This window comes from Arachis hypogaea, chromosome 19, assembly GCF_003086295.3.
Source record: "Arachis hypogaea cultivar Tifrunner chromosome 19, arahy.Tifrunner.gnm2.J5K5, whole genome shotgun sequence".
In the NCBI taxonomy this organism is placed as follows: domain Eukaryota; kingdom Viridiplantae; phylum Streptophyta; class Magnoliopsida; order Fabales; family Fabaceae; genus Arachis; species Arachis hypogaea.
The window spans coordinates 114,984,483-115,056,571 of record NC_092054.1 but is presented as its reverse complement, the minus strand read 5'-3'; the positions used below and the strand labels follow the sequence as shown (position 1 = coordinate 115,056,571).

The window sequence follows — 72,089 nt, the reverse complement described above, 5'->3', positions numbered from 1 at the left end:
ATAACCTTTGAGAAGGCTCTGTGTGACCTGGGGTCAGGGATAAACCTCATGCCCCTCTCTGTAATGGAAAAACTAGGGATCTTTGAGGTACAAGTTGCAAGAATCTCACTAGAGATGGCAGACAATTCAAGGAAACAGGCTTATGGACTTGTAGAGGATGTCTTAGTGAAGGTTGAAGACCTGTACATCCCTGCTGATTTCATAATCCTAGACACTGGAAAGGAAGAGGATGAATCCATAATCCTAGGAAGACCCTTCCTAGCCACAGTAAGAGCTGTGATTGATGTGGACAGAGGAGAGTGGTGCACGAAATTGTGATCATCAATAATGGCGCCAAAGACTTGGAGCTCTCAAACGTGAATCACACTTTGTCACAATTCCGCACAACTAACCAGCAAGTGCACTGGGTCGTCCAAGTAATACCTTACGTGAGTAAGGGTCGATCCCACGGAGATTGTCGGCTTGAAGCAAGCTATGGTCATCTTGTAAATCTCAATTAGGCAGATTCAAATGGTTATGGAGAATTGATAATTAAAAGATAAACATAAAATAAAGATAGAGATAGAGATAGAGATACTTATGTAATTCATTGGTAGGAATTTTAGATAAGCGTATGAAGATGCTTTGTTCCTCTTGAACCTCTGCTTTCATATTGCCTTCATCCAATCATTCATACTCCCTTCCATGGCAAGCTTTATGTTGGGCATCACCGTTGTCAATGGCTACTTCCCGTCCTCTCAGTGAAAATGTTCCAAATGCGCTGTCACCGCACGGCTAATCATCTGTCGGTTCTCGATCATGTTGGAATAGGATCCATTGATCCTTTTGCGTCTGTCACACGCCCAACAATCGCGAGTTTGAAGCTCGTCACAGTCATCCCTTCCCAGATCCTACTCGGAATACCACAGACAAGGTTTAGACTTTCTGGATCTTAAGAATGACCGCCAATAATTCTAGCTTATACCACGAAGGTTCCAATCTTAGATTAGAAACCCAAGAGATACGCATTCAAGCCAGTGCTAGTAGAACAGAGGTGGTTGTCAGGCACATGTTCATAGGTGAGAATGATGATGAGTGTCACGGATCATCACATTCATCAAGTTGAAGAACGAATGAATATCTTAGAGAAGAAGTAGGCGTGAATTGAATAGAAGAACAATAGTAATTGTATTAATTTATGAAGAAGAGCAGAGCTCCACACCTTAATCTATGGTGTGTAGAAACTCCACCGTTGAAAATACATAAGAACAAAAGGTCCAGGCATGGCCGAATGGCCAGCCCTCGAACGTGAACATAAAGATCAAAAGGTATATATGAAAGCGTCTATGAAAAGTCTGAAAATACAATAGCAAAAGGTTCTATTTATAGAAAACTAGTAGCCTAGGGTTACAGAAATAAGTAATTAATGCAGAAATCTTCTTCCGGGCCCACTTGGTGTGTGCTTGGGCTGAGCATTGAAGCTTCCATGTGTAGAGACTTTTCTTGGAGTTAAACGCCAGCTTTTGTGCCAGTTTGGGCGTTTAACTCCATCTTTTATGCCAGTTTTGGCATTTTGACGCCAGAATTTCTATGCTGACTTGGAACGCCGGTTTAGGCCATCAAATCTTAAGCAAAGTATGGACTATTATATATTTCTGGAAAGCCCAGGATGTCTACTTTCCAACGCAATTGAGAGAGTGCCAATTGGGCTTCTGTAGCTCCAGAAAATTTACTTCGAGTGCAGGGAGGTCAGAATCCAACAGCATCTGCAGTCCTTTTTCAGCCTCTGAATCAGATTTTTGCTCAGGTCCCTCAATTTCAGCCAGAAAATACCTGAAATCACAGAAAAATACACAAACTCATAGTAAAGTCCAGAAATATAATTTTTATTTAAAAACTAATAAAAATATAATAAAAACTAACTAAAATATACTAAAAACATACTAAAAATAATGCCAAAAAGCGTATAAATTATCCGCTCATCAGAGAGCTAGTCCTTCAATTGAATGAGGACTACCTTGTGTTTAAGGCTCAAGGATCTTCTTCTGTAACCATGGAGAGGAAGCATGAAAAGCTTCTCTCAATACAGAGTCAAACAGAGCCCCCACACTCAACTTTTAAGTTTGGTGTTGGGAGGCCAACATCAAGCTCTGAATCTCTGTGAAAGCTCTCTAAGAGCTTCACTGTCAAGCTATTGACATTAAAGAAGCACTTGTTGGGAGGTAACCCAATGTTATTTATTTATATTTATTTATTTTCCATTGCTATTTTATGTTTTCTTTAGGTTGATGATCATGTGAAGTCACAAAAACAACAAAAAATCAAAAACAGAATGAAAAACAGCATTAAAAATAGCACACCCTGGAAGACAGACTTACTGGCGTTTAAACGCCAGTAAGGATAGCAGAATGGGCGTTTAACGCCCAACCTGGCAGCATTCTAGGCGTTAAACGCTAGAATGGACAGCACTCTGGGGGTTTAACGCCATAAAGGGCTGACTGGCATCTGGCTGGCGTTAAACGCCAGAAATGGGCATCTGGCTGGCATTTAACGCCAGAAATGGGCAGCAGACTGGCGTTTAACACCAGGAAAGGTAGCAGAGCTGGCGTTAAATGCCAGAATTGGCACAAAATGGGTGTTTGAACACCAGAATGGTGCAGGGACTCAAATTCCTTGACACCTCAGGATTTGTGGACCCCACAGGATCCCCACCTATCCTACTTCTTCTTCTCTCTTCTTCACACCTTTCCATAACACTCTTCCCCAAACACCCTTGACCAATCCCATCAAAACCTCTTCCCCACAACCTCCTCACCATTCACATCCATCCATTATTAAACCCCACCTACCTCACCATTCAAATTCAAACCATTTCCCTCTCAAACCCAACCCCTCATACACGGCTACCCTCTCTCCCTTACCCTATAAATACCCCTCCTTACCACCTTCATCTTCACACAACATACACACTACTACCCCCTTGGCCGAACCCACTCCTCACCTTCATCTCCTCCATTTCTTCTTCTTCTACCCCTTTCTTTCTTTTTTTGCTCGAGGACGAGCAACCATTCTAAGTTTGGTGTGGGAAAAGCTAAAGCTTTTTGTTTTCCATAACCACTAATGGCACCTAAGGCCAGAGAAACTTCTAGAAAGAGGAAAGGGAAGGCAATTGCTTCCACCTTCGAGTCATGGGAGATGGAGAGATTCATCTCAAAGGTCCATCAAGACCACTTCTATGAAGTTGTGGCCAAGAAAAAGGTGATCCCTGAGGTCCCCTTCAAGCTCAAAAAGAGTGAATATCCGGAGATCCGACATGAGATTCGAATAAGAGGTTGGGAAATTCTCACCAACCCCATTCAACAAGTTGGGATCTTAATGGTTCAAGAGTTCTATGCCAATACATGGATCACTAAGAACCATGACCAAAGTGTGAACCCGAACCCAAAGAATTGGCTCACAATGGTTCGGGGGAAATACTTGGATTTTAGTCCGGAAAATGTGAGGTTAGCATTCAACTTGCCAATGATGCAAGGAGACCCTCACCTTTTCACTAGAAGGGTCAACTTTGATCAAAGGTTGGACCAAGTCCTTAGGGACATTTGTGTGGAAGAAGCTCAATGGAAGAGAGATTCAAGAGGCAAGCCGGTTCAACTAAAAAGGCTTGACCTCAAACCCGTGGCTAGGGGATGGTTGGAGTTCATCCAATGCTCTATCATTCCTACTAGCAACCGATCTAAAGTTACTGTAGATCGGGCTATCATGATCCATAGTATCATGAATAGAGAGGAAGTAGAAGTTCATGAGATCATATCCCTAGAACTCTACAAGGTGGCGAACAAGTCTTCCACTTTGGCAAGGTTAGCCTTCCCTCATCTCATTTGTCACCTATGCAATTCAGTCGGAATTGCCATAGAGGGAGATATCCTCATTGAAGAGGACAAGCCCATCACTAAGAAGAAGATGGAGCAAACAAGAGAGCCCACTCATGGACCTCAACAAGAGCATGAGGAAGTTCCTCATCATGAAATTCCTGAGATGCCAAAAGGGATGCATTTTCTTCCACAAAACTATTGGGTGCAAATCAACACCTCCTTAGGAGAATTGAGTTCCAACATGGGACAACTAAGGATGGAGCACCAAGAGCATTCCATCCTCCTCCATGAAATTAGAGAAGACCAAAGAGCCATGAGGGAGGAGCAACAAAGGCAAGGAAGAGACATAGAGGAGCTCAAGCACTCCATAAGATCTTCTAGAGGAAGAACTAGCCGCCATCACTAAGGTGGACCTGTTCTTTAATTTCCTTGTTCTTATTTTTTCTGTTTTTCGAAAATTATATGCTTTATGTTTGTGTCTTTATTATATGATCATTAGTGTCTAGTGTCTATGTCTTAAAGCTATGAATGTCCTATGAATCCTTCACCTTTCTTAAATAAAAAATATTTTAATTGCAAAAGAACAAGAAGTACATGATTTCGAATTCTATCTTGAAATTAGTTTAATTATTTTGATGTGGTGGCAACACCTTTTGTTTTCTGAATGAATGCTTGAACAGTGTATATTTTTGAATTTGTTGTTTATGAATGTTAAAATTATTGGCTCTTGAAAGAATAATGAAAAAGGAGAAATGTTATTGATAATATGAAAAATCATAAAATTGATTCTTGAAGCAAGAAAAAGCAGTGAAAAGCTTGTGAAAAAAAATATGCGGAAAAAAAAAGAGAAAGAAAAAAAGAAAAGCAAGCAGAAAAAGCCAATAGCCCTTTAAACCAAAAGGCAAGGGTAAAAAGGATCCAAGGCTTTGAGCATTAATGGATAGGAGGGCCCACAGGAATAAAATCCTGGCCTAAGCGGCTAAACCAAGCTGTCCCTAACCATGTGCTTGTGGCGTGAAGGTGTCAAGTGAAAAGCTTGAGACTGAGCGGTTAAAGTTGTGGTCCAAAGCAAAAAGAGTGTGCTTAAGAGCTCTGGGCACCTCTAACTGGGGACTCTAGCAAAGCTGAGTCACAATCTGAAAAGGTTCACCCAGTTATGTGTCTGTGGCATTTATGTATCCGGTAGTAATACTGGAAAACAAAATGCTTAGGGTCAAGGCCAAGACTCATAAAGTAGCTGTATTCAAGAATCAACATACTAATCTAGGAGAATCAATAACACTATCTAAATTCTGAGTTCCTATAGATGCCAATCATTCTGAACTTCAAAGGATAAAGTGAGATGCCAAAACTGTTCGGAAACAAAAAGGCTACAAGTCCCGCTCATCTAATTGAAGCTAATCTTCATTGATAAGTTTGGAATTTATTGTATATTCTCTCCTTTTTATCCTATTTTATTTTTAGTTTCTTGGGGATAAGCAATAATTTAAGTTTGGTGTTGTGATGAGCGGATAATTTATACCCTTTTTGGCATTATTTTTACATAGTTTTTAGTATGATTTAGCTCATTTTTATTATATTTTTATTAGTTTTTATTTAAAAATTATATTTCTGAATTTTACTATGAGTTTGTGTGTTTTTCTATGATTTCAGGTATTTTCTAGCTGAAATTGAGGGACCTGAGCAAAAATATGATTCAGAGGCTGAAAAAGGACTGCAGATGCTGTTGGATTCTGACCTCCCTGCACTCGAAATAGATTTTCTGGAGCTACAGAAGCCCAATTGGCACGCTCTCAACTGTGTTGGAAAGTAGACATCCTGGGCTTTCCATCAATATATAATACTTCATACTTTGCTTGAGATTTGATAGCCCAAACTGGTGTTCAAAGTCAGCCTAAAATATCTTGGCGTAAAACGCCCAAACTGGCACCAGAATTGGAGTTAAACGTCCAAACTGGCACCAAAGCTGGCCTTTAACTCCAAGAACAGCCTATGCACGAAAAAGCTTCAATGCTCAGCCCAAACACAAATCAAGTGGGCCCCGGAAGTGGATTTCTGCACTATCTACACTTAGTTACTCATTTTCTTAAACCTAGATTACTAGTTTAGTATAAAAACTACTTTTAGTGATTTATTTAAGAGTCTTTTTGACCATCTAGCTTATTAGCTTTTTGCCATATTTTATGTTTGGAGGCTGGCCTCACGGCCATGCCTAGACCTTTTTCACTTATGTGTTTTCTACGGTGGAGTTTCTACACCTCATAGATTAAGGTGTGGAGCTCTACTGTCTTCATGAATTAATGCAATTACTACTGTTTTTCCTTCAATTCACGCCTACTTCTTCTCCAAGATATACTCTTGTTCTTAATTCAGTTAAGTCAAAATGAAGGGGTGACCCGTGACAATCACCCAATCTTCGTTACTCGCTTAGCCAAGGTCGCGTGCCTGACAACCACAAAGCGATCTACATGATGTTCAACGTAGTCATTGGACGACAGCTGGAGTATACTCTCTTGGATATCTAATACAGAGACCGAGTCCGTGAGATTAGTATCTTCGTAGTATGGGCTAGAACCATTGGCAGCATTCCTGAGATCCGGAAAGTCTAAACCTTGTCTGTGGTATTCCGAGTAGGATCTGGGAAGGGATGACTGTGACGAGCTTCAAACATGCAAATGTTGGGCGCAGTGACAGTGTGCAAAAGGACAATGGTCCTATCCCGACGCTAGCGAGAACCGACAGATGATTAGCCGTGCGGTGACAGCGCATATGGATTTGTTTTCATCCGAGAGGATCTTACAGCTTGCCATGGAAGGAGGTAACGCATGGTTGGAAGAAGGCAGTAGGAAAGCAGAAGTTCAGAAGCAACAAAGTATCTCCAGACGCTTATCTGAAATTTCCACCAATGATTTACATAAGTATTTCTATCTTATTTTCTGTTTTATTTATATTTTAATTATCAAAACCTCAACCAATTGAATCCGCCTGACTGAGATTTACAAGGGTGACCATAGCTTGCTTCAAGCCGACAATCTCCGTGGGATCGACCCTTACTCGCGTAAGGTTTATTACTTGGACGACCCAGTGCACTTGCTGGTTAGTTACGCGGAGTTGTGAAGAAGTGTTGGAACGAACAATCACGATTTCGTGTACCAATTAGTATTTAGGGTCCAATATTTATTTAGTTATTTAGTTAAAATAGATTTATTAATAAGTATTTATTAGAGTATATATGAAGTTATTTAGGCGATTGGTATTTATTTTTAGTTATTTAGTTAATTTGTATTTATTTAGTTACTTAGTTAATTAGGGTTATTAATGAGTATTTATTATAATATTTATGAAAATATTTAGGCGATTAGTATTTATTTGTAGTTATTTAGTTAATTTGTATTTATTTAGTTTTTAGCTAATTAGGGTTTATTAACTAGTATTTCTTAAAGTATGTATTTTTAGTTATTTAGGTGATTACTATTTATTTTTAGTTATTTAGTTAATTTGTATTTATTTAGATATTTAGTTAATTAGGTTTTATTGATGAGTGTTTATTATAGGATTTATGAAGTTATTTGAAAGATTAGTATTTATTTTTACCGAAATATTTAGTTAATTTGTATTAATTAACAGTATGTATTAATGTGTTTGTATTTTTATTTAATTGAAATTGATATAATAACGTAATGTAAAGCTTATTTATATCATTATTGATGTTGTGAGTACTGATTAACCTTTAATTTTGGTCTTTAAACAATCTTGTATTAAATACTTATGGTATGGCTGCTGTCTTGGCAGAAGTTCCTTTTGTCGCAGATGGTGAATTTACCATGGGGATGGAATTCAGTTCCAGGGAAGCTGTTACTAAGGCGATGAAGGAGTATACCCTCTGAAGATCTGTAGACTACCGGGTGTATGAGTCGGAGCCGTTAACATTTTATGCGAAGTGTACACAGTACAGGTCAGGGTGTGATTAGCTTATCAGAGTTAGCATGATCAGCAGAAAGTACTGTTGGGTTATTAGGAGGTACAACGGCAGTCACACTTGTACCAAAGCAATCATTTCTCAGGATCATTCGAAGCTGGATTCAAATACAATTACAGAAGCCATAAAGTCGTTGGTTGAGGCTGACCCCTCTTTAAAGGTAAAATCAGTTATTGCAGAAGTGCAGTCGAAGTTCAACTACACCGTCAGTTATCGGAAAGCATGGTTGGCTAAGCAAAAGTCAGTTGAGAAAATATTTGGAGGTTGGGAAGCATCCTACAAAGCATTGCCCATATGGTTCGAGGCCATGTCTCATAAGGAGCCATCAGCTGTCGTGCATTTTGAGACTATACATGCATATCAAGGTGATGACTTGGTAAGTGATATCTGGGTATTGCATCGAGTCTTTTGGAGCTATTGCCCAGGTGGACGAGACTCACTTGTACGGAAAGTATAAGGGTTGCTTGTTAGTGGCCGTTTCGCAGGATGGTAACAATAATATCGTCCCGATTGCATTTGCTATTGTCGAGGGAGAGACTTCTGATGCGTGGCACTTTTTTCTTAGTAACTTGCGTCAACATGTTGTGACTCGGGATGGTGTGGGGCTTATATCGGACTGACATGAGTCCATAAATGCAGCTGTGGAACGCAGTCACGGAGCTTGGTCACCTCCTAGAGCTTTCTACATGTTTTGTATCAGGCATATTGAGTCGAACTTTCTGAGAAAATTCAAGGCACCGTACCTGCAAAAGCTTGTCGTCAATATAGGTAACATTGATTACTTCAAAGTTTGTTACTAATGAAAATGCGAACAATCTAAACATCGTGAAACTTATCTTTTGTTTGGTATATGATATTGTTCAGGATATTCGAGGACGGTTCGCAAGTATGAATTGTGTTACCAGCATTTACGAGAGCGGGGTGAGGCGTACACTAATTGGTTAAACCGTATTCCCTGTGAACAGTATGCGTTGGCATTCGACGGTGGTTACCGATGGGGTCACATGACGACTAATCTAGTGGAATGCATCAACTCAGTCTTGAAGGGTGCACGCAATCTCCCCATCACTGCACTTGTGAAAGCAACATTCTACAGACTTAATGAGTTGTTCACACGGAAAAGAGCCGAGGCGGAGGCTTGGATTACTGCTGGCCATGTTTTTTCTGAGCATGTGACTGCCAAACTTCATGCAAATCAACTTGCATCAGGAAAAATTCAAGTTAACTTCTTCGACAGGAAGAATGAGGTCTTTGAAGTGCGTGAGATGCCAAGTGGAGTGGAGTATGCTGTTGACCTCCGTCGTCAAAGATGTGACTGTGTTGAGTTCCAGGTGGACCGGATTCCTTGCCCGCATGTGTTTGCCTGTTGTGCAAATCAACGACTAGATTAGCAGGTGTATGTGCATGATGTTTATAAGATGTACCAAATTAGACGCGTTTATCGGGCTAGGTTTAGGCCACTAGGGAATCCTACTACGTGACCTTCTTACAATGGTCTTCGATTCGTACCGACTGTACCTGAGACGCGTTACCAAATGTCGGCCCATGATGACACGCTTCTTGAATGAGATGGACACACGAATGTTACGTCGTCCGAGATGATGTAGGCAATGTGAGGCTGAGGGTCACAGTCATAGTAGATGCCGTCAGGGAGGTGGTCCAGGTACTGACCATAATGTGTAGTAGATTTATATGATATTTGAAACAATGTAGCTTATGTCAATGTACTTTCTGATAATCGAATCATTGTTACCTATGTCAATGTACTTTATAATTCTTTGAATCATTGTAACATGTGTCAATGTACTTTATGATAATTCAATCACCGTAACCTATGTCAATGTACTTTATGATAATAGAATCATTGTAACCTATGTCCAAGTAAAGCGTCACATGCAAAGTCATCATACATATAATAGTTAATGAAATTTATGAACTTCAACTGAAACATACAATACTTAGTTGGTACTTAGGAAACTTTAGTCATACATAAAGCTCGTTAAGGTATACATGACGAAAGATAACTGATAGAAAAAATTAACTACACCACAACTACTTCCTCGCTATCCACTTTCCAAAGTCCACGATGTTCTTGCATTTCTTCGCGGCCTTTTTGAACACAGACGGAGTGTATCGACTCGCGCTACGACGCGGTGGATCAATCCTGAGATTGTAGCCTTTGCCTGTCTCATCTGGAGTACAGGTCTCACCTGTATATAAAACAATCAAACCAACCAAGTATATAGTATAATCAACCTTAACCAACATACCATACATGAACATAATATCATCAGTTGACCAAACAAGTATTTAATTTAATCAATCCTACCCAACAAACCACACAATACTATGACAACATCAATTACCGGAAAAAGTAAAGCAATATTGTACCTGCATCATTACGGGATTCTTCATCCTGGTCCATGTCCTCATCTTCTTCCTCCTCCTCATCCTCCTCGTCTCCCTCGTCATCTGGCTCATCCACTAAGTACTCATCAGTCTCATGCTCAAATATATTAGCATTTTCTTCAATCAGAGTCATTGAAACATGGCTCAGGTTTTGACTATTAAGAACGCCTCGACCGCCCTCACTCCTACTAGAATCAACAGATACAAACCCTCCAGAAGCACCCGAGTAGGTATAAAATGGATACCTTGCGTCAAACGAATACCTACCCGCCATGAAGTCGAGATGATGGCTATATTGTGCTTGGCCGGCATCTGAGGCCATGAACCCAAGCAACTGGCTAAAAGAACCTCTCTCTCCTGAGTCAAACTGTGGCTGATGTATCGGGAACGACGTAGGAAACTGTATCTGAGGTACATATTGGCTTGTGGAGTTAGGTTGTTCTTCTGGCAGTGGAGGTGGAAGTGGAGGTGGAGGTGGAGGTGGAGGCGGCGGTGACTGTGGCTCCTGCTCTTCATTTTCATCATCCATGACCTAGTCACCCTCAACATCCTCTTGGACCATAAGATCCGACAAGTTCAAGTGATCGCCATACTTTGAACGGTACCAATACATGTACGTATCTAAGGGCTGCTGCGGAGCCATGGGAAGCTCAGCAAGAATGTGATTATACCTGTTTTTCCACTGCATCACCCAAAATGAATGACTCGTGGCTGTGGCCCAGTTCAGATTCTTAGGACCAGTCAAGACTTCTCCATGTGCCCAGTCTAGATTCCGTTCCTGATGAGGAACTCCCTAAACGAAACCAAACTGTCGTCTAAACCTGTCGGTAGCATCCCATTCAATACATTCGAAAGATACCAACGGCACCGTTGCACTCCAAATCACCGAGTGCATGTAGATGTCTGCAGAAATTATGTCTGGATCAACACGATCAACAGAATATGCAACCCAAAAAAACTGGTAACAGTAAAACAAACAAATAATTAAAATCCAAACAACTATATCACTAGACCTGAACCAAATACAATGTTAATGCAAACACACCTGGCCTTCCTGAAGATCATCCAAGGCCTTCCTAAAATGAGCAAGCTTAAGATATCTATAGACTCGGTCTTCACGCTCCTAATTACGCCACCTAATATAACGCAATTCATTAACACAATTGGATTCTAAATATGAAGATACCAGGTAAATGTAAGATAATGTTACCTGTTTGCAAGCGGAAAACTGCGGGGTTCCCTAGGAACCGGCGCTAGATACGGTAGGCGAATCCATGCCCAACACAGTAGAAGTGTTAGCGGACCATCGATTTTCTTGCAGTCAAAACGTGATGCCCTGCATAAACTCTTGTACAGGTATGCTAGGCATGCTGATCTCCAACTATACTGTCCAATACTAGCAAAATCACTGAGCAGAGGCAGAAACTTCCAGTAGGCAGATGCCCCAGACTTGTCTCCAAACAAGATCATACCGATCAACAACATGATGTGGCACTTAACGTACACCTGTAGACTGTTTTCATCAATCAACTGTAACCGTTCTTTTAAATCCCGTAGCCAGGTAAGTTTTATGCCGCTTCCTCGACAATCTGACTTTCTCAGTGCGACCCAAAATTGGTGCAGACACTCCGCCTCTAAGGCTTCAAAACTACTCAAAGTCATCCCTGTCACTGAAAGACCATCGGTCGGAAGACCGAAGATCATAGCCACGTCTTCCAATGTCACGGCACATTCACCAATCAGAAAGTGAAAGGTATGAGTGTCCGGGTGCCACCTTTCAACTAAAGCATTTACCAGTGCTTTCTGACATTGAACAACTCCAATCTGGGTGACATGGTAAAAACCAGTAGATCGTAAATGCTCCTCCACCCTCTCATTGTACCGATCCGGAGATCCGGAGCGACAGGGTGATCACATGTCAACATCCGGTTACCCTGCAAAAGCATAGCAAAATCACGATTCAAATTACACAACTATCATACATAATGTAAAAATATCTAATTAAAACATATAATTTTACTCATAATACTAAAATCTACCCTAAAATAACAAATTTCTGTCAACATTATTCCAAAAAAATTAATCCAAAAAAATTATAGAACGAAATTATAACAATTAACTAATTAATTATTATTACTAAAATTATTACACAAAATGATAAACAAGTTAATTTTATTACTAATCTATTATATTGAAAAAATTACTTATAACCGTAAATTACTTATTAATTATAAACAAGTTATAAACAAGTTTTTAATACTAACTATTATTTAAACATATAACCTTCAATTTTTAAAATTACTTATAATAAGTAACTACTTAACTCTAATTTATAATATTATTACAAAATTTTATGAATAAGTCATTTTAATACTGATCTACTAATTTCGAAATAAATTATAAGCAAGAATTAATTATACTTAAACACACTTATCTAAGTATCATTTAAATATATATTCCTAAATTTTTAAAAAAATAATTATAATACTTGACTAATTAACTGTAATTTCTACTATTATTACAAAAAAATTCTAAAAAATTATTTTTTTATTTCTAATCTACTATATCTATAAAAAAATCAGCCACAGGAATAACTACATTTAAACATATATATTTTTAACTATTATTTAAATATATATTCCTAAATTTCTACACTTAACTATAACTACTTAATTATAACTTCTCATATTCCTCCAAAAATTTTTAAAAACGTCTGTTTTATTTATAACCTATTATATTATAAACCATTTTAAACAAAAATCAACTACATTTACACCTTTTTTAAACATTTATTTCTAAATTTATATCAATAAAATTATAAACTCAGTCATTCTCAGTTCAAGTTCTAACAACAATAAAGTTAACTAAATTTCAAAACTAATAATCAGAACTATAAAATATTAAAAAAAATTAACAAATAAACTTACATAATCAGAATAGTTGAGATATTTTACAATGTGAAGTTCTGGACGATCAACATTTCTGGGTTTTGATTTGTTGGACATTTTCACAATTTTCCCCTCAGCCCACGGATGAAGGAGCAAGCTTTCAGGGTTTTAGGGAGGAAGAAGATGGCAATTAACTCGCTGGGTGGGGAAGGAAGGGGAAAGTGAGGATACGAAAGCGAGTTGTGGGGTTAAGGGGGGGCATCGTCGCTGGGGAGCCATGGGCGTGCGACACGTGGATTCGGCTTCCATAACTCAGACGGTCCGCATTGTGCCCACTTCTCGCACGGTCCGATTTGGACTAACCTGTTGCTCAGTCCAATTTCTGTGTGAACTGACACCATACGCATGTAAAGCTCTACTCCTCTCCATAACGCCGTCCAACACAAACTCCCTTTCCATAATAAAATTAATTTGCGTTTTCTTATTTCATTAATCATCATCATCTACATCTCATCTTGTCTCATTAACGAAGCCATAAGGAAAGAAAATAAAAGAAGAAAAGATCGTAGGTGAGGGAGAGACCGTGGAACCTCCGAATTTCTGGTTTTGATTTCTTGTGATTCGTAACTCTAATCAAAAATCCGATAAAAGTGTTTGTATCTTCCTCCTCTACGTGTTGGCGTCACTTTTGCTCGGTAGAAGTTGACGGTAACGTAGCTCCCCTTCCCCTTGAGTTCGGCCAATTGGGGTTCTAGGAGGCATAGACGATTTCTAACGTTTTTCTCTTCAGCAGCTCGGTCAGAAAGCTTCTCTGGAGCTTCTGTTCTTTTAATTTTGTACGGAGGTAGGGTTTGGTAATTTTATAATAATTAAATATGAATTTGATAAGTAAATATTGATTTGATTGACTATTGTTCGAATTTGATTAAGTTTATGTTGAATTATTGTTGTTGCTTGTGATTTGTTAGTTCGGCTATCAGGAACAGCTCAGTTGTGGTTGATTTAATAGTTTTGAGACTGTTGTGATGTAGTATTTTAAGGAAATTGATGAGATTTGGTGGTTAAAAGATTAAATTAAAATAATTGTAACCAAAAAATTTAAAAATGGATTAAAATACAAATAATATTTTGAAAGGAAAGAGTTAAGGGTTTCGGTTTTGGTATAAGAGGAAGATTAGTATTTACACTTTTTTTTTGAAGGGTAACATTGTATTTGTATATAAAAAATTGAGGTACAATTTGCAATTATATAAGTTTTCGGGTATTTTGGGTAATAAATAAAGTACGGGAGTAAAAATGTGTATTTTATAAAAGTTAAGGTATTACATAATACCTCACCACCTCTGATTTATGAACTTAAGCATAACGCTCTGTGTGGTAGGGTGTTACACAGAACGTACGCAGTTGGATAAACCATATTCGAGCTTAGTCCCGGGTAATGTCGAGTTACTGGTGGTCAACCGACGCGTGAACTCTCGGCCTGCATAGGACTAGACATGCATCATACTTGGTTGCTGCATTTTTTCTACTTGTGATTGCTTACTGTTATTATGTTGTATACTTGTAACTATACTTTTTTGTATGTTAATCACCATTATAACCTTGCAAATGCTTAGACTTAGACTACGAATCCCTCAGGTTTTTCGTGTAGTACCCTATTGAAAACCTTAGGTTCTCATCCCTTTACTTTCTCCCGCTCCGCAGATGGAAACTAGCGTGATCTTCTTTGAGTTTTCCACATTTGGACAGGCAAGCAGCAACATCACAGGTGTGTTCGATGACTCTCTCTTTGCTTCAGCACAATATTTCCTCAGCCACCAAGATATCCATGAGTAGTAGCAGTAATAGTAGTAGTAGTAGTAATCTTTGCCCTCGCTCTGTATAGACTTTAGAGAGTTAGGTGCTTTTATAAATACCTCTATAAATAAGTTAGAAGAGGTTCCAGACTAGGGTGGCTCTTGTGAACTGGGGTTTATTAGTATAAACAACGGAGTCTGTAAATATTTTCATGAATAAGCAACGACGTAACCCAATGTGAACTATGATGTACTAAATGAGCCTTCGAGCATATATGTATGATATTACTATATTTTCTATGTTTTATATACTTCATATAGATATTATCTGTTTAACTATTATCTATTCCGTTATATCTATCTAACACTTGATCTCGACTAGCACTATAGATTCATATGTATATATTTAATATAAGGTCTAGAGTCTCTAAGAAAAGTCATGATATAGCGCCTAGCGGCTAGCATTGGTTATGATATATTAAAAATTGGGTCATTATAGTGATTTTGGTAGAGGAGCAGCAGTGATTCTTGCAGGAAGATAAAGTGGTTCTGGGATATATATGAAATATGAAGAAGATGAGAGCGTACAAATGGAAGGGATGAAGTAGGACTGAGGGTAGATTTAGGAATCTTATAAATTGATTAAGGGTAAAATTGTCTAAAACTAAATATAAATTTGTGTCCATCTCTTAAAATTCGTGTCTCATTATTTTAAAAAGATACAAATTACATGTCTCTAGTATGCAAGTGTGTGCAACCCTGTCCTTTATCAGTTTATATCTTATAAAATAAATGACATACGTGTACCACTGTGTTCATGTCCCTGGTAGACATGGACATCAAACAAATGCCACCTTATTTCACTAGAGAGGCTCAACTACATGAATCTAAAAATATCATTATTGAATCTTTTAGTTGTCATAAGAAAATGCAGGTCCTATTTTAATTTAGTATTAAGCATAGGAACACACGTTTTGTCCTATTGGATGGGTACTAAGATATTTGATAGTTGTTATATGGACTATTTTTTGATGTTATCATCGTATGTTTCCTTGCTTGGTGTTTAAGGTGTGTAATGAGCTTGAGGATCCAATGGAATAAGGGAGAAATATATACTATCATGGGTGCGATTTCTTCCTTGAGCGATGGTTTGATTATGTTGTTGTATTTTAAACTAATAACATAGTATTGTATGACCGCTTGATTAGGAGGTAAGGAAGCACTTATTGAATGTTGATATTTGCTATTTTTGCTAGGGTGTCTCATTAAATTCTCCTCCTTCATATATGTGACAGTTAGCAAGGGATCAAAAAGGAGTAAATGACTTATTGGAACTGAGGTGACGACTAGAAGGCAAGGACTTGGAAGGCGACACCGACCAGAAAGAAAAAAGCTTGAGTACTTTGTGCAGCTAGGAAAGTGAGAAGGGATTCCATTAGGAATTAGGGTTTATCTTTTAAGTTATTTTTAGATCCAAAACAACATCATTTTTCTCTCATTCCAAAAACTAGCATGTTTTCAATTGATCCGATTTTCTAGTTCTGAATCGGTTTTCTAATTCAACACTAGTCTTAGACTAGGTGGATTTACTTACAGATTGAACCGATTTGCAGAATGTATTTTAGCTTTTTCATTTTAATAAAATACCAATTATATCCTCAACAGGCTAAAAAAGGATCCGATTTTGGGTCCAAATAATTGAGTTAAACTCTTTCATGCTTCTTCTTTTTATCGAGAAACTTCTTCAAATTTCGCTCAAATTAGAGTTTATTCACCTTTATAAGCAGCTTCATCCATTCCTCTTATAATCACAATTTCTCTCCTTAAATTCGTCCCTTACGAGACTACAACTTTTTTTTATATCTGATTTATGCTTCTTTCGTTCTATTCCTAATTCTTCTAAACAGAAGAGATTGCTTTGCATATCCATATAGCAATTCAACATAAATATTCATAATCTATAATTCTTACAAGAAGATTTCTACAAATTAATTTATTTTCTTTTCGATTCTCCCTTCCCTTGTTTATGACTAGGATGTACGATGTCAATTTCTTACCCAGTCTATCAAAGTTGAGACATTTCTACGAATATCTTCAATGGTGTCACTCTTCATAGCAATCACTCTATCTTTTGGATAACTTTCTTTAGCTTCGTAAGTAGAACTTGAAAGATTTCACATTCTATGGTGTTAGAAAGCTTCTATTCATTGTAACCTCTGTTACTAGGGGTGTTTATGGTTCAGTTTTCTCATAAACTGAACTGAAACTGCACTAAACCAAACTGCTTTGTCACATAAAAGATCGATTTTAAACCAGTTTACAATACAGTGCATCAATTTAAACCAGTTCATAAAAATAAAACCAGTTTTAATTGAAAAAATCAGTTTAAACTAATTTATAAGCTAAAACTAGTTTTAACACATTAAAAAAAAAAGATTTTATATCTCCTTCCCCTCTCTCTCTCCCTTCTCTCTCTCTTCTTTTCTCTCCCTCTCCCTTCTTCCCCTCTTTCTCCCTTCTCCCTCTGTCTTCCTCTCACTCTCCCTCTCTTTCTCTCTCTTTATCCCCCCTCTCCCCCTCTCCTCTCTCTTCCTCTTTCTTTTCCTCTATCTCTCTCTTTCTCTCTCACTCTCTCTTCCTCATCTCTCTCTTCTTCTCTCTCTCCTCTTTCTCTCTCTCTCTTCATCTCTCTCTCTTTTTTTCCTCTTTCTCTCTCTCTTTCTCTTTCATAATCTCTCTCCTCCTCCTCTCTCTCTCTTCTGCTCTTTTTCTCACTCACTCACTCTCTCTCTCTCTCTCTTTGTCTTTCCTTTTCTTCCACTCTCTCCTCTCTTCTCCCCTCTCTCTCTCCCTTGCACTCTCTCTCCATCATTTCTCTCTCTTCCTCTCTCTTCTCCTTCTCTCTTTCTCCTTCTCTTCTCTCTTTTTCTCTTCTCTCACTCTCCTCCTTTCTCTCTGCCTCTTTAGAGAGAAGAGAGAGAAAAAAAAGAGAAAGAGAGAAGAAGAGAGAGATGAGGGAGAGAGAAAGAGAAAGAGTAAGGGGGAAAGAGAAAGGAAGGTGAGAAAGAGGGAAAGGAGAGAGAGGAAGAGATAGAGAAGGGAGAGAGATAAGGTAAAAAGAGAGAGAAGAGGGGGAGAAAGAGAGAAGAGAGGGAGAATGAGAGAGTGTGAGAGAGGAAGAGAGAGAGAGAGTATGTAAAAACTAAAAACTAATTTTGAAGTTTAAATAAAATTAGTTTTATTTGATTTAAAACCAAACTGAACCATAAAATCAATTTTTAAGAAACTGGTTTTTATAAAACCTATAGTTTTAGTTCAGTTTAGTTAAATCAGTTTTTTTGAACACCTTTACTTTTTTTTTTTAAGGAAAAAGCTCAACACAACAAGTGGAGCATAAGAAGACTACAAAGAAAACCAAAATAGAACAAATAAAGGAACTCCACCAACGCAAAGAAAGCTAAAAATATCCCCCTGTCGTCTTCGCCATTACCATCAACAACAAAAGGGATCCACACCTAGCCAATCCTTATAGTTCATAAAGGACTGATGGATAATATCATTGACTCCTTTACCTTTATTCTGAAAAATTCTTCTATTCCTTTCTAACCAAATATTCCAGATGATCGCACAGAAACACACCATCCATCTCTTACGCTCCTCCTTACGAGTTGGTATCTCAGTCCAACTTAGAAAATATTCCTTGAGCGTCCCCGGACACGACCATTGCCTTCCAACAAATGACACCCATGCACACCAAACCTGCCAAGAAAGATCACAACCACGAAACAAGTGGTGACCATATTCAACACCTTTGTTACATAAAACACATACAACATCTTCTTGGTTTACCACCCCAAACCGACTCAACCTCTCCTTCATGTTGACCCTTCCAGTCAAAGCATACCAGACAAACAGTTCAACCCTTGGTGGAATTAGCCATTTCCAAACTGTCCTAGTAAAACTGTAACTCGCTATATCCTCCGGAATCATTTCCATACTACTCTATCCTCTTTGTCATTAGCAAGAATAACTAGTCTTAGTGTCTCATGCAGCTGGTTCACTAAATCCAACTCACATTGGAACAGCTCTCACCTCCATTGGAAGTTCCATCTCCACTCTAACCCATCCAGAATCCACAATCCTCTATAACGGATTCTGTTTGGTTTGAAATTGAGAAAAGCCTCGGAAATTGATCTTTGAGAGAACCGCCACACAGCCAAACATCCTCCCAGAATCGAGTCCCTCTTCCATCACCAACCTCCATAGACAACCAAGTAGTCATCTTTTGTCTTACCTGTTGATCCTTGAACTGGATATGACAAATATCCTTCCACGATTCCCCCCGGGTAGGTAATACTTGGGATGACAACAACACATTTGGGTTCAGGTTATTACAAGAGCAGACCACCTTCTTCCACAAGTGACAATCCTCCTTCGAAAAACACCACCACCATTTAAATAAAAGGGCTGTGTTGCGCACCATGGCATCCCCGACGCCCAAGCCGCCAAACTTTTTGGGAGCTTGCACCACCTCCCACTTGACCATGGCCATGACATTCCTTCCGTCTTCCTTACTCCATAGAAACCTTCTCTGTAAGGAAATCAGTTTCTCTGCAACAACCTTCAACATTTTATATAAACTCAAATAATAGATAGGGAGGCTGTTCAGTAGGGGTGAGCATGGGTCGGTTTGGTTCGAGTTCAAAGTAAAATTAGAACCGAACCAATTAAAATGTAATTAGTTTGGTTTGGTTTGGATTTGTGTTTTTTTGTGTATGTACCTGAATCAAACCAAACCGATTAAGAACGGATTAGTTCAGTTCGGTAATTGGGTACCCGATGACTTTGAAATTCATGAAAAAATCCAAATTTTTATCTTAAAAATTCAGCAAGTATAATAAACATGTAACATCAATAGAAATAATCCAAACATGTTAAACACCAAATGCATTAAAAACTAAACACATTAAAATCCAAACATATTAAACACTAAACACATTAAAATCCAAACATATTAAATACCAAACATATTAGAAGCTAAATACAAAAGTGTAATAAAAATATATATTTTTTTATTTAATTAATATATGATCGGGTTCACGAGTTGGTTCGGATTCTGCACCCCCAGAACCAATACCCGAACCAATCGCTAGAAATAGCCATCGGTTTGGTTTGGGTTCAGACGGGTAATCGGGTACCCGCTACCCGTGCTCACCCCTACTGATCAGCACAGATTTAATAAGAACCAGCTTGCCTGCTTTATTGAGAACCTTGGCTTTCCACATGCTCAGCTTTTCCTCCACTTTCTCTATGATGGGCCTCTAAGTCTTAACCAACCTCGGGTTAGCTCCTAACGAGATTCCCCAATATTTCACTGGAAGAGAGGCTACTTTACAGCCTAGCACTCTACACATTCGCTGCACCCACTGATCTTCATAGTTAATTGGAATGAGGCTAGATTTATCATAATTAATACTTAGCCCCGACATCAACTCAAAATAATGAAGGATCCTCCTGTAATTCTTGACTGTCTCTTCCTATGGGGGTAGAACAAAACAGTATCATCCACAAACTGAAGATGCGATAGCTGAATATGATCCCTACCAACCACCAGCGATGAAATGCTCCCGTTTCTTACCGCCTTCCCAAGCATCCTATGTAGAACATCAACGACAAGTACAAACAAGAAAGGAGACAGTGGATCTCCTTGTCACAAGCCCCTTTCCATCTTAAACGGCTTAGAAGGCGAGCCATTTATCAAGACTGACATAGAACACGTACTTACACACTCCATAACCCAACCCCTCCATTTCTGTCCAAAACCCGTTTTTTGCAGCACAAGGTCTACAAAGCTCCGCTTGACTCTGTCATAAGCTTTCTGGAAGTCTAACTTTATTATGACCGCTTCCTTCTTCCTCAATTTAATCCATTGAACAGTTTCGCATGCAATAAGAGCCCCATCATGAATCTTCCGTCCCTTCACAAAAGCACTCTGTGTCTCACCTACTAGCCGTGGCATTGTTGCTCGCATCCTCCTAACCAACATTTTCGAGATGACTTTATAAACACAACCAACCATGCTGATCGGCCTCAGATCTTTGATTTCCTTAGCACCAGTAAACTTAGGGGCCAGTGCCACCCAAGTGAGATTAGCATCTGCCGGCAACTTGGAAGTCAAAAAAAATCCAATACCGCTGTCGTAAATTCTGAGCCAATTTCATCCCAACACCTCTTGATGAAGTTCATATTGTACCCATCACTTCCTGGAGCTTTAGATGACTCACAATCCCATACTGCTTCTCTAACCTCCTCTGGAGACGGTTGTACCTCCAAAGCTAGAGCATCCTCATTACTAATCCTTTCCACCAGGCCGTCCCTGAACCCCACCACAGGAGACTCTTCCTGAAGATATAATCTCTTATAAAAGTCTCTGATTGCAATCTTAATTCTAACTTGGTTCCTTACCAGTCTTCCATTAATGAGTAGCGCATCAATCCTATTGTTCCTCCTTCTCGCAGAAGCTAAATTGTGAAAGTACCTCGTGTTCTTATCAATGTCCATCGCATGTTTAGAGTGGGACATCTGCTTCCAATGTAGTTCTTTTCTTACTTACCATTTCTCACAGCAGGCCACAAGCGCCCGTTTTCTAGCCTCCACTGTTCCATCATAAACTCCATCCCGCACCATATCATCAATCTTCTTAATCTCTTCCTCAAACTTCATGATTTTCTTGTTCATTTTACCAAAGTTGTCTTTATGCCATCTTCCTAAAAAAATTGTCAAAGCCTTCAATTTGTCTATGAATTGCGTCTCTTCTAGTCTTCTCCATTCCTCTTTAACCATACTGTGTTGTGATGTTGGTTTTTGTTGTTTGTGCTTAGTTGTTGGATTTTTATAAATTTTTGTTTTTTTTTTTTTTTGTGACCAATTATATATTTGGTTTTGTTCTATAATTTTCGAATTCCATGCATTTTGCTATTTTATTATGCATGATTGCGTGCGTTTTTTTTTTTTTTTGTTAGAATAATTAATGATTTAATATTAGTTGTTAAAATATTTGGATCCCCCTGTTGAGTTTTAATTGGCTGAAGCACTTTGAAATGTAACAATGCATGTGACATGAACTGGAACAGTGTTTTCCAATTAAATTTCTTATTTTGGTGCAGGTTTTTAAGTTGTAGTGATGGTGAAAAAAAAAATAGGAGGAAGAGGCCAAACATTTTGGTGAGCGGTACCCTGAGGACAGAAAAATCTATGACATGTCCTGCTCTAGCTGAAGCCACAGAGCTTTGCCACATCGATGTTGGAGATTTAGTCAAAGACAAGAACTTGCATGATGGCTAGGATGATGAGCTTGATTGTTATATCCTTAATGAAGACTTGGTACTTATTACCCCATTTTTTTCTTTTAGTACTTAAACAAAATTGTTCATTTATTTTTTTGGTTGTCCACGGTATCCTCCAACTCGACAGGTTAAGGACTAATCCGTCGCGAATCAGAGCTCTATTTAAGGATTTGTCGCTGGCCAATAAATTACTGCATGCACAAGGAAGGATTCGAACCCCCTACACTTGTTCATTTATATTTAGCTGCATGAGGATTATTAAGAATCAAATTGTAAAGTTGTGATCTATATATATGGGTTTTGATGAAGTTCTTATAATTATAAATTCATTTTATGTCTGAAGATGTGTATACATAATAACTTAATCCATATAAATTGTAATTGTTAAGTTGTTGTGTTATTTTTCACATTTTAATAATTTGTTAATTTGATACTTGTTATTCTTGATCTTATTATTGTTGTTTTAATTTTGATTTATATTGTTAATCTTAATTCATTGTTTTTCATTGAGTTGCTGTTAACTAAACAGTGTTATTGGTTAGATGACAGTATCACCGAATATAATTCGTTGTTCTTGACATCGAGTTGCTGTTTTGTTCTTAGTTTATGTCTCGTAAATTTTGATCATTAGAGACAAACTTTGATATTAGTATTTTATGTTTGATTATTTTATTGTTATTTGATTTTTGAGTTTGTATTTAGATGAGATTATAATATTATTGTTGATGTAATGTTTTAATTTAGGTGATATTTTAAAATTTATATTAGACTATAATTATGGTTTAATGTATTTGTTTATATTTTATTTTTTATTTTATTATAAAATAATTATTCTTAATTGAATTACAATTAAACCAGTTGAACTAATAAATCAATAAACCAGTAACTAAAATGATTCGATAATCGATTTAGTATTAATTTGGATTGGTTTTTTTGAGTAAAAAAAATAGTACTTTTCTTAAAAAATAAATTATTTTTATCCAATTTAAAACCTATTTGGATACGTATTTTAGAAAAATTACTTTTATTATAAAAGCAAATTATTTGTTTTTTTCTAAAAATTAATAATATCTTGCTTTTAAAAAAAGTAGAAGTAAAAAATATTTTTAATACTTAAAAACTCTTTTTAAAAAGTCTATCCAAATATAAAATAATTTTTGTTTGCTAAAAAAATATCTTTCTTAAAAAAAATAAAGAGATAAATATCAAATTAGCATTCGAAAGATTCTGGCACTGATAAAATGGTACCTGACTTTTGTTATTAACAAAATAGCCCCTGAAAGATTTTAAAATTTAACAAAATCACCCAACCGTGAAAAGATGACGTCACAATGAATAGAAAACGCTAATGTGGCCGTAAGAAAAAAGCTACGATGATGGCAGAAAGCTCTGGCAACGTTTTCGGCAACCTTCTTCTTCGTGTTCACTGCTTCTTCTTCTTCAATACGCTGCTACGTCCCCTTTGTCATGGCAGTTGAAGAAGAAGACCGCCATGGCACGCTGCTGCATTCCGCCACGTTGTTCGTGTTTGCCGCTTCTTCTTCTTCTTCAACACACTGTTGTATTTCTTTTCGCATCTCCTTCCACCAGATCGCCATGGCACACCGCTGCGTCTCTTTTCCCATAGCAGTACCTCGCCGCGTTCTCGTGTTTGCCGCTTCTTCTTCTTCAACACGCTGTTGTGTCCCTTCCGCGCCCCCTCCGCTATGGCAGCACCTCGCCGATGCGTCCCCTTTCGCCATGACAAAGAAAAAGAAGAAGATCGGAAACGTCGCCGAATCGGATCTCTCTTCTGACGGTCACATCAACATTTTTTGTTCACTATAATTTTGTCAAATTTTAAAATTTTTTAAAAATTATTTTTATCAATAACAAAAATCAGATATTATTTTATTAATGCTAAATCTTTTGAATACTAATTTAATATTTATCTCAAAAATAAAAAAAAAAATAAATACTTTCTTTGAAAACCAATCCAAACTGGCCATAGTTTTCAACCTTGCTAATTGGTGACATATATGGGCTACCTTAGGCATTAGTTAGCAGCCACGGTGTCACTTATGACCTTCCTGGAAAGTGGCAATACCTACTTTCTTTTTTCCCATCTTCATGGAATTAATTCCTAATATATATATATATATATATATATATATATGGATTTACACCTTGGGGTTCCTGCAAGTGCAATTCCATCTCATCCTACTCCAATCGCACCCAACAGCTCCACTTTCTTTTTTCAATTTCCTTAAAACCGCTTCCAGGTTCGATTTTGTTTTCCTCCTTCGTGCCCTTTTTATATTTTGGCATTTGATCGATCTGCTAACCCTTGAAATTCATTTGATTTGATTTGGTGCAAGTTGCATGCTTTTTTTGTTATAGTTTAGATATTCGCATATCCTTTTTGTTCGTAATTAATGGGGTTTTAACAGAATCGGTGTTTGATTTAGATTAATAGTCTCAAAGTATTTGAGCAGATAGAGGAATTGGAAGAAGATGGGGGCAATGGTATCGCGGTTCTGGTTCATGTTGTTCCCTGCAAAGGAGTATAAGATTGTTGTTGTTGGTTTGGATAATGCTGGGAAGACCACTACCCTTTACAAGTTGCATCTTGGTGAGGTTGTCACTACCAACCCTACTGTTGGTAGCAATGTTGAAGAGGTTGTCTACAAGAACATTCGATTCGAGGTGCCTTTCACTTACTTAACCTTCTTTCATCAATCCACACCATTCACTTTGTTTTAATGTGCTTATCCTGCTTCAATGCTTCCCTTTCATCTAGCTGTTGTTTACTTATTTAGTATTGTTGGTGATTGGGTAGGGGTTTGTGTATGTGTATAAATGTTTCTTCTCAGTCTTTCATTGGTTTGCTTGAATGATAGATTATCATAGAACATATACAGCAAAAGGTCTTACTAAAGAAAAAAAGAAAAAGAAAGAAAAAAAGAAGAGGGGAGGGGAGAGAGAGAGGGGGGGGAATTTGAATGATGAGTGCATGACAGGGTAATTACTAAAGACTGCATTTGGTATCATCTGAGTCTTTCAAACTTCTGGGTTTCCAACATAATTTCTGGAGATAGTTGGATGAAACGTGTGTACTGAAGATGTTGACGAAATTTGTGAATATTAATCAGTTTTCATGTGTTATTTCTCTGTTTTCTAAGACTGTTTTGGATACCCTTAAGTCTCAAAATATCAAAACACCATTTTGGCCTACTAAATTGAATGTTGGGTGTTTCTGTTTGTGTGGAAATGATCTCCTCTCAATAGTTTACCAGTTACTAATTTTGTCTTAGTTGTTTTACATTAGTATATTGTTAGGAAGGGACGGGGTTAGTTTGTTACTGGAAGATGATAACATTTGTTAGACCTTTCTTTGGATAGAAGAAGAAATTTTATAAGAATAAGAGAACATCCAAAAGATGGCCATCCTTGCATGGATACAAAAGGAATTAGCCAAGAATCAAGATGGGAAAAAAAAAAGCTTACTTAGCTATAACAGTGCATGCCAATCTCTTTGAATATCGGCTAAAGAAACCCCATTAATCAAACATGTCATGAGCACTGAAGCGAAGCTAAGAAAAATGATACTATCCCAAATTAAATCGACAGTTGAAAAGGAAGACATCTCCTTATGACTTAAAACTATGTTTCTACTTCTATTCTTTTGGTTTTGTAAAGAGGCTGACAGTTTCAACCTTCCTTCGAGTTCTTGCTAATTATTTTTCAAATTTGTCCTGTATTCCTGGTGACAATATACATTCTGCATATTTTCATGAAGTTAGCATGTTGTAACTCAGTTCCAAGCTTTGCTACTGTGCGTGGTGACCGTATTACTCACTCTGTTTTCTTCATTTCAGGTTTGGGATCTAGGCGGACAAGAAAGGCTCTGGACATCATGGGCAACATATTATCGAGGAACACATGCTGTGATTGCGGTGATAGATAGTAGCGATAGAGCAAGGATCTCTATTATGAAGGATGAACTTTTCAGGTTGCTGGGGCACGACGAATTGCAGCACTCAGTCATCCTCGTCTTTGCCAATAAACAAGATATCAAGGATGCCATGACACCTGCTGAGATCACCGATGCGCTATCTCTTCACAGCATCAAGGATCATGATTGGCATATACAAGCATGTTGTGCCCTCACTGGAGAAGGGTTGTATGATGGTCTCGGATGGATTGCCGGGCGAGTAACCGGCAAGGCACCATCATGATTGTAGGATTTGCTGGAGTCTTTTCAACGAGATGCATTTTTCATGTACTGAATTGATGTGATTACTGATCAGTTACAAAAGTATATGTATCATTTATACCTTGAAGAGTCGACCATTCAAGCCGAACAAGTGTCTTTGGATTAGTTATGAAAGATTATTCAATAGTTGACTATATATGTATACAATATACTTGAAATTTTAAAATCGATTATGATAGAATTTGTTTTATGTTTGGATGTTAAATAGCTAGAATACTTTAAAAAAAAAAAAACACCGTACTCTCTTTTTTATTTTATTTTATTTTTTGAAGCTAGAAGGAGAAAATTCCTTGATGGACTTTTATCATGGTCAATTAAAGGAGAAAATTCCATACCAATTCTTTGTCTAATGTCATTAGATGGTTGCAAAATTATACAAATACCCCTTCAAATGCCTATTCTAAAATTACACAAATCACAATTTAAATTCTTATTCCGAAATAACATAAATTACAAAACTATCGAGCTTCTTTAATTCTCCGGATTCAACATTATGTGGGTCATCATTGTCCATACCACCATCTTGGAAGTTTTGTTCAACTAGGTCCTTTGTAGCTGCAACAGGATGATGTTGGAATTGAGTATGCAATGAAACTAAATCATGCTCCTTTGGCATCTGCAACAATGTAGAGAGTCAGATGGAGGAAGCATCATGACTAGTATACACAGGCGAAACAAAGTGTCAACCGCATAACTTGTCAAGCAAGAAAGCTACGTATAAAATTTATCATAAAACTGTAAAATACATTACTATATTGCTGTCATTCACCTAAGATGTTGGCTACTATTTCCTTACTGCTGTTAGGCTTTCTTCTTTACACTTAGACAGAGATCCACCCAAACCAAGAGGCAAGTATTGGAATAATAAAGCAAAGTGTAGATTAGGAATCAACATTTGCAATTTATTTATAATTGCCACTACTAAAACCTAAACACACATGCACAAAACAATGTCAGTTAGAGAGCTTGATCATGCCGAACTTGTTTTGAGAGCTACCAACCCTGGACTTGTAACCCTATAAATTATGCAGCATGGCATAATAGAACAAAGGATCACATTAGAGTGAGAAAATCCCATAGTTGTTTTTGACTTAAACCAGATTTACTCGATTCTGGTTTCAGTATAACTTATCCAAATAATTTTTAATCTTTAGCTTTAATTATAAAACCTAACAAACGTTGTTTGGTCTGCCAGTCTGCAGGGACCAAGTTTGGATTAAGAACAAACTAAACATCATACAGAATAAATTTCCACTAGTTTTAAATAATGCAAAATTAAGACTCGATCTTTTAATAACTTAATAATATTACCAGTAACGCCAAAAAACCTCTAAGTATCATTCTGAATGTTATGAAAGGTATTAGTTAGTTATAATTTTACCCTTAACAAAGAGAAAGAGAGAAAGAAAAGAAATATAATATATATCTGTTACAAGGCAAGTCTGCAAAAAAAAGTTTTGTATAGTTCAATTTTGTGTTAATGATAATAAGAAACAAGGATTGAAGAAGAGAAAGTAAAAGAAGGTAGACTACTGAAAAATTTTGCCTAAAAAGAATGAAAAAGAGACATGTTCTTTCTGCAAAATTTACACTAACAAATGTAATAATAAAAGAATCTCTTCTCTTCTTCCTCCTTTCGTCTCCCTCCGAAATTCCATCTCCTCTTCCAAAGCAAATAGTTCAGTTTGAGAAATCCTCCTCTGTGGCAGCCTTGAGAACAGAAAAATGAAAGCGGTTGGCGTAAGGATTCCAGTGGAAGGCAACCTCATGGCCGGACTTGAGAGACCTTCTTTTGACAAAGTCTTTAATCCAATTGGCCATGAAGACATAGCTTCTAGAAGAACCCCATCTCTTGAACACAAGACTGTGCATTGACTGTGTGTCAACGTCCCATATCTCGACCTCCATTCCTTCTTTCTGGTTCTCGTCGTACCCCAACACCGCTGCCACCAGCGGCTCCGCCATCTCCTTCGGAAGCAACAGCCTACTCAAGCTCCCCACGTCGCTGCTGTTCAGCACCTTCTTCAGCTTCCATGGATCGTCATACATCATTAGCTCAGTTGAACATCCCCATGAAAACGACGGTTTCTTGTTTTCTTCCCTTTTTCTCTTCTTGATTCTCTCCAAACATGAAGAGGTTTGTTCACGACATGCATCCACCGCCATTGATAAGCAAGTGAAAGAATCATAATTTTCTTGATCACAAGAATCGCATTCCGCTCCACTTCTCAATCTCAAATGCAAGCAGCAACTCTTTCTCTTCTTTATCATCATTCTTGGATTATAATTATCACTTTGCATTTCTTATTTGAAAGAACCCATACTCTCCTATATATACTAATTTTCGGGAAGTCAAGTTTCAAGTACCATTTCATTTATCATTCATATCTAAATCTTTTAATCAGTTATATCATTTATCTAAGCAATGATATCAATCATTTAGGCCCTTGATAACGAACTTAATTAAGCTACTTTTGATTAAATAACTTAAACAATAAATAATTCTGTTAAAAGTAACTTATAAATAAGTTATTTTGTGTTTGGATTTTTAATTCTAAAAGTATTTATTTTATAGAAATATAATGAAAAGTAAAAGTATTATGAGAGAAGTCATTTTTTTAACTTCTCTATAAGCTTCTAAATAACTTCTTAAAAAATTGTAATTTAATTTTAAAAATTGGACCAGACATTAATACTACTACTTTTCATAAGTCAAAAATAAAAAAAAATTACTTCTAAAGTTTACAAACGGGCCCTTAATATCTTATCTTATTTTAAATCGAACACATCTTTTGAATTTTATCAAAGATAAATTTTATGTTTGCCAAGACAAACCATGGTTTTTTCGATTTTGTTTTCTCCTTCATGCCCTTTTTATATTTTGGCATTTGATCTGTTAGAATATAATTAGGATCAATTAGGATCAATTAGTATTATTTAGTATATCTGAGTATTTATTATAGGAGATTACGTCTTTATTATTACGATTCTCTTAGTACCTATAAATACTCTTTTATATTGTATTATTTCAAACACAACTTGAATAGACAACTTGAATAGACTCAATAATACACAAATCCTTTCTCCAGTTTGATCTCTTCTTTTTAACATGGTATCAGAGTCTGGTTATAAATACTCAGATATATTATCGATACTAAATAATATTAATTGATCCGAATTATATTATCGATCTGCTAACCCTTAAAATTCATTTGATTTGATTCGGTGCAAGTTGCATGCTTTTTTCGTGATAGTTTAGATTTTCACATACCCTTTTGTGTTCGTAATTAATGGGGTTTTAACAGAATTGGTGTTTGATTTAGATTAATAGTCTCAAAGTGTTTGAGCAGATAGAGGAATTGGAAGAAGATGGGGGCAATGGCATCGCGGTTCTGGTTCATGTTGTTCCCTGCAAAGGAGTATAAGATTGTTGTTGTTGGTTTGGATAATGCTGGGAAGACCACTACCCTTTACAAGTTGCATCTTGGTGAGGTTGTCACTACCAACCCTACTGTTGGTAGCAATGTTGAAGAGGTTGTCTACAAGAACATTCGATTCGAGGTGCCTTTCACTTACTTAACCTTCTTTCATCAATTCACACCATTCACTTTGCTTTAATGTGCTTATCTTGCTTCAATGCTTCCATTCCATGTTTCTGTATTTAGCATTGTTAGTGTGTGTGTATATATAATGTTGCTTCTTAGCCTCTCACTGGTCTGATGAAATAGAAATAATAGGCGGAGTCAGTTTTATTGATGCAGAAGGCTTGTAGAAGATGGAGTATACTTAAATAGCTAAAGGTTTTAGCAAGGTTTAGAGAAACTATAGGTGAATATATTAAGAGATATTTAGGGTCTGTTTGGTTTAAGAAAACGTTTTCTGTTGTTCTTTTCAATTTTTCCAGTTTGAAGTCGAACATAAACGTGATTTCTAATAGAATGCTTTAGGGTATCCAAACATGGTAAGTATTAATTTCTTCTAAATCTTTCTTGGCACGGAAGAATTGGATTATAAATAGATGGACCACTGGACCAGGCACAACCCTGTCACAATATTTTTACTTCTTTTTGTTATGTTTTATCTCCAAAGGAATGTTTGCCTTCCTTGATTCTCTGACTCCAAGGCAATCGGTCATTTTTTCGATTCGATATTGTCTCTTGCTTCTATATGTGAAGTAGGATGTCTTTGTCGATATAACCTCTGTTTTGTCATAGTTCATAAATGATTTGGCCTTTATTTGATTTTGTCACTTCTTTGTTACAATCTATTTACGTACTTCTTTCTGTGTCATTCATTTCAGGTCTGGGATCTCGGCGGACAAGAAAGACTCCGAACATCATGGGCAACATATTACCGAGGAACGCATGCAGTAATTGCTGTGATAGACAGTAGCGATAGAGCGAGGATCTCTATCATGAAAGACGAACTTTTCAGATTGCTGGGGCATGATGAATTGCAGCATTCTATCATTCTTGTCTTCGCTAATAAACAAGATATCAAGGATGCTATGACCCCTGCAGAGATCACTGATGCGCTATCTCTTCACAGTATCAAGGATCATGATTGGCATATACAAGCTTGCTGTGCCCTCACCGGAGAAGGGTTGTATGATGGTCTTGGATGGATCGCCGGCCGAGTAACTGGCAAAGTGCCAACATGATTGTACAAGGGTTACTCTAGTCTTTTGGATGAGATTCAATTTTTCATGTGTTGAGTGATAAAGAATCTGTGTATCATTTTATACTTGAGAATCACACAAGCTAATTGTACATTGGTTTCAGTTTCTTTTTTTCAATAAGTGAAGTATAACGTTTAACAAAAGGCATCATCAAACTGAAACTCTATTTACCATACATTCAATGGTGGTGAAAAGGAAAGAAAAAATCTCAAATAATCATTAAGGTATTGGTAATTATGATCTGAAGCACATATAGCTATGTTTATACTATAAATTGTCATCTGCACAAGGAAGCATTCCATTAAAATTTGCCAATAACAATACTGTTTCAAAACTCTCAAATTCTCTGCTCAATCCTGGATCAAAGAAGGTGGGTGAAAAAGAAAAAAGGAAAAAAGAAAAGAAAGGGTAAAACTGTAGCAATGTGTTTGGTGAGGTCTTGGTCAATGAAATATAGCAGGTATCCATCGATCATCAGAGAATCCAGCACCTGCAGCCTTTAGATTCTTGAGGGCCTTCAAACCATCGATCCCATGAAGGATTTAGGGGGCCAATAGTTCTGCCAAATTAGAATGAACATAACTTCTGTTAGAACACAATTCTCAAACAGTTGATGCAACTGAAACAGATGAAGCTATAGGGAGATTTTTACGTTGGTAGTAACGGATCGGGTCTTGTTTCCACATTACTGAGTGTTCTGCAAAAAACAAAGTACCATTTGGAAGTTAGGAGTTATATACTAGAATTGAATGTGCAATAGTCTTTTTGTTTTTTTTTTGTTTCCAAGCTTACTCTTTGCATGGTGCAGATGCTTTATCCATCCTTTCAAGTTGTTCAAGCTCTTCCTGCATTCGATTCATAGTGAATGTTAAAAACAGTTGCAGCATAACTTAGAAACCTAGAATGAAATGGTAGGAATGTGAAAAGGATGAAAATAACTAAAACAAACCAACAGATTTGTAGCAAAAGCAACACAATGACGAAGCACTTTTAATTCCGCGGAATATTCAAAATATGAGCATATATTTGTAATTAGTGAAACCAAAAAAAACAAAAAAAAAACAAAAAGTTGATTCCGGAGAAGCTTAGCTCAAATTGGAACTAAGATCACAATAAGGATTGTTTGTTTACATGATGAAAACTCCACCAGGCTCTGCTTCACCTACACCCTTGAGCTAACCATCTTCGTTCCATCCCAGGAAACCGATGACACATACGCAACACAAAAAAGAGAAGGTAAAAGGCAATGTCGGAAATTGCAAGTCTTTCATCTAGTGCTACACTTAGCAACTCTCTTTCTTAAAGCATGTATTAGGACCTGGGCAGACCGCAGCCCCACACAATATTCTGAAACCTATAAATGCATGCAGAAAACCATGTGTTCAGAATTATAGAAGAATCTTAATAATGAGGTTCTGCTAGACACTAGGGTATATACCGTGCTGCATCCACTTCGAAACAAATCTACACAGCTGGCCACCATAAAGAATGTTTTGAAACTAATATGGATGTCAACCTAATAATCTGAGAACTTAATGCTTGCTTCAATCCTCAAATGTTGAAATGGAGCTAATCTCAACTAAGAATTGACTTGATATGCAAAAGATGTAACTGTTGTTCGACACAATGACTGCTATTAACTGAAAAGGCTTACTGTGGCCCATATCAACCGTATCAATTGACAAATCTGTGAAAGAGCCTAGGGAGCCCATGAAATATCCTGGCAGTACTGTTTTGATCCTCATGTCCTTTGATGTTACAAAGATAATTGCAGAAAGGATTCGTTAGCTCTCTGAACATTCAGTGGTGATTGCATAATTGTGTATCCTTAACTTTTCAGAACATGAACACAAAAAGGAATTCATTCTGATATATAGGTTGACAAACCCCAAATGTGATGTTTCCAGATTGTTGTACAACTAAACTAGAATGTTTTAAGTACAACAAAGGAAAAGGGTCTCTAATTTCAGTTCGATCTATATCAACTTCATACAGGATTCTCCTCAATCCACAATTCAACAGAGTGAACCTTATTACAGCTGATCTAATTTTCCAACTTTTGGTCGCTCATGCTCACAGAATTTTGAATAAGTTACCTTAATCTCTATCTACTTTCTCTTAAAGAGGCATCATAAGGCTAGAAGAACTTCTACTTCCAGAATCAGGACACAATTTAAGATTGACAGCTTGAATCAATTATTTTCCGCGATGAATGTTTCAGTTGTTGATGTTAATAACTGAATGAAAAATTCAAAATGCTAAACCAATAAATTACTGATAGAAAATAACTTGTGTATTTGGATGAACTTATTTTGGGCTAAAAATGTTTAGGACCAAAAGCTTCCAAAATATAGTTTGAGAGAGAGAGAGAGAGAGAGAGAGAGAGAGAGAGAGAGAGATGTAAACTGTGAGACCTATGTTCGAATGAATACCGATTTCAAATAAACCCGTCTCAGAAAATAACATAATGGAAGTCATTGGAAGATTGTACATTCATCATCTACATTAACACGAACTAACTCAAAATCATGCATCTCAATGAGACTTTACTCCCCTTAATTTGTAAGTCATCTAAGAGATTTTATGCACCTTGACACTAATAAATGGACTTACATGCAATTTCTGACAGAATGAAGGGGAAAAAAAGGTAAAAGTAAAAAGTGTAAGCAACACCAATCAGCTCAAATGCAATTAGAAGGAAGTTAAATTAATAGAATATCCATTTAGCTTGTCATTCAAATCATCAATCTACTATTACAGTTATAAAATTGACAATACACCGAGAATGATTATATTGCATATGAATTGTTTAGAAAATAAAATAAAATAAAAGAAGCAGAGTAGAAAAAAAAGGGATTCTAATGTTAAGACTCAACAACTGTGCTGGGAATCTGGACGGAGACTCCGCTTCAATGTCCATACTCATACCTCTTTCTCAAGACAAAATTGCCATCTAAAAGCATATTAAATTCACTAAGCACAATTAAATCCACAAATGATATTGTCACAACTTTGTAAAAAAGTCAGGCTTCAAAAATATTATGATTGCCAGCAATAGTAAGAAAAGTTTTACTGCATAGCATGCGTTTTACTAAATTCCATAGATCAAATTCAAAAATCTAGCTGATAGAACATTACCCCATCAATAAACTGAATCAAAAGCTACTAAAATGTTAACCTATTTACCAACAGAGGCACTGTTTACCAATTTGTCTCTAACAGTATTGACATCACAATGAAAGAAAAGTTCAAAACTTTCACATACCATTTTACCATAACAGACAGAAGAACAAAAGCAAACCATAGGGAGAAAAAAAAAAAAGAAGCACAAGGTTAACAAGTAAACGACACACAAGAGAGAGAACAAACAAAAAGAAAACCAATGAGCAACACCACCACCAAATAACAAAGCTCCAAAACATTATGATTGACGATGAGAAAAAAACAAGAAGATACCTCTAAGAACCTTGCTTCTTGTTCCAACCTCTTCACTTCTGCATGTACCCTATGCTTCCCTCTTGTCTCAGCAGAAGACAAGGACTGAACCCGGTTTGTGATGGGGCTTGTTGATTCAGGCCCACTTGATTGCATTTTCCGAGGCTTAAAAATATAAAAATGGTGGCAATTGAATAAAAACAGAAGGAAAAGAAATGAGAAATGAAAGATCCCTAGCTTCCACCCACCCACACAGAAAAGTTCACAGTTGATGATGACCCACAAAGCCTATGATTCAAAAGAAGGGATATTTGAATGCAAAGGCTCCATCTTTGACGAGAACAAGGATGACACAGAAATCTTTGATCGACCCCATGAATAATCAAGAGTTGGCCATTAAGAAGCCTCTGCAATAAAGACCCAAGTGGATCTAACTAAGGTTTGTACTTTGAAGACACAGATTGAGACAGGTCAGAGATGTGTTTTGTTGGTGACGAAGAGTAGGAATAGAAGGAGAGAAGAAGAATAAGAATAAGAATAAGAATAAGAGCAAACGAAGAAAAGGTTTCAGCTTTGTGGTGTTGGTGTGTGTTGGATGATTCAAAGGCTCAAGCTTTTGGAATTGTTTTCACATTGGGAATGGAATTTGGTTTTATTTTTTATGGGGTGATAAAAAAAATTAAAAAAGAAAAAAAGAAAAACAGAATAGAGTCAATAGACAATAGAGGACTTGGGTTTCAAGAGTGTGTTGAAGTTGTCGTTGTTGTGCTGTGTTGGAGTTGGAGGAGGAAAAACTGAAAAAGCTGTTTCCTTTTTTGTTTTCTCCAATTTTTTTTGGGTGATGTCTTTTTTGTCTTTTTCTCTATGTATTAACTTTTTGAAAAAAGAAAGAAAAATTCATTTATTATTTTCCTCTCTCCTTTACATTCCAACTTTGAGGCTTCTTTTGAGTTTTGAGGACTGAAAGTAGTCTCATGTGGTTCATGTGGTGACTGGTGATGGTGGTTTTTTTCTTCTGATTAGTGTGTGGTGAGTGAAAGAGTTATAAAATAAAAAAATGGTACTAAAACCGTAAAACGTTCACAAACAGACAAAACAAAGGTTACTTTTTTTATCCCTTTTCCATTTGCTCTTTCAATTTGGTAATCAATAAAATCACATGGCCAAATATTTTTTAAATTAAGTTTTTTTTTTTGTGTGACTTTTTAAATTAAGTATTTAATTAAATTATAGCGCTCTGCTTCTTTAAATATATGTATATATATGCATTGTTGCTAATCCTTTTTTTTTTCTCCTTTTAAGCGTGGTAATTGGTAGAGTAGCGTAGGATTTGGAGCTAATCCTAATCCTACCTGCGGATCGAGATTTTTATATAAACTCAATCTTATCCTATTCGCGAATTGAGAATATCTCAACCTTAACTCTACCGTTCTTAATTTACGGATATCCAACTCTATCCGCAAATTGCAAAAAAGATGTAACATTATTATATAAGTTGATAATAATTTAAAATAGAACTTATTTTCATATAAAAAAATACTAAATTATTAATTAATGATCTTCTTTTAGTGGCTAAGGATCTTTTGTATTTAGTGAGAGGTTTTTATTTCAACATCCACTTGAAACATATTTTTATATAAGTATATAACATATACATATATAGGGTGCCCGCACGAGAACCCTATCCGCACCCTACCCAACCTGCTGCGGATCGGGTTGGCAACCCTACCCGACCGAGTGGGGTCGGATTGAGTACCCACGAATAGGGTGCATGTTGCCACCCCTATCTCCTTTCCCCCTTTCGTGATCTTTGTCGAAATCGTCGTCCTCATCTTCTCTTGTTCTTTTTTAACATCATCTTCTTTTATTTTTGTATAATTTCTTTTTTTTTATCCTCCATTATTATCATCATCATTATCGTTGTCGTCTTCTTCATTATCATCTTCTTCTTCTACATATATGTTCATATTACAAAAATTTTGATATACAACACATCAATTTTTAAAGAATCACATACCTAAAACATTGACACTAAACTAACAAAATATATATAGCATAAAAGTTTTATACACCATATAGAGAATTTAGTACATAGCACAAAATTTTTTTAAAGACTACATATTCAAAATATTGACATCCAACCAGAAATTATAGTGCACATTATATAATTTTTTGACGCACAGCACAGAAATTTTTTATATTCAGCACAAAATATTTTAAAGGACCATATCTCTAAAATATTGACTCATCTAATCAACAAATTACATTCGTAATAAAAATTTCTGTGCTATGTACAAAAATTTCTGTGCTATAAAACAAAAATTTTTGTGCTATGTACATAAATTTTTATGTTATATCAATAAATTTATGCTTTGTGCAAAAAAAAATTTGTGTAAATTTGTGCTATGTCAATAAATTTTTGTACTTTCTAATAAAAATTTCTGTACTGAAAGAACATGAAAAAGAAAAAATAGTAACATATAGGGATAAGTACTTTTTTCGTCCCCAAGATCTAGGGTCAAAATCAATTTCGTCTTTAATCTTTTTTTATTATTAAAATCATCCTCAACGTTACAAAACGTTATAAAATCGTCATTTTCTATTTTTTTAGACCAAATTACCTTTAACTATTAATAAAAATAATATTAAAAAAATAAAACCCCACCCCACCCACACTCAGCATCTCTTCGTCTCTCCCCCTACCCCAAACCCACCTCCAATTTCCTTTCCTCCTACTTTCTGACTCTCCACCCCAAATCCCATCCCATCCCATCCCATCCCATCCCATCATCATCATCATCATCATCAGTTCCCACTCCCTCACCCCCTCACCCCACTCCCTCACCCCCTCACCCCCTTACCGTAACTCCCACCCCCTCACCCCCTGTGTCCAACCCGCCGCCGCCAGGTCAAACCATCTTCTTGCTCCCAATGGCCTCCAGAAAGGCTCCTTTTCGCACAATACAAACAGGAAAGAGGCAATCATTCCTTATTTTGTTGTTGATCAATGATCAGGTAGTTGGGCTCTTCCATTTGATTGTGTTCATGTGGCTTATTCTTGCAATGGACAAGTATTTGAAGAAAGCGTTCATAGCTGCTGCCATTAAGTCCACCCTGCCTTCTACGGCTACTGCCTTGATGAACTTCTTTGAGCCTGCCTTCATGTTCATACAGAGATATCTCCCTTTGTTCTATGTTCCATCTTTGGTTGTCCTGCCTCTTTCTGTCAGAAAATAAAGATTAAAACAGAACCACCACCACCCCCACTATCATCATCAACACCAGAACCCACTACCACCCCCACCTCAGAAAATCATAACTCAGAAAATTAGAATTCAAAAAATCAGAAATCACAAATTTTACTTTGAAATCAGAACCCAACATGCACTTTGAACAATAATCAACAAATTCAGCAACAATAATATTCCAAATTTAAGCCAAATCACAAAAAATTAAATTATAGATATTTCATAACAAATTTCACAAAAAAATTCAGAAATTCTATAACAAAAATCCAGTTCACAGAAGAAGAAGCGGGCGGTGAGGGCGAGGAGGAGGAACAGTGGCGGATCACAGGCGGCAGGACGGCGGTGCGACTTCCCTTCCCTCCCCCAAGATCCGCCGCAAAACTGCCACCGTTATCGAGCCCGAAATGGAGAGGAGAAAGCGCGAATGAGAGGATGAGCTGTTCACTATTGCGTCTGTTGCTGCAAGGGATTCGTCGTCGTCGTTGTTGGGCCATCGCCGAACTGCTGCCGCCGTTGAGTGTGCCGTGGCCATGGTGGTCGATGGAGGAAGAGAGAGCCAGAGGAGAAAGAGAGCAAGCGAGATCTGAGGAGAGAGAGAGAGAGCTCGGGAGCAGAGGAGAAAGAGGGGAAACCCATGCTCAACCACCGCCACGCCTCTGCCGCCGAGAAACGCCGCCGCCACCACTGAGATCCACCACCGTCACTGTCGAGCAGAGCCACCCCCTTCTTTCTCTTCCCCCGTTTCTCTCTATATCTCTTTCTTTCCTTTCTTTTTTATTTATTTTATATTTATTTTATTTTATAATTTTTTTAATGAGAGGGGTAGTTTAGTAATAAAAAAATGAAATTGGTAAAAAGGATAATTTTAAAGCGTTTTTGAACGTTGAGGATGATTTTAATAACGAAAAAATGTCAGGGATGATTTTGATTTTGACCCTAGACCTTGGGGACGAAAAAAGTACTTATCCATAACATATACGTGCATTTTTTTTATTTGTACTAATTTAATTATTAAAAAAATTTGTAAGTATAGCATCGCTGTTTATAATAACTAATAAGAGACTCTTCCAAATTATTTTTTCAAATTTTGATTTCATATATTTCCTCTTTGTTTGATGCTTTTCCTTTATAAAGCATGATGTATTAATAAGCAATTTTACCACCGGTAGAATTAGGTTAAATTTTAGAAAAAAAATTAAAAAATAAATTCGTGAAAAATGAGTTAAAATAAAAATTTCAAGCTAAACTAAAATTTATATATAATCCATAAAAATAAATTGAAGTCTTGGAGAGATCATTGCCTTTTTACTATAAATGAGGCTCTGTCCTTATTTTTCTTTCTATTTTTTTTAAAATAGATAATTTTTATTATTTGGTATATTAAAATATTAATACATAGAATATTTTTTATTTTTTATCATTAACTAACGAGTTGTTATATATATAAAATAAAATTTAAAACTTCAATATTTATTTAAATAGGTAACCTAATTAGTTAACTAACCCAAATTAGTTAAAATGAAATAAATTTTTATAATGATAGTTGAAATTCACTAAATTATTCAATTTGATTTTTGATGTTCCAATTTCATCATAATAGTCTCCCAAATTTAGCTCCGGACACCATAATAATCTCTAAAATAATTTTCGATGCTGACTCAGTTGACGGAATGCTGATGTAACTATCGTTTGCCACATTGGAGGTTTTAACGATTAAATGATGTGGCAAGATTACAATTGGACTCAATTTAATTAATTCTTGGGCGTTATAAAATTCTAATTCATTCCCAATGTTTAAGTTACGTTCTTCTTCTTCTTCTACTTAATGAAAACTCTGTGATCATATGCAATTACTTGACATTGAGAATAATATTTAAATTGAGCACATGACAATCTTCAACTGCTATGATGACAAAAACAGTTACTAAAGGAAACAAAAACTCACCAAATCATCACTTGTAATCTGCGACAGCCTAATAACTCTGTGCCTCACTACGAGGGCTAGCGTCTTTCCGAGTCTCTCCTCCACTGAACAAAAGCAGAGCATTCTCATCTCTGGTCGCAATATCAATTCCTTCTTAAATATACTTCATGAAAGTCGCAGATTGACCAAGATTCTTCTCATATGACTCCAAGAATTAAGAATCTTCCTTCTCAATCTTTCCACAGCTAGTACTAGTATAAAAAGAGTGTCCCACAATCATGACAAGGTTTTTCAGGTTTGGAAAAGGGTAATCCTTTGAAGCAAAGTCGAATATACCATAATAGCACTCATTTTACGCCTTGTGATGGGTTCCGTAGAAGGAAAGGAAGATGAGGACCGTTACGCTAAAGTATAAAGCAATAAAAATAAGCATGAAAGGGTGGAGCTTGAAAAAATTATTGAAATAGTAATAAAATGATTTGATCATTCTCCTAAGAGAGCACAAAAAGAAGAGAAGAAAAATACATATAGAAAATTCTATTTATTCTGAATCCTAGCATTTTGTCATTGAAAAAGAAAAGAAGAAGAACGAATGAGAGTAAAAGTGTAGAAGACGAACAAGTTTCTGTGACCCAATGTTTCACTACAAAAAAAAGGCCTATGATCATGGTAAAAAACCGTGACCATAGCTAGTAAAAAGGGTGACCATAGATCTATGGTCACGGTTTTTTACCGTGGCCTATTCTCTCGTAGCCATAGATCTATGGTCACGGTTTTTTATCTATGGTCACGGTTTCAATTTTCAAATTCTGACACTTTAGGCCACGTTTTTTCACCGTGACCATAGCCTTATTTATAGTCACGGTTGACCATAGCCCCTATGGTCACCCCTCCTTAAAACTGTAACCATAGCCTTATCTATGGTCACGGTTTTGACCATCACCCTTCTCTAAAACCGTGACCATAGCCTTATTTATGGTCACGGTTTTGGCCGTGACCATAGCCTCTTTGGTTACCCCACCTAAAACCGTGACCATAGCCTCTATGGTCACCCCTCCTTAAAACCGTGACCATAGCCTTATCTATGGTCACGATTTTTCGTTGTGACCAGTCTCTATGGTCACCGCACCTTAAAACCGTGACCATAGCTTATCTATGGTCACGGTTTTTTGCCGTGACCATAGCTTTATCTATGGTCACGGTTTTCACCGTGGCTATAGCTTATTTTACTGTGACCATAGCCTATTTTGTTTTATGAAATTTAATTTTTTTTAAAGCATAATCACATCCCAAAATAATGATAAACACAAATAAATCTAAGAATAAGAAATTCAATAAATCTAAATGATAAAAGTTTTATTAAAAACTGGATATCCATTACAACACTAATCAAAATAAGGTGTAATTTATCCATTACATATAATATTGGATAAAGTCTCTAATCAAAAAGTAAAGAACACATCAAAATAATATATTTAGATAACAAAAATCATTATAAAACCCATCCCATCTTATATTTGCTTAGAATATATTTTCTTCCAATCATGTTCTCCTGCTAGCAAATGAAATAAACATGTTAATAATAAATATGGAGCACAAGTTTAATAAGTCAATCAACATTAAAATTTTAACCACTAAATAACAAAGAACATTTGCTAAGATTTTGAGCCACATAAAAAAGATATACTAAGTATAATAAGAACTAGTGCTTCAGCTAATAATTTTATATGGATTTAAACTTTGATTGGATTAATGTTAATTTTTTTATTTTGGCTTGGTTTGCAAGGCAATTTTCCTAAGATAATTAATATGAGTAGTTACGAGGCACTTGTTTCTAATATACACTCTCTAATCATCGTTACATTTAATTTTATTCATTCAAAACTTAAGGCTATATGACCACTTTGATTTGCACAAATTTCCATCACGTATGCTCATAGGAACTTGATTTTAGGCAAGCTTCAACTCAATGCAAACTAATATTATACAACTACTAATAGAAGTGGCGATAATTAAATAGTATGTAGCATATATAATTAACAAGCTAAGGTGGTATTATTGATTAATTAAAATTGTAAAATGAAGTTTATTGTTTCTCAGTGAAAGGAGGCAGAAAGTGTTCTAAGTCTAATAAAATAAATCCATTTAATCATTTTTAATAAGTTAATCTTTAAGAGCTCAATTTAATAAAATAAATTGTAATTTAATCACAATACAAATTTTTTAAATTAAATTATATAATACTTCTATTACTAAATTTTAGTTTCAAATTATATGAAATAACCAATTATAAAAATAACACAAGAATTGTAATTAACTTAACTCAAAATATTTAATAAAACTAATCTAATTAGTCTTAATTAATCAATTTCTAAAAATAAAGAGTTCATATTAATAAAATAAGTCATAACTTTTTCATAATAAAAATTACCTAAATTAGATTGTACAATTCTTTCTTATTTTTTAATTACGAAAATTACACAAAATATTCCAATATAATAAAATTACCTAAGAATATTAATTTGTTCAAAATGAATTTATCTCCGAATCTATTTAATTATTTCTAATAAAATAATTTCTAAAATTATAAAGTTTAAACTTAATAAAATAAAGTCACAATCTATCTCGGAACTTTGATTTATTTACTTTTCAGTAAAGACAATTTTCTAAGCAATGAGGACACGACGGGCGACAAGAGATGAGCACGATGACCCACGACGTGCGACGAACGACGCAGAGAAGCTTGTGATTCGTGAGTGTACCGAGGGGTTAGACGACCTCCTAAAACTGTGATCATAGATACTTTTAGGTCACTTTCCAAAACCGTGACCATAAACCCTTTTAGGTCACCCTTTCGTAAAACCGTGACCATAGACTCTTTTAGGTCACCCCTTAAAACCGTGACCATAGACTATTTTAGGTCACCCCTCAAACCGTAACCATAGACCCCTTTAGGTCACCCTTCAAAACTGTGACCATAGACCCTTTTAGGTCACCCTTCTGAAAAACTGTGACCATAGACTCTTTTTGGTCACTGTAAAAAACCGTGACCATAGACCCCTTTAGGTCACCCCTAAAACCGTGACCATAGACCCTTTTAGGTCACCCCTAAAACCGTGACCATAGACCCCTTTAGGTCACCCTCCAAAACCGTGACCATAGACTCTTTTAGGTCACCCTTCCGAAAAACCGTGACCATAGACCCTTCTTGGTCACTGTAAAAAATCGTGACCATAGACACCTTTAGGTCACCTCTAAAACCGTGACCATAGACCCTTTTAGGCCACCCCTAAAACCGTGACCATAGACCCCTTTAGGTCACCCCCTAAAACCGTGACCATAGACCCTTTTTGGTCACCAATTTTTGAAAAACCGTGACCATAGTCCCTTTTTGGTCACTGTAAAAAACCGTGACCATAGACCCTTTTAGGTCACCCCAAAATCGTGATCATAGACCCTTTTAGGCCACCCCCAAAACTGTGACCATAAACCCCTTTAGGTCACCTTCTAAAACCGTGACCATAGACCTTTTTAGGTCACCTTTTTTTGAAAAACCGTGACCATAGACTCTTTTTGGTCACTGTAAAAAATCGTGACCATAAACCTCTTTAGGTCACCCCTCAAAACCGTGGCCATAGATCCCTTTAGACTACTCTTTTTTAAAAAATCGATAGTCACGATTTTTTACCGTGACAAAAAAAAACCGTAACCATAGACCCAAAACGTTGTACTGTTATACCCAAACGATATCATTTTGCTCCAACAATGGGTGCCAAACAAAAACAGTGTCGTTTTGAGAATCTCCAACGTGGTAAAGGATAGTCACATCAGTACTTTGTCAGTTAAGTCAATACTGAAAATAACTCAAGAATTATTATGGTGTCTGAAATTAAATCTGATAGACTATTATAAAAAAATTAGAATCTCAATGATCAAATTGAATAATTCGATGAATCTCAGGCACTACTATAAAAATTTATTCGTTAAAATATTAGTATATAAGTATATGTCCAGTTCTTAATATATTAATTTTTTTAATTATTGTAAAGATTAAATAGATATTTATTTAAACGAAGTTAATGATTTTTTTCTAATGTGATCTTGGTGGTTTTGGATAAATTCATAACAATAACATATAGTAAAACCGTAAATGTTGATAGACACAGTTTACTTTTTTCTAAAAAAAGTTAAGAAATATCTACTTTAAAGTTGATGACGAATTTGAGAAGGCATGAATCATTGTCAATGTCTAAGCCACGTTGATTTTAGCAATTTAGGTATAATAAGGATGCATATTGCCTAATAAGATAAATCTTGTGCGTGTCCCATGAAGAGTTAAACTCCAGCTTTTAACTTCTAAATCTTACACTGCATATAAATTTACTTGGTTAAAATTTTTAGCAATGAATATATGTTCAAATGTCTAAATTTAAGGCTCTAGCAACTCAATTAAAATACTTTTACGTATAAACCACACAAAATGTATTTGAATTATTTTGACATTGATATAAACAGAGACGGATCTAAAAATGTTAACGTGGGGCGAATAATATATATAATATTAAAAAATATGTAAATAAAATATAATGTAAGATACATTATAAAAATATATCAATAGAAAATATATATTTAAAATACAAAAAAATATGTGTACTTTTTACTAACTAAATGGTACACGTCGATTCTTCATATCATAAAATTTATCGATAATAGAATTGGTGTCAAATTTTTCAGCAATCTTCTTCTCAGTGTATTTTAAGTAAGATTAAAGAGTTCACTTACTTAAACTTCTTGTGAAATAAGATTAGAGGATTTAGTTGTTTGAATACCAATATTATTAGTAGCTTTTTTCTTAAAAATTACATTAATTTTACTTTACTTTCTCATCATAAAATGTTCTAATTTTTTTTTACTTAAAAAAAAATTCAAATAATTATGTACTCACATGAATAAACAAAGTCTAAATATTTTTTATTAATTAAACATCAATAACAAAATAAAAAAAAATTACTAGACATACAGCATCAATGAAATAGAACTCAAAGTGGCATTTGCTCACAGTAGCATTTGCTCAAAAACTACTAAAAGTACAGCATCAATGGAATCCGTATGACAATATCAATAGTTTTTTTTTCCCCAAAGACATCCAATTTATTTTATTCATCAAAAGAAGAATAAATAAATATTGTCCAAAGTGAAGAACATAAGCGGACAAAAAAAGAGAAGGATTCTCCAAGATATTTCACTCACAAGTGAGATAAGGTAATTAAATAAACTAAAGAAGAAAGGGAAAGTTGAAGACGGAACTAACGTTGAAGATGCAGCGGACAAGCAAGGATTTCTTGGTGATGTTTGGCAGCATTGGTGGCAATCACTTCTGGAGGAGTAGCTCGTTGCTCAAATACCCTTTGATTTTGTTCTTTCTAGATACTCCAAATCAGAATCGCCGTGAGCAGGAGCCTGCTGCCTCCATTTGGTTGGCGTTCTAGAAGACTTACTATTGAATTCCACCAATCAAAGAAGTTAATTATCCTAGATCCAGGTATATATGCTTCCATTTCTACCTTTTGCCATATCAGTTTCGCATTTTCATACTGAAATATACAATGGTTTATTGTTTCGTTTTCTTCCTGGCATAATGGACATGTAGGAGGCATGTTGGGAAATCTTTGATGAATGAGCTGCATGACTAAAATTTTATACGTGTATAACTCAACATTTATAAAAGTAATAATTTCATTATTAAAGCTATTTAAAAATAACAGTAGATGTTTAAGTAGATGTTTAACTATGAAAAATGGTTTGATAATTGTTGAAAATTAAAAGATCATTGTTAATTGTCCATCCTCTGTAAAATGTGAATCTAAATCTAAATGAAAATTAAATTAAATTAAATAGTGGCAAACTTTATACGAACATATTTACTTAGGTTATACATAGAGATATATCAACAAGAATAATAGAGTGCATAGTAACTGTTTAAGATATATAATCTCTAAGTCTAAGAAATTTAAAATTTAAAATATATAATAAAAAAGTGTTTAAGATATTGTACCTTGTACCGTTGTGACACTTGACAGTGGAGAGCGTGGCTCTTCAAGTTATGGCTTCAAAAGAATACTAAATGTCAAAAGGAATAAGGGAAGAAAGATAACGTAGACATGTAGTGTTTACTCAGTTTAGAAATTTAAAAAAAATTAAAATCATTATATTTTATTGGGTTGAACTTCTTAAATTTTATTATTAGTTTTTCTTTTTTTAAAAAGTTAGGGCCAGGCCTCCACTTGTTCCCTATGTATTCGTTTTTAGATAAAAATACTCTTAAATTTTGTTATCAATAAAAATATTTTAAAATTATTTAAAAATACAATAAAAATATCTAAAAAAATATTATTTTTTATATGTGGCAAACGATTTTTATATTTAACAAAATATTTATGTATTTGATCTAAAATTTTATAAGAATATTTAGATAACTATTTAAAAAATTTACGCAAAAAAAAGATAAAAGTTTGATTTTTCTAGACTCTGTATTTTTTAAAAGTATTATTGGTTTTTGTTGGCCAAAAAATCACAAAAAAATATATACTTAGCGAAAACTAACCAAATTTTAAGGATTAAAATATTTATTTTTTTAATCATGCTACAAAAAATCGCATCAAAATTCATTCTCTAAAATTTTGTTGAGAATATATATTTAATGTTAGACATTTTTTTATGTTTTTAAATAATTTTGACATTTTTATTGATAACAAAATTTAAAATATTTTTATCAGTAACAAAATAATTTAGATAAATTTTGGTAGTTTACTAGTTTATCCTACTTTTAATTATTCTTACTTCCATGCCTTTTGTATGGGAGTTCAAATCCCATTATGCATGCTTTTATTTTTTTATTTTTTGGGTAAATACTATGATATTTAAAAAGTGGTGTTTATTTATTAAAAAAGATTAAAAATTAATATTTAATTTAAAAAAATATAAAAATAAATAATTTTTAAAAAATTAAAATTTATTATAAAAAAAATTAATTAAACAAAATTTAGACAACCATTCATAGCTAATATGAAATTGACCTTTTCTAAATGTCAGTGGTTATGGTAAAGGCCATTGTTTACCTAGTATTTATGCCTACCCGTTTACCAAATCCAACCAATACCTAGTACCACACTACGACATATATTTTTACCACTTTTATATGCTTTTTAATTCTTTAAATGTTTAGAGTTATTTGTAAATCATTCACTAAAGGGAAACCTAACTGTTCTTTTCGGCCTTTCCCTAGCTACTCTTTTGTTTCTTCTCCTTTAGCATTCTTCTTCCTATCATTGACAGAGAAGTTTCAAAACGTAAACAGTCTAAAGGTTCCCCTTGTTCCACTAAACTTTCTCCTTGTTATATATGGTACTTTTAATTAAATATACTATATAAAATTGGATAAATTACATTTTAATTACATAGAATGCTTTTTTAATAATATAATATATACAAATAAAACTAAATTATATTTTTGTATTAATTTTTTATTTAAATATATTACATAAACAAAATTAAATTATATTTTTTAATTTTAATTAATTAATTTTTATTTATTTGAAAAACATGCATTAATTTTTTATGCAATGTAAATTTTAATTTTATTTTTTTATAATTTTTATATTTATTTAATTATAATTAGGTCAATTGATTGAATCAATAATATACTAATTAAACTATTAATTCAATAATTCAGTATTTTAGTCGAATTAATTATCGGTTCGATTTTAATATCTATAAAATTGATTGAAACACTTTTACACCGTGTCAATTTGTCTAATGATATGCCATGTATTTAACGGTCCACACAAGCTTTTTTTGAGTTAATGTTGTTGATTGTGTACATAGAGACTATTCAACTTGATCTACAATAAAAAATAAGTACCGTTCGTTTTGATTAGTTTAAAAAATTGAAGGACAAAAAAGACTAATATTTTGTTTCTCAATATATAATTATTCTTTGAAGGATACTTCTGGTTTTCGATTTTCACTGGCTACTATGTTATCATTTCTTTCTTGTAATCCCTTTATCCTTTTTTAGGCTATTTGTTTTATCAATTTTAGGCTATTCACTATTTGAGAGAAATTATTTTCAGCTTAATTTTTGCATCTTGAATTGTTTTTAATAGCACACATTTATGCATATATGGAGAAAAAATAATTTTATTTAAACTAATTACATAATCCTCATGGATGGGCAATAATCAAATCATTAAACTTATAAATAAATATATATATATTGAATCATGTATGGTGCTCATTATATGAATCAAGAGCCATATAGCTGTTGAAAACTTTATTTATGTTGATGACCTGGAATACTTTTTTCTCTTATTGGTCAAGCTTTCTTCCTTAATTGACAGAACTTGTCTTTGCACCAAGAAATTATGTAAAATATAATCACAAATAGCTATAGGGACATTTTAATTCTTGTGTTGTGTCATTTAATAATTATCAAGCTCTATTTTTACTACTCTTGTGCTTAATCCTCTTGAAAATCTCTTACTTAATGAATCCAGGTAGGTTTCTTTCTCCAACAATCTACAGAGTTGTAAATTTGTACTAAGACACTACAAAATTATTTCACTGCTGATGAGTAAATTCAATGAACAATATGTTCTAATTTTCTAAACCTTGAATGAGTTACCAAAACAACAAACATACATCACAAATAAAGAATAAAGGGGAAAAAAAGGCACTGCAAGTTTGCAACAGATTCTAGTCACTGTTACTAATGTTTTGTACTATCATCTTTTCCCTCATCAGTTAATTATTCAATAACTAAGTGTGCTTTAGAATATCATGTGTATCATGTGCAAATTATTTAATAATTAAGAATATGTCATTTGAAATAAAAGTTTGAATTTAATAATTGTCATTTTAATTAGTCAATTTTCTTATTAATTATGGTTATATTTAATTATTTACACAGAATTTTACTAAAATCTAAGAATATCTTTTTTTGGTTATACATTGGGGAAATCCTTGTTTGTCCTCATCCTAGTTTAGTTTTGGCGTCATGGACTTTGGTCAAAGATGGTCCACTGTTGTCAATTTTTTTCCCAGCACTTCATTATTGTTGCTTTTGACTACATACCAAAAGCCCTTGCTCTTTTGAGGTTCCATGTTCATTCATGTTTGCTTTTTGGTCACATGCTTCAGAGACATATATTCCCAATCCCATGATATAAAGAAAAAGAAAAAAAAAATTGTTAAATTTGTCATTGCCCTCACAATGAAACGAGCATATTTCGGTAAAAGAGCCAAGGGTGCTTAGGTAAAAAACCATGTAGAGTGGAAAACATCAATGCAGATTCTCTTGTAGTCTTGTACAACATAAGCCTAATGGACATGCGTGCATAGACTTCAAAAGTGAGAGAAAATGATTGGAACCAAGATCAGGAGCTTGATGATCAACCTCATTCAATTCAACATCTAATTGGAATTATATTAGCTAGGTCAATTATAATGTGAAAATATAAATTTATACTATGAAAATATAAATTTATACTGAGAATAAAGAGATTCATTTTAAAATATAAAATCATTAACTAATAGTGTTAGTGCACGCTATTAATACCACATGTGTAACTGTTTTCAACGGCAAAAATACAATCTAGACAAATAGAAATGTATAGTAACAAAAAAAATGAGTTATGTTAGGTATCTAATAATTTTTTTTGAATAATATAAATAATGGACCTTAAAATTAGTTCAATTCAAATAAAATACATTACATCCCAAATTACTTACTTAAATCTTAATATTAGAATAACTATTCACACACTTAGTAAATTAAATATCCGATATATCTATTATTTACATTGTTTAATATTTTCATTGTCTACCTATATTTTTCTAAAAAAAATTAATTAAAAAGAATTATAACTTACCTTATTTAATATTTATTAATTGTTATGATAATTAATAAATGTTAAATAAAATAAATTTTAGCTATTTTTTTTTCAATTTCTTTAGTATTATCGCTATACAAAATAATCTTTAGAGTAGCGTGTCCCTATTAGTTATTATTCAACATTAAAGAAATTAAATAATTTTGGATTAGTTATTCTCCTTGTTCCAAGTTGGTAGTGGCCTTATAGTGGGATGTTATTATAAGAATGTCCAAAAGATATTATAATTAATTAATTATGGCTAAATAGTGTACTTAAATAATTGGTTTAGCATAATTTAGAGGAATCAACTTTTCCTAAAGATCATAAAGCATGTCTTAAAATTATTGTCCTATATATATGCTGTGGGAAGAATTTATTTTTTATAAGCTCACTAAGATGAAAACGTTTGTGCAAGTAATGATTTTGTTTGTCTCTCTCATTTATCAGATAATGGCCATGGAGAACAAGTTGGGCTATGGTTTGATTTTTCCCACACTTTTTGGTTTTCATGGTAGCATTCATTAAGGCCAGAGTTCATGATTAGGGGACATTGCAATTTGCATTGCCTCCACTACCTGAACTACCTGTTTTCAGGTTGGGGTGCTAATTACTAGAGATTGACATTGTAAGATCCGGAGATCTTCAAAAGTATTATTATGAACTAATTTTAAATTATATATTTATTTACAGTTTTAAGGACAAAATGCATATATAAACTAATTGGAGACCAATATTACACATATCTACCAAAACGAAAAATATTACAAGGATCTATCAAATATTTTTATGTAATTCGAATGAGACTCGTTCGAATTATAAAATTCAGTACTAATTCAAAGCAGTGTAATTCGAATTATGCATGGACAAAATGTTTTAGTAATTCGAATGAGGGTGAAACGAACTACATGCACGTGAATATAGCTCTAATTCGAATAGGACTAATTCGAATTACCACGCCCAAGGTAATTCGAATTGGTCTTACCAATAAATGCCCTATAGATATAGTTCGAATTCAGCTTTTTTTTTTACGCATGGAATATAAAATATATATTTTTTTAATTTTTAACTTATTAATTTTTTAATAAATTTATTTAAATTATATCACAAAAAAATATTTTATTCCATGCAAAATAATTAAAAAATGGCTTAAAAGATGTTAGGAGTACTATAAAAATTTGTAATGTTCCAGTGACTTAGGTAAATACATGTATGTACTCAAACTTTAAATAAAATACTCTACATAGTCAATAATAATTTAAAGAATTAAAAAATTTAAAAAAAGATTAAATTTAAATACAAATATTCATGCATGTACTCAAATTTTAAATAAAATACTCTACATAATTAATAATAATTCAAAAATAAAAAAATTATTCCATGCAAAAAAATTTTTAAAAAATGGCTTAAAAGATGTTAGGAGTACTATAAAAATTTGTAATGTTCGAGTGACTTAGGTAAGTAGATGATAGAAATATATTTTTTTTTAATTTTGAAATTATTATTGACTATGTAGAGTATTTTATTTAAAGTTTGAGTACGTGCATGTATTTACCTAAGTTACTGGAACATTACAAATTTTTATAGTACTCCTAACATCTTTTAAGCCATTTTTTAATTGTTTTTCATGGAATAAAATATTCTTTTGTGATATAATTTAAATAAATTTATTAAAAAAATTAATAATTTAAAAATAAAAAAATATATTTTATATTCCATGCATTAAAAGAAAAAGCTAAACTCGTACTATATTTATAAGGCATTCATTGGTAATTCAAATGAGACCAATTCAAATTACCTTGGACTGCTACTTGTGGTAATTCGAATTAGTCCACTTCGAATTAGAGCTATATTTACGTGCATGTAGTTCGTTTCACCCTCATTCGAATTACTAAAACATTTTGTCCATGCATAATTCGAATTACACTGCTTCGAATTAGTATTGGATTTTATAATTCGAATAGGTCTCATTCGAATTACATAAAAATACTTGGTAGATCTTTGTAATATTTTTCGTTTTGGTAAATATGTGTAATATTAGCCTCTAATTGGTTTATATATGCATTTTGTCCCAGTTTTAATTTCAGAAATTATTTTATTAAAAATAATTAAAGGCAACTTCGATTAATTGGATTTGAAATTAGTTAATATTTTTATCCAAACTCTATAATTATGGATTATTTTCCTATTTACAATTTTAAAGTTCTAGAAATTAAAAAATAATGAGGTTTGACTACTTAAATTAAAATTATATATAATTTTATAATTATTGAGCTATTTTCTATATTTAAAATATAAAGTTAGTAGTTATGAATTAATAAGAATTTTATATGATTTGATTCAAATAATTTATATTTATATAATTTAATACTTTAAGTTTTAAGGATAAAGAAAATTAATTATATTATCATGTATTTTTAATCAGAGTAATTGATTGAGAATCAATTAGTATTTTAACACAACAAATAATATTCTAAAGTAATTTTTAGAAATTAATTTAGATTTCAAATTAATACTCTATGCCCCAATTTTATTGAAATTACCTTACTCTAATTAAACCCAAAATTCCCAAATCAAAACCCTAATTTTTGACCTAACCCTAACCCTAGCTACCCAACCCCCTCACCCACACACTCACACACACTCACCAAAACCCTAGCCACCTTTACCCCTTACCTAACGACAGAAAGAAAGAAAGAAAGAAAGGAAGAGGGAAAGAAGGAAGGGGGAAGGGAGGAGGAGATCCGAGAGGAAGAGGGGCGCCGGTGGAGGGGGAGAAGTTGTCTGCGTCGTCACTGTCGCTGTTCAGCCCATTGCCGGAGCAGAGATGCGCGAGAGAGGAAGGCGCCGCGAAGAGCATCGCGCCGCTGCTGTTATCCGTGCTGTCTTCGTCGTCACCGAGGGAAGCCAGTGCCGCCAGTGTCACCGTCGCCGATCCTCTTCATCGCCACCGTGGTGCTCACGGGCATGGAGGAAGCCCGTCGCTGCCAGCTTCATTGGGTCTCCGCCGTCGTCATCATCACAGACTGCTGCTACGCGTGTCATCGCCGCCACCTTTGAGTCTGTCGCCATCAAGCAGAGCCGTGGAGAGAGAGAGACGAGTGAGAGAGAGAACCTGGAAGGGAAGCCACTGTTGGAGGAGAAACCAACCGCGCCATCGAGCCTCTGCCGCTAGAGAACGCCACTACCGCCCCTAAGATCCACTACCGGTAAGGGTTTTAAGTTGATTTCTATTCTTTTGGGTTCCGGAAAGATTTTCGACACTACGTGGTTATTACAGTCACCGTCAATGGGGTTTTGCTCGCTGCTGTCGCTCGAGGTTATTGTCGGAGTTGCTGCCGGGTCGATTCAGAGTTTTGGTCACTTCGTTTTGTCATTACAGTAAGTATTTATGTTTCGAAAACCCCTGCATTAGTATTCTGTTATATTGGTTATAAACTCTGAGGTTTGGTAACGTAGGTTTGAATTATGATTGTTGCATGTCGCTTTTAATTTGCTGTGGTTGCTGCGAGAGTGGTTACGGACTGAGGTTGCGGTTGCCATTGGTTTCGGGATGAGAGAAAAGGTTCTGTTGACGCGTTTAGGTTATGGTTTTGACAAGTCGAGGTAGGGACTTTTTATAAAAACTAATTTATCTTAAATTGAAATTATTATAAATTGATATGATGTGCGAAATGCTTTTCTGGTGATTATGTAAGTCTTATGAATTGTTTGATTTGTCTTGGATGAATATGGTTGTCAGTTTGATTGGAATATTGTCTGATTTTGTTAAATTGGAGATTTCTGATTGGTTTGGTTTTGAAATGATTTTAATACTTGAAAGTATGAATTTCGTTTTATTGGAAACTGATTTGATTTTGAACCCGTTAGAAAGGAGGGTTGATGATTGGTTTGGTTGGGACCCAAAAATGGTGGCAAAGTCCAAGTTTTAGGGGAGGCGCTGCCAAATTCTTTATAAAATCTAAAACTTTGTTTAAAATATTATTTAGAAAGTTTGAATTTGAGAAATCGTATTATTTGATTTATTAAGAAAATAGTATGTTTCAAATTTAATTTATTTGAGAAAAACATATGTCTTGAGTTCAATTTATTTAGAAAAGAATTACTTTACAATTTTAAATCACTTAAGAAAAGTATTATGTCCTAAGGTTGATTTTATATATAAAAAGGGTTTATGTTTTGAATTGGACTTAAAGAATTCGTTCAAAGGAGCTTTAATGAATTTACAAGAAAGTGAACTTTGATTGAATGATGTCGTTTTGTGATGTCTTTGGAAAAGGTTGAAAGAATTGGTTTCAAGAATGAAATTGAGATTGGTTTTGGATTTTAACTTGGTTTGGAACTTCTAATTCACATGATTTGGTTTTGATTTGGTTTTGAAACTTCCTTTGAATAATTCAAATTAAGAAAACAATGATTTTTAAGAATCTTTACTGAATTTAAGGAGATGAGGTTGGTTGTTTTTCTCCTAAAGTCTTGAGACCTTACCATGAATTTTAATTAATAACTTTTGACTTTTAAGTAATTGAGCGAATGGTTTGAAAACGAATGATTTTGAGTATTTCAGAAGAGATTTTGAATTTGGCATGGTTTAAAGTTGTTTGGAAGTTTTTGAAAGATGTTGCGGAAAGTGGCTCTGTTTTGAAAAAAAAAATTGCTTGAGAAAAGTGATTCTTGGCAAGATGTGAACTGAACACGTTTGTTAATTGAAAGTAAATGGGTCAAGAATAATTATTGAAATAAGAGTTTGAGCCTGTTTGATTATTGGATATTGAGAGTGTGCAGGGCATTATATCCTTGGCGTGGCAGATTTTTCTGTCGCAAGAGTGTGCCTGACACTATATCCATGGGTTAAGTGAGGTTGGAGGTAGAGTATCCCGCTCACATCCTTTCGGAATCATAAGAATGTACCGGACACTATATCCCTGGACCGTGTGCCGGGCACGATATCCTTGGGGATGTGTTAGGTTGGCAGTTGAACTGACATGTGATATTACAGGCAGTAGGACAAACATTCATCATTTGTATCTATGTGATATTATTTGGGTATGCATATTGTAATTGGTTTGCCTATGTGAATAATTATGTTTAACTGCTAATTGGCATACTTAATGTAACTGCTTTGATTGTGTTTGAACCTCGTTACTTGTGTTTGTGACTTAAATTGTTTGAATTGTGGTGATTTGGATGCTAATTGAGTTGTTTGGGCCTGAGGTCATGACTGGTATGTTTGAGATCTAGTTCTGTATAAAATATCTAATTGGTTCATCATAGACTTAATGAACCTATGCTTGGGATAGGATGATCATTTATACAGCTTAGGTAACTTTTATGTTTATGTCTTAGTAAAGTATGAAAATCAAACTGGTTCAGCATATACTTAATGAACCTATGTTTGGGACTGGTTGGTCATTTATACTATCTAGGAAAGATTTTAAGATTTTTATAATAGAGAAAAAGATTTTCTAAATTTTGGATAATTAGCTGATTTCTCTTTTTGAAACGAATTTTTTTATGTTAACTCTGGTTATCTAAAAGGCACGTAACACGAGCAATGGTCACTGTATCTTTAAAATAGCTTTATTTTTATGTATCTTATTATAGCAATTCTGTAATCCTATAGTGAGAACCAACGAGGACAATGTTCTCACTCCCCTACAGATTTTTCCTTTTCAGGATATGGGCGACGAAGTTCAGAAGAGTTTATTTCATTTTCTGTTTATTCGATATCTTTGTATTAAATTAGTTATTATTAATTTTTCCTCGCCTTTATCTTTACCAATTTTGTAAGAGGGATAGAAAATTGTGATATGTATATTTTTAATTTGTTGTTATGTGTGTGTGTATATATATATATATATATATATAATTTTAAAGTATTTTTATCTCGTCTGTATGTATATATATGTTTTCAATTAAAAAGTGTTTTGAAAGGTTACGCGGTTTTAAGTTTTAAACAGGCTCTTATTTTAGTACTAAATATGATTAGAGTCGTTCTAATATCCAAGCTCTCAGAGTGGCGCAGCCGAAAGCGTGACGTTCTGATAGTGAGGGTGTTACATTTGTGGTATCAGAGTAGTCTTTCCTATAGAGCCTAAGGAATAGACTGACTATGCTTCAGTTGCATACTATGAGCGTCTGTCATGTAGTAGTCTTGATCGAATAATGAGAATTAGAGATTTATGCACATGACGGTCTATTGATTAATGTTATTAGTATGGCATTGCATAATTCCTGGTATTAAGTTTGGCTGGCTTAAAACTAGTGCATTATGTATATGGAAGCACTAATGGGTTGCCATAGACGATATACGAGTAATAGGTAACGCTCATCATGGGTTTTGGGAACATTAGAAACTATTTCTCGAGGTTACTCATTTATGTATCCTAAATTCTGTTGGAGTCATGTGACTTGTTCTTTCCTAGCCTATTTTGAAGTTCTTGTTGCCTTTTCTTTTGGAAAGTAGTTTGGTTTTTCCAACCCTATTCCTCTGTTCATATGCATTCTTGTTTGATCCTAATTGTATATGCTTACTTGAAATCCTTGATGTATCTACCTTTCTCTATTTAAAACTTTTCTTCTTGATTCGTGTATTTTTCGATATAATTTTAAACTTGTTTTGATGCAGTGTGCCTTTTAAGTTCTTATTCCGAGTCCCTTAAAGAAGTTGTGATTCAATTTTCTCTTATTTGACTATATTTACAGACATTCTTTAAATTTTTATAAAAATCGCTTTTGATTCTATATACATTTCTCTATATAAGCTTTGAAACTTCCTTATGCAATTTAAAATTGTTTGTTTCCAATGCATTGCCTATTATTGATCTACGGAAATATACTTATTTTAAAAAAAAATTACAACTTGACTTTTCTAATAACTTTACTACAGTTCTTATGCATATCTTTACTTGATTATGTACTTAGGTATTTTTCAAAATTCTTGAAAGAAAGAATTTTCGCCTTTATTCCAGTTGATCTTCATTTGGCAAACTTCACCTAATTTATTTTAAGTTGAATTTGGTTTAGCATAACACATTATTTACACATTTGTTGTTCTTCTGAAAATATTGGACTCATATCTTTCTTTTTAAGAACGGACCAATTCCTTCTTAAGCTTTTCATTTTTATAGATGTCATATTTGATTCTATTTTTAATTATTCTTTTACATCGCGTGAGCATTACCATTAATCTCAGTCTCCCTTCTCTTGTAAATCTCATTCTTATCTGAGTCAGCCTGAATTTGTTCCAATTTAATGCACTGTTTATCTTCTTATTGTTTTTACTAGAGTTCTTTAGTCAAAGATTCCTTCTTGAGAGTTTGCTATTGATGAGTTGATTTCTTTTTTAGCGCGTTTTAATCTTCTTGAAGGATTCTTTTGAGGTGGTGATTTCAAGTATACTCTCGGAGTTTTGTTTTGAACTTTTTTAAAGAAATTTTGATTTCTCTTAAAGAAACTGTAAATCAAATTTTCGTCTAACTTGATTATAGTTGAAACCATTCTTTAAATTTTGATAAAGTTGTTTTAGCATGCACTTCTTTATATGAAGCTCTAAAAATCTTATCATGCGTACGCGACACAGGCGTGCGTATGCGAAGATGAACTATTTCAGACACTCGCGTATGCGGCAGTTGGGACGCGACGCGGACCAGCCTTTCTGTTCGCGCACTCGCGTACGCGGAACCTTGTTTTTGCTGAAAGTGTGTTTACAAAAAAAAATTTACCTCAAATTTTCTTTTCTAAATATAATTTGACTTCTTCTTTTATCCTTGCCATAACTTTTATACACGTTTGTTTGAATATGAACTTTGAGAATTTTGAACAAACATTTGATTTTCTTCTGAGTTTTATGCTTGCTTTTGGTTAAGTTGTGCACCTAACTATCTTTCTAAATATTTGAGAAAATATTTTACTTTTAGCCAAACTAGTGTTCATTTTGTTTTAAAACTCTACACAATCTATTTCAACATAAAATTGTATTAAAGTAATGCCCCATTTATACTTTTATTATTCTTTTACACGTGTTTGATGCACACTTTTTCTTTGAAAACGTGGAATAATTTTTGAAAAGTTTTTCACTCTTCATGAGCAATGCATTCGAAAGTATTTTTAATCCTACTCTTGAGTCTTGTAAGCTTTGTCTTCGGTTTTAGACATTCTTCTTTTGTAAACCTCATACTTCTTTGACTCAGTTTAATTTTGCTTAAACTACTGCACTGTTTTTCATCGTTCCTATTGAACTTCTTTGATTTGTGGGTCATTTTTTAGGTTGTCAAAGTGATTTTCTTTTCGGCACTCTTCATTCCTTGTACATCCTTGATTGCTTGTGTTCCCAACAATCCTTTCAAGTTCTTGCGGATATTGTCCTTGTCGCTTGTCCTTTTCTAAGGTTTAGTACCCTTCTGAGTAAACTCGAGAATTATTTTAATGTCACGTGCGACCTTTAGGCATAGTAATATGATGCGTTAGTTCTTTAAGACGTGGTTTGTGGATATGGAAGGTAAAGCGGTAAGTGTCCAACGTTATGAGAAATCGTGGGAGTTTTGTTTCTCGCAAACGGGATTTGCGGATGTTAGGCTTGTGACCGGTTATGGGGTTGTGAAGTGATTGATGGAGTTAGAAAGTTGAAGTTCTGAGTGGGTACGAGATCCGTGAGCGAACGTTTTACCCGTTGTTTTAATACCAGCCTGCTTTGTAGCCTTTTGCCACATTAACTATAGCTTTGCTTTGTGAATGCCTATCTTGACTTGCATCCTAATTTGTTCCTTCAAGTTTTTGTAAAGCCTTGAAACCATTGCATCGAGCCTATCTTGTATCTTCTACCTTACACCATACTTTTAAATACTTTTCTAAAAAGTATTTAAAAGGTAGAGTGCTAAAACTATGTATTATCTTATGTAGTACTTTAATTTTCGAGAGCGAAAATTTTTATAAGGTGGGTGGAATGTAAGACCAGAGCTTTTGAAAAGTATTATTATGAACTAATTTCAAATTATATATTTATTTACAGTTTTAATTTCAGAAATTATTTTATTGAAAATAATTAAAGGCAGTTTCGATTAATTGGATTTGAAATTAGTTAAGGTTTTTATCCAAACTCTATAATTATGGATTATTTTTCTATTTACAATTTTAAAGTTATAGAAATTCAAAAATAATGAGGTTTGGCTATTTAAATTGGAATTATATATAATTTATAATTATTAAACTATTTTCTATATTTAGAAGATAAAGTTGGTAGTTATGAATTAATAAGAATTTTATATGATTTGATTCAAATAATTTATATTTATATAATTTAATACTTTAACTTTTAAGGATGATCGATAAAGAAAATTAATTATATTACCATGTATTTTTAATTAGAGTAATTGATTGATAATCAATTAGTATTTTAATACAACAAATAATATTCTAAAGTAATTTTTAAAAATTTAATTTAGATTTTAAATTAATACTCTATGTCCCAATTTTAATAAAATTACCTTACTCTAATTAAACCCAAAATCTCCAAATCAAAACCATAATTTTTGACCTAACCCTAACCCTAGTTACCCAACCCCCTCAGCCACACACTCAGCACACTCACACACACTCACCAAAACCCTAGCCACCTTTACCCCTTACCTAACGGCAGAAAGAAAGAAAGAAAGGAAGGAAGAGGGAAAGAAGGAAGGAGGAAGGGAGAAGGAGATCCGAGAGGGAGAGGGGTGCCGGTGGAGAGGGAGAAGCTGTCTGCGCCGCCACCATCCCATCATCGTTGCCGTTCAGCCCATTGCCGGAGTAGAGACGCGCGAGTGAGGAAGGCGCCACGAGGAGCGTCGCGCCGTTGCTGCTGTCCGTGTCGTCTTCGTCGTTGCCGAGGGTAGCCAACGCCGCCAGCGTCACTGTCGCCGATCCTCTTCATCGCCGCCGTTGTGCTCACGAGCATGGAGGAAGCCAGTTGTTGCCAGCTTCGTCAGGTCTCTGCCGTCGTCATCATCGCAGACTGCTGCTGTACGTGTCATCGCCGCCACCTCTGAGTCAGTCGCCATCAAGCAGAGCCGTGGAGAGAGAGAGAGAGAGAGGATCTGCGAGTGAGAGAGAGAACCTGGAAGGGAAGCCACTGCTGGAGGAGGAACCAACCGGCTGCCGAGGCCGGAGAACGCTACTATCGCTACTGAGATCCACTACCGGGAAGAATTTTAAGTTGGTTTCTGTTCTTTTGGGTTCCGGAAAGATTTTTGATGCTGCGTGGTTATTATAGTCGCCGTCACCGGGGTTTTGCTCGCCGCTGTCGCTCGAGGTTATTGTCGGAGCTGCTGGCGGGTCGATTCAGAATGTCAGTCGCTTCGTTTTGTCATTACAGTAAGTATTTATGTTTCAAAAACCCATGCGTTAATATTCTGTTATGTGGGTTATAAACTCTGAGGTTTGGTAATGTAGGTTCGAGTTCTGATTGTTGCATGTCGCTTTTAAGTTGCTGTGATTGCTGTGAGAGTCGTTAGGGACTGAGGTTGCGGTTGCCATTGGTTTCGGGATGAGAGAAAAAGTTCCGTTGACGCGTTTGGGTTATGGTTTCTATGAGTTGAGGTAGGGACTTTTTATAAAAACTAATTTATCTTAAATTGGAATTGTTATAAATTGATATTATGTGTGAAATACTTTTCTAGTGATTATGTAAGTCTTATGAATTGTTTGATTTGTCTTGGATGAATATGGTTGTCTATTTGATTGGAATATTGTCTGATTTTATTAAATTGGAGATTTTTTACTGGTTTGGTTTTGAAATGATTTTAATACTTGAAAGTCTGAAGTTCGTTTTATTGGAAACTGATTTGGTTTTGAACCCGTTAGAAAGGGTTGATGATTGGTTTGGTTGGGACCCAAAAATGGTAGCAAATTCTAAATTTTAGGGGAGGTGTTGTCGAATTTTCTATAAAATTTGAAACTTTATTTGAAATGTTATTTAGAAAGTTTGAATTTGAAAAATTGTATTAATTGATTTATTAAGAAAATAGTATGTTTCAAATTTAATTTATTTGAGAAAAACATGTCTTGAGTTCAATTTATTCAGAAAAAAATTACTTTACGATTTTAAATTACTTAAGAAAAGTATTATGTCCTAAGATCGATTTTATATATAAAAAGGGTTTATGTTTCTTAAGGAATTTGTTCAGAAGAGCTTTAATGAATTTAAGAGAAAATGGACTTTGATTGAATGATGTCGTTCTGTGATGTTTTTGGAAAAAGTTAAAAGAATTGGTTTCAAGAATGAAATTGAGATTGTTTTGGATTTTAACTTGGTTTGGAACTTCTAATTCACATGATTTGGTTTTGATTTAGTTTAAAAACTTCCTTTGAATAATTCAAATTAAGAAAATAATGATTTTTAAGAATCTTTACTCAATTTAAGGAGATGAGGTCGGTTGTTTTTTCCCTAAAGTCTTGAGACCTTGCCATGGATTTTAATTAATAACTTTTGATTTTTAAGTGATTGAGTGAATGGTTTGAAAACGAATGATTTTGAGTATTTCAGAAGAGATTTTGAATTTGCCATGGTTTGAAGTTGTTTGGAAGTTTTGGAAAGATGTTGCAGAAAGTGGCTCTATTTTGAAAAGAAAAATAGCTTGAGAAAAGTGATTCTTAGCAAGATGTGAACTGAACACGTTTGTTAATTGAAAGTAAATGAGTCAAGAATAATTATTGAAATAAGAGTTTGAGCCTGTTTGATTATTGGATATTGAGAGCGTGCAAGGCATTATATCCTTGGCATGGCAGATTTTTTTGTCGCAAGAGTGTGCCTGGCACTATATCCATGGGATAAGTGAGGTCAGAGGTAGAGTATCCCGCTCACATCCTTTCGGAATCATAAGAATGTGCCGGACACTATATCCCTGGACCGTATGCCGGGCACGATATCCATGGGGATGTGTCAGATTGGCAGTTGAAGTGACATGTGATATCACAGCCAGTAGGACAGACATTCATCATTTGCATCTATGTGACATTGTTTTAGTGTGCATATTGTAATTGGTTTGCCTATGTGAATAATTATGTTTAACTGCTAATTGCCATACTTGATGTAACTACTTTGATTGTGTTTGAATCTCTTTACTTGTGTTTGTGACTTAAATTGTTTGGATTGTGGTGATTTGGATGCTAATTGAGTTGTTTGGGCTTGAGGTCGTGACTAGTATGTTTGAGATCTAGTTCTGTATAAAATATCTAACTGGTTCAACATAGACTTAATGAACCTATACTTGGGATAGGATGATCATTTATACAGCTTAGGTAACTTTTATGTTTATGTCTTAGTAAAGTATGAAAAATCAAACTGGTTCAACATATACTTAATGAATCTATGTTTGGGACAGTTATACTATCTAGGAAAGATTTTAAGATTTTTATAATAGAGAAAAAGGTTTTCTAAATTTTAGATAATTAGCCGATTTTTCTTTTGAAACGGATTTTTTTTATGTTATCTCTTTGGTTTTCTAAAAGGCACGTAACACGAGCAATGGTCACTGTACCTTAAAATTAGTTTTATTTTTTCGTCTCTTATTATAGAAATTCTGTAACCCTATAGTGAGAACCAGCGAGGACGATGTTCTCACTCCCCTACAGATTTTTCCTTTTCAGGATATGGGGGACGAAGTTCGGAAGAGTTTATTTTATTTTCTATTTATTCGATATCTTTGTATTATCTTAGTTATTATTAATTTCTCCTCGCCTTTATCTTTACCAATTTTGTAAGAGGGATAGAAAATTGTGATGTGTATGTTTTTAAGTTGTTGTTATATATATATATAATTTTAAAGTATTGTATCTAGTCTGTATGTATATATATGTTTTCAATTAAAAAGTGTTTTGAAAGGTTACGCGGTTTTAAGTTTTAAACATGCTCTTATTTTAGTACAAAATATGGTTAAAGTCGTCATAATATCCAAGCTATCAGAGTGGCGCAGTCGAAAGCGTGACGTTCTAATAGTGAGGGTGTTACAAATATACTCATGTTTCAAAGGTAAAAGATGAGTGTGATATATATATAAAATTAATATCTCAAATTTGTTGAATGAATTTTTTTATTAGGCATGTTAATTTTAATAAATTTTAATTACTAAATAAATTTTAAAAATTTTATTATCTAGACAAATTAAATTAGTCTTAATATTAAACTATTTGTCTACATAAAAATATTAGAGACCCAAAAATACATCATAGAGAGTGACTGGCTAATTAAGTCCATTTCGTCCAATCTAAGCCAACAAATTAGACAAGTCCCTCTATCCCATGGGTCGCCGCACTCAAGGTCTGAAGTAGGGGTGTGTATGGTCCGATCCGATCCGAAGATTCGGTCCGGTTCCGAATATTTTAGGGGCTAATTTGGTGTGATTTCATCGGGTCTAAGGATGGGTAAGGGTCTTAAAAATAGACCCGGTCATTATTTCAAGTCGGGTCCGAGTCATGGCTCGGGTCACCCGAAGTCGGCCCGGTGACCCGATCATCATACACAATTAATATTTTATGTTATTAGTGATGGATGATGGCTATTCTTATGTGGAATTTAAGTGTTGTAAACCTTAATATTTTGTGTTATTAGTTATTATAAAACTATAAGTTAATGTTTTATGTTTAAAATGTATAAGATTTTAGACTAATGCATAATATTGTGTTATTTGTATTAATTTAAATATTTGGTGTTATTATACAATATTAGTATTGATTATGGTTATGCTTTAATTTTAGAGAAAAGTTAGTTCTTGTTATATTTTTCTAAGTAAATTTTACCATATCAAATAATAGTTGGAACCTTGAAAATTTGGATATTTTCACATGCTAGTTTATAAGAAGGTATTAAGGTAATGTAATGTTAACGGCTCGGTTTTCACCCGGTTTTTATCCGGTATAATTGTGGCCTGAAAGTGTATAGATTTCATCGGGTCTAAGGTCGGATTTGAGTCTAATAAAAAAATCCGGTATATATTTCAGATCGAATCTAAGTCACATCAAACTCGGTTTTACCCGACTCATACACACCCTAGGCTGAAGTTAGGTTCTAAAACTTTATATTTGACCTGACTTTTTGGCCGAGGGGATAAGTAAAGAACTTTCTTCCACTACTTCAGTATGTAAAAAAGAAGTCATCCAAATAAAATCTTTTAAAATTTAAGTAATATTCAATTTAATTTTTATTACACTTTATCAATATTTTTAATAATTTAAGTATTAGAGTCTATTTAGATATTTTCAACTACTATTTAAGAAATGGACAAAGAAATTATTATTGATGCTCGATATTATCCAGACCCAATATTTCCATTTTCGCTTTAAGCAACTTCGGAATATTATATATAAAAGACTCTAGATTTCTTATTGCAATTTCATGCCGTCATTCCAATTCTGTTATATTAGAGGCGTGAGATGTTTGGTTAGATATTTGTATGTATAGGAATGTGGGTGTATTGATGTAATTTAGTGGTTGAAAGTAGTCTATATTAGTATTTTTATTCGTAATAATATTACGGAAATATAAATTTTTTTAAAATTATGTTAATTTTGTCATAACATTATAGATTATGACATAAAAGATTTATAAAATCAATTATTTTTATAAAAATGTCGTAGGGAACAAAAATTTTCATCGGCTAAAAAGATCAGAATGACAGTAGATAAAAAAAACAAATAATAATATTTTTAATTATTATTTTTATGTGAAAGAGTTTATTTTTTTACTAATAATTAATTTTAATATTTATTAACTAAAATTTAAAATAATTTAATGTGTATATGTTTACATTTGATTAGGTACTAAGTCTGTTACATAATTAATTAATTTTTATGTTTGTTATTTAAAAATAATATTTTTTCTCTCTCTCTATATATAAATATAATTAGATATTAGCATAAAAAAATTATATTGATAGTTATAAATTAATTCAAAATTAATTTTTTTAAAATAATTGAACTTGATTTGAACTTTTAATAACAATATTAGTGTTCTCTCCAAATTATATGTAATAAATATTTGAAGGAAGAGAAGTAAAAATATAGATTAGAAAGATATGTAGTAAAAATTTAAAACTAAATAAAAATATGCATATAATAATAATATTATTAATTTGAACTATATTATTTTGTTAATTTTATTTTTTTAGAACAGAAAAGTAGAAAAAAATAGAAAATGAGAGAAAAGAGAGAGAAAGATAAATAAAAAGAATGAGAGAAAGAATTTGTTAATTTTAAAAAGAAAAAATTTATTTTAATTGTAATAAAAAATATCTAATGACATATTTTGGTTTGTCAAATTATTAATATAAAATATAAATTATGAATTATATATAAAACAGAAAGGATAGAGAGAAATAGAAAAAGGGAGAAAGGTAGATAAGAGAATATAGGAAGGGAGTTTATTAATTTTGGAAAAAAATATTTCCTCTCAATTTTAATAAAGAGTGTCATGTGACATATTTTAGTTATTAAATTAGTTAGTAATATATATATATATAATATAATTATATTTTAATTTTAATTTTAATATTTTAATTTTAATTTTATGTAAATATAATTATAAAATGTCATGTTACATATTTTGATGGTCAAATTTGTAATTAGTTATTAATAATGATATATAAAAAAGATACTATGAATAAAAGAATAAAAAAATAAAGAAAAAGATAGGAACAAAAGATAACTCTTTAATTTAAAAAAAAATTTAATTTTAATTGTAATAAAAAATTTTAATTTATAATATATTTTAATTATAAAATTAGTAATATATAATAAAATATATAATATATAGATAATAGACTATACAAATATTTATACACTATTCCTTTGATTATCGTTCGATAACGGTGGTTGTTTTTTTCCTCTTAAATTTAATTAGAAATATTTTTTTTCACGTAAATTATATATGGTGATTGTGCTTTACTTCTTTATTATTAATTCTTAAAGGAAAAAGATATATTTATTATATATTATTAATTTTATAATTAAAATATGTTATTGTAATTGAAATTAAATTTTTTTTTTAAATTGAAGAGTACTCTTTTTTTTTTTCTCTTCTTTATTTTTCTCATTTCTTCACTTATTCTCTATCTTTTATGAGGAGTGTTAGGAGGCCAACATTTTTGTCAATTTTTAACTAGTACTTAACCATAAAAAAAAAATTAAATAATTTTATACCATTAAATACAATCTCACACTAAAAATATTATTGATAATTAATTGATGACTAAAAGTCACAAAATTTATTGGTCCTCTAAATTTTTTCATCTTTTATATATCATTATTATTAGTAACAGAACTTCTCTAAGACAATGGGATCATGACCCCCAAATATTTTATAAAAATATGAGTAGTATATAAATAGAAAATGAAATTAGTTCAATTAATTATCATTATATTCTTTCATTTTTTCAACATATTTTTATTTCAAACTTAACATGTATGTTGAACTAATAATAGACAAAGTTGGAATGAACTTGATAACTTAACAAAGTCATATTTGATACTACCACAATTTTATTATTACTCACTATTTTCATACAACTACAACCTTGTTTATTTAGTTTTTTTTTTTTTTTTTTTTTTTTTTTTTTTTTTTTATTATGTAAGTTAGTGTTATTTTAGATTTTATTGATCTTTTAAATTTAATTTTTTTTACATTAGACAAAACATAAAAATAATTAAATATATATTAATTTAATTATATTTGTATAAATTAATAAAGAATTTACAAGTCTTTAATAAATTGGGTAACATTTTATATATTAAATTTAGTATTTATTTTATATTTTATTAATATTTTAATTGAATTTTTTTCTAAAAAAATATATTCAAATATTCAATAAATATTATAATTTTTAATATTTATTGTCTCTAACTAAATTTTTTATATATTTTACGACTTATAATATTTTAATTTTTTTATAATCATAACTTTTTTTATTTATTTTTTATCATACTAGTAACAAACTTAAAAATAAGGGTTAAGTACTGTTTTCGTTCCTAAAGTCTGAGGTGAAAATCAAATTCGTCCCCAACCTTTTTTTGTTATTAAAATCATCCCCAACGTTACAAAACATTATAAAATCGTCATTTTTTTATCTCAATTTTATTTTTTTACCAAATTACCCTTAACTATTAATAAAAAAATAAATAATATATTAAAAATAAAAACAAAACCCAACCCCAACTCCACCCGACCGCACCCCATCCCCATCCCCATCCCCTTAACAAAAAAATGAAACCCATCCCCGTCCCTTTAACAAAAAAAAAAAAAAAAATTAAGCTTCATCCCACCATGATCATCACTTCCCATTAACCCTCCCTTCCTCATTAACATTCTCATTAACACTAGAAGTAGCGGGAGCAGCAGTAGTTACAGCAGCGCTGGGTGTTGCTCTGGAAACATAACAGAAGAAGATGACGATGAAGAAAAAGGAGGAGGGGAAGAAGAAGGTGATGATGGTTGCTTGGATGATTGGGAGGCTGTGGTAGATGCTCTAGCCACCAATGACAAGCGCCAGAACCCTTGTTCTGATTCACCTCTTTCACACGGCAATGAATCCGTTGTACAAATGACTTCATCGAACTGTGAAGATCCAAACAGGGGCCGAATTCAGGGTCTCGGAATTTGAAACCTGAGAGTGCTAATTTGGTTCCTTGGACTAGTAATTGCCGAGCTTGGAGGGCTGGTGATGCATTTCGACCCCAGAGTTTACCCAATTTGTCCAAGCAGCACAGCTTGCTAATCTCCGACCGACGTTGCAGTGGTGGTGTTCTTTGGAGTCGCTCTGCTATGCCATCATCATGTCCTATATGCTGTGAGGATCTCGATTTGACAGACACGAGTTTCTTGCCTTGCTTGTGTGGCTTTCGGCTTTGCCTCTTTTGCCATAAGAGGATTCTTGAAGAAGATGCTCTCTGCCCTGGCTACAGGAAGCCTTGTGAGTGCGAAGCTGTTGTTGAGACGGAGCCTAGTGTGCTTGGAGGCAGTCTCACCCTTCGGTTGGCTCGATCTTGTAGTATGGTCGAAAGGTCTTGAGGGAGCTCTATCTGTTTTTAGAAGTGAGAGGCGTTAAGGGGTCAAGAGTGGAGTTGCTGATGGTGGAGGAGTAGAGGAGAGAGAGCGCGAGGGGAGGGCGGAGGAGGGTGGCGGTGTTGAAGTTGAAGAAGAAGAGGAAGAAGCTGGGTTTTCTCACTGGAAAGAGACATCGGAGGTGGGGGTGGGGGAGGAGATTTTTGTTTTTGTTTTTGTTTTTTTTAATATATTTTTTATTTTTTATTAATAGTTAAGGGTAATTTGGTAAAAAAAATAAAATTGAGATAAAAAAGGACGATTTTATAACATTTTATAATGTTGGGATGATTTTAATAACAAAAAAAAGTCGGGGACGAATTTGATTTTCACCCCAGACTTTAGGGACAAAAAAAGTACTTAACCCTAAAAATAACTAATATAAATAATATTATATAATTTTATTTTAAAATATTTTGCTTCTCCCCAATAATTTTGTTTAAGCTTTGTCGACTAATTATAAATTTAAAAATTAAAATATGTAACATGATATTTTTTACTTATATTTAAATTAAATTCAAATTAAAACTGAAATATTGAAATTGAAATATAGCTATATTATATATTAATAACTAATTTAATAACCAAAATGTGTCACATGATACTCTCTTATTAAAATTAAAAGAAAATATTTTTCTCTAAAATTAATAAACTCTTTTTCTACATTCTCTTATCTATCTCTCTCCCTTTTTCTATTTCTCTCTACCTTTCTCACTCTATATATAATTTATAATTTATATTTTATCTTAGTAATTTGACAAATTAAAATGTGTTATCAGATATTTTTCATTACAATTAAAATAAAATTTTTTCTTCCAAAATTAGCAAACTTCATCTCTCATTCTTCTTCTTTATGTTTCTCTCCCTTTCTATTTTTCTCTATCTTTCTCTTCTACAAAAAATAAAATTAACAAAACAATATAATTCAAATAAAAATATTATTTTTTTTTACCAAAGATAGGGAGACTCAAACCCACGACCTCTTAGATGAGTATGGAAAGACTATGCCATTTGAGTTATAACTCATTGGCCAAAGAAAATTATTATTATTATTATTATTATTATTATTATTATTATTATTATTATTATTATTATTATTATTATTATTATTATTATTATTATAATAATAATATTTGTTATTTAATTTTAATTTTTTACTGCTTATCTTTCTAATCTATATTTTTACTTCTCTTTCTTCAAATATTTATTAAATATAATTTAAAGAGAATACTAATGTTGTAATTAAAAATTAGAATCAAGATTCAATTATTTAAAAAAAAAATATTTTGAGTTAATTTTATAATTATGAATATAATTTTAATTTTTTATGCTAATATCTAATTATATTTTTATATACATAGAGAGAAAAAATCTTTTTAAATACCAAGCATAAAAATTAATTATTTCTATTTGTGCAACAGACTTAACACCTAATCAAATATAACAGTATACACATTAAAATTTTTCAAATTTTAGATAATAAATATTAAAATTAATTATTAGTAAAAAGTTAAACTCTTTCACATGAAAATAATAACTAAAAATCTAATTATTTAATTTTTTTTCTTAACCGACGGGGACATCCCCTACGATTTTTTTGTAAAAGTAATTTGATTTTATAAATTTTTTGTGTCATAGTATATAACGTCGAGACAAAGCCAACGTAATTTTAAAAGATTTATATTTTCGTAATGTTATTGCGGATAAAAATACTAGTTTTCCAATAAAGATAAGGAGTAGAGTTTATTAAGACAAATATACTATAAATAATACAATAAGTAATAAAAAATATTAGGTGATTAATATTTTTTAATTTTGTTTTATATTTAAATTAATATTAGTCAAGATTTTTTTTTACATTAAAGCTTTCTAGTATTTTTCATAGAAAAAGGATAGAAAATTAAGAGTACATTTGGTCTATTTTTTTATTTTTTTTAATTTTGTAAAGAAAAAATAAAAAAATAAAAACAAAAAATAATTTTATTATTTTTATAATTTTCTCTTTTTCTTAAAAAAAATCCTAAAAACAGAAAATTCTAAAAATAATTAAAAAAAAAAACACAAACGAAACGTACTTTAATTTTTCCATAATCAATTTCTACTAACTTTTTTTTTTTAAATAATTTTTTTATTCATCTTTTTTTTTTCACTTGCACGGGTCAAAATCTGACTTTAATACCAAATATATATTACTAATGACTTTCAACAAAATCACTGTTAATTTTGAATATTTTATTTTACTTTGGAATTTTTTTAATGGAGTTTTGGATGTTCTTGTATTATGTGGATTTTAATGTTGATTTGAATATTAATATGAGTTAAAAATAAAATTTCAAAATTTAATTAATATTAACCGATAAATAATTGCCAAGAAGCTATAGTTCAAATGGATAGTCTCCCCATACTCATCTAAGAAATTACGAGTTTGAGTCTTCCTATTTTCGGTAAAAAAAAAAAAAATCCAATAGGTAATTCATTTTCATTCCCTAATTATACTCAATATGTTATCGGGTGTATTTGTTTTAGCATTTGAAGGGTGAAAAACACGTTTAAATTTTATGAACGCTCCAATTTTTTATTTCTGTAAACACAGAGATGATTTTGTACAACAAATCCTAGCTATAATAGTTAATATTAAACAACCTAAACTACTATCATTCCTGTTGAGTCTCTTGGATACACCAAAAGCGTTTTTTCATATTGAAAAATGAAAAGGGGGAGCACCAATTTAGGGTAAATTTGATTCATTTGGATTAAAAAAAACGATGTCTTGTTAAGCCAATTATCCATTATGTCTGTCACAAAAAGCCCATTACCCATTATGACAAAAAACCACACTCTTCACTCTCTTTGAATATGCAGCAAGCACATTTGAGACTGATTTCTTCACCGGCACCAGAGAAGGGAAAGGCTTGCTGTAGTTGCGTTTGTCGTTCATAATAAAACTTTGTGTATTACAAAATTCCGTTTAGACCTAAAATTCCATCGCAAAAATCGGACCTTTTTTATTCTGATTTCAATTCCGAGTTTTTGCACAGTTGAAATTTCTCATGTGATTTCAATTCTTCCATCAATGTCTTCTAATAATGCCTCACTACATAGAATTATTTCTCTTTTGAAGTTACGCAATGGTTGTTGTTGGCTCCACTCTCAGATTTGATCAAAACCCTTAGTTTGTTTAGTTCTCTTTCCATGGTTCTGCAACTGATGATTCTTTCGGTTATCAGATGCAAAACAATGCTGAGATTAATTCAGGTTCATATCAGAACCAGCTATTAAATAGGCAAAGTCAAGATTACGTTGCTCAAGAAAATGCAAATGGACATGGTTTTCCCTGGAAGAAATAATGAATATGCGAACAATAATAATAATATCGTTGCGCGTGGTGGAAATGCTGAGAATGATGAGAAGGTTCTGGAAGGTTCAAGGAGTTCGAAGATGATGAGTCAGCAGGAGGTAGTTAGGGTGAGTGAGCATGAGTTTATTATGCTGTTACAAGTATTTGGGAGGACCTCGAAGTCAGTTAGCTTGTGCTGTAAGAAATGTGTATAACTGAAAATATGACAAATTCATCATTTTCCGTCAGAAATACTTCTCTCTCAATAAACCCAGAGGAAGGATGCAGCATTGTACAGGGATCAACTGTTGAAGCATCTAATGATAGTTTCTGTTGAAGTTTTGGAATTGTTGGGTAAACTGCACATTCCTGTGGAGAGTATAAGTAGGGGTGAGCACAGGTCGGTTTGGTTCGGGTTCAAGGTAAAATTAGAATCGAACCGATTAAAAAGTAATTGGTTTGGTTTGGTTTGAATTTGCGTTTTTTTGTGTTTGTATCCGAACCAAACCAAACCGATTAAGAGCGGATTGGTTCGGTTCGGGTAGCGGGTACCCGATGACTTTAAAATTCATAAAAAAATCAAATTGGCAATTTTTTATCTTAAAAATTCAAGAAATACAATAAACATGTAACATCAACAGAAATAATACAAACATATTAAATACCAAATACATTAAAAACTAAACTCATCAAAATCCAAACATATTAATAGTAAATAATCTTGTTTAATGAAAATATAAAAGTGCAATAGAAATATTAGAAGTTAAATACAAAAGTCTAGTGAATAATCTTTGAAAGAAGCTAAAACCAAAACACATTAAAATCTAAACATTAGTGAGATAAGATTAGGGTTATGAGTTAGAAAACACATAAAAAGTCATATATATATATTATTTAATTAATAATGATCGAGTATACGGGTTGGTTCGGATTTCGCGCCCCCAAAATCG

The 72,089-nt window shown here is 33.6% G+C and overlaps 5 protein-coding genes, 2 long non-coding RNA genes and 1 pseudogene across 9 annotated transcripts; 5 read left to right on the top strand and 3 right to left on the bottom strand.

Annotated features, from left to right (window-relative positions):
* The first annotated feature begins 7,837 nt into the window (after positions 1-7,837).
* LOC112778637 (uncharacterized) lies at positions 7,838-9,221 on the top strand. The gene is made up of 4 exons (XM_025822936.1): positions 7,838-8,206; positions 8,256-8,319; positions 8,470-8,598; positions 8,695-9,221. The coding sequence occupies exons 1-4, from the start codon at positions 7,838-7,840 to the stop codon at positions 9,219-9,221; spliced, it is 1,089 nt and encodes a 362-aa protein (XP_025678721.1).
* A 15,030-nt stretch (positions 9,222-24,251) lies between these two features.
* On the top strand, positions 24,252-26,714 carry LOC112777543 (uncharacterized). 2 transcript variants are annotated; one of them, XM_025821946.3, is made up of 3 exons: positions 24,252-24,530; positions 24,744-24,954; positions 26,127-26,714. In XM_025821946.3, exons 2-3 carry the CDS (start codon positions 24,763-24,765, stop codon positions 26,484-26,486), a joined length of 552 nt encoding a protein of 183 aa, XP_025677731.1. In that variant the 5' UTR covers positions 24,252-24,530; positions 24,744-24,762; the 3' UTR covers positions 26,487-26,714. The 2 variants fall into 2 exon arrangements, with proteins under 2 accessions (XP_025677731.1, XP_025677732.1); XM_025821947.3 differs by having other exon boundaries at positions 24,314-24,530; positions 24,717-24,954.
* Positions 26,715-28,204: 1,490 nt separating this feature from the next.
* Positions 28,205-28,690, bottom strand: LOC112779271 (B3 domain-containing protein At2g33720-like). The gene has a single exon (XM_025823519.2). The coding sequence runs from the start codon at positions 28,688-28,690 to the stop codon at positions 28,205-28,207; it is 486 nt and encodes a 161-aa protein (XP_025679304.2).
* A 1,130-nt stretch (positions 28,691-29,820) lies between these two features.
* LOC112775515 (uncharacterized) lies at positions 29,821-31,603 on the top strand. Its single transcript, XM_025819171.3, has 2 exons — positions 29,821-30,085; positions 30,825-31,603. The coding sequence occupies exons 1-2, from the start codon at positions 29,894-29,896 to the stop codon at positions 31,182-31,184; spliced, it is 552 nt and encodes a 183-aa protein (XP_025674956.1). The 5' UTR covers positions 29,821-29,893; the 3' UTR covers positions 31,185-31,603.
* On the bottom strand, positions 31,391-40,092 carry LOC112775516 (guanine nucleotide-binding protein subunit gamma 2). 2 transcript variants are annotated; one of them, XM_025819172.3, is made up of 5 exons: positions 39,831-40,092; positions 34,659-34,802; positions 31,995-32,047; positions 31,855-31,899; positions 31,391-31,761 (listed from the first exon to the last, which is right to left on the bottom strand). In XM_025819172.3, exons 1-5 carry the CDS (start codon positions 39,936-39,938, stop codon positions 31,677-31,679), a joined length of 435 nt encoding a protein of 144 aa, XP_025674957.1. In that variant the 5' UTR covers positions 39,939-40,092; the 3' UTR covers positions 31,391-31,676. The 2 variants fall into 2 exon arrangements, with proteins under 2 accessions (XP_025674957.1, XP_025674958.1); XM_025819173.3 differs by lacking the exon at positions 39,831-40,092 and adding an exon at positions 34,886-35,383.
* Positions 40,093-44,759: 4,667 nt separating this feature from the next.
* LOC140181804 (uncharacterized) lies at positions 44,760-45,943 on the bottom strand. Its single transcript, XR_011877268.1, has 2 exons — positions 45,865-45,943; positions 44,760-45,498 (listed from the first exon to the last, which is right to left on the bottom strand). It is a non-coding gene; the product is annotated as an uncharacterized lncRNA (long non-coding RNA).
* On the top strand, positions 44,958-50,445 carry LOC140181803 (uncharacterized). Its single transcript, XR_011877266.1, has 2 exons — positions 44,958-45,351; positions 50,189-50,445. It is a non-coding gene; the product is annotated as an uncharacterized lncRNA (long non-coding RNA).
* Positions 50,446-53,027: 2,582 nt separating this feature from the next.
* On the top strand, positions 53,028-67,784 carry LOC112778636 (uncharacterized; annotated as a pseudogene).
* The last annotated feature ends 4,305 nt before the right edge of the window (positions 67,785-72,089 follow it).

What these genes read in the sequence shown, in the direction of transcription:
- LOC112777543 (XM_025821946.3), top strand. Translation starts at nt 24,763, where the DNA reads ATGGGGGCAATGGTATCGCGGTTCTGGTTCATGTTGTTCCCTGCAAAG. An exon ending in ACAAGAACATTCGATTCGAG is followed by an intron (nt 24,955 to 26,126) that starts GTGCCTTTCACT and finishes TCTTCATTTCAG; the next exon opens with GTTTGGGATCTAGGCGGACA.
- LOC112775516 (XM_025819172.3), bottom strand. Translation starts at nt 39,938, where the DNA reads ATGAGAATGCTCTGCTTTTGTTCAGTGGAGGAGAGACTCGGAAAGACG. An exon ending in AGATTACAAGTGATGATTTG is followed by an intron (nt 34,803 to 39,830) that starts GTGAGTTTTTGT and finishes TATATTTTTAAG; the next exon opens with CCTCGGAAAATGCAATCAAG. An exon ending in GCATCTGCACCATGCAAAGA is followed by an intron (nt 31,900 to 31,994) that starts GTAAGCTTGGAA and finishes TGTTTTTTGCAG; the next exon opens with AACACTCAGTAATGTGGAAA.
- LOC112775515 (XM_025819171.3), top strand. Translation starts at nt 29,894, where the DNA reads ATGGGGGCAATGGCATCGCGGTTCTGGTTCATGTTGTTCCCTGCAAAG. An exon ending in ACAAGAACATTCGATTCGAG is followed by an intron (nt 30,086 to 30,824) that starts GTGCCTTTCACT and finishes CATTCATTTCAG; the next exon opens with GTCTGGGATCTCGGCGGACA.
- LOC112778637 (XM_025822936.1), top strand. Translation starts at nt 7,838, where the DNA reads ATGATCAGCAGAAAGTACTGTTGGGTTATTAGGAGGTACAACGGCAGT. An exon ending in AGTGGCCGTTTCGCAGGATG is followed by an intron (nt 8,320 to 8,469) that starts GTAACAATAATA and finishes CCATAAATGCAG; the next exon opens with CTGTGGAACGCAGTCACGGA. An exon ending in AAAGCTTGTCGTCAATATAG is followed by an intron (nt 8,599 to 8,694) that starts GTAACATTGATT and finishes GATATTGTTCAG; the next exon opens with GATATTCGAGGACGGTTCGC.
- LOC112779271 (XM_025823519.2), bottom strand. Translation starts at nt 28,690, where the DNA reads ATGGCGGTGGATGCATGTCGTGAACAAACCTCTTCATGTTTGGAGAGA.